The following is a 62,088-nucleotide window of genomic DNA, read 5'->3' on the forward strand; positions in this document are numbered from 1 at the left end:
TCAGAGCCTCACACTCCCGAGCAGTGCAGCCTCTACTTCCTTCTTCCCTGGGGGAAGAGGCAAAGAGATCAACTCCAGCTGAGGTCAAGGGGAGGAGGGGCTGACATCCCCACCTCCTCTCCTGGCCGGGTCCCCTTCCCCATCCTCCCAGAACCTGCCACCCACCCAGGCCCACCTTCTGTGGCCCCCTCCATCCCGCTACCCCAGTAGATATCACAGTGGCCTCTCTCCTGTGGCATAAGGGAAACAGGTGCTTGATGCAGAGAAAGAGGGACAGGAGGGAAGGAGGCAAGTAAGGAAGGAGGGAGGGAAGCCAGGAAGGAGGGAGGCCATCTCTGCCTTCCTCCAGCAGCCCAGAGCTGGGAAGAGAGAGACTCCAGAGGCCAGGCCCAGCCAGGGCGCGGGACACACAGGAAGGACGGCGCGCACTGGCTTCAAGGCACTGTCTGTGGCTGCTCCAGGAAGAGTCCCCAGTTGGACGGTGCCACCGAGTCACCCTTCCCCCTCGCCACACCCCAAGTGAGGAGCCCGGGGCAGCCTGAGCCAGGAGCTCTGCGTCCCGGAATCCATGAGCCAGAAGCAAGGCACAGACTGTGCCCGTCCACCCCTGGAGGGGGGAGAGGGGGGCCCGCCCTCCTCGGCTGGCACACTTCCCACGCTCTTGGGGTTGGGGACCCTCTTGACCCAAGCATGGCCCGTGGGGCAGGCAGAGGGGACCCTTGGCCCTCCTCATTCCAGAATGGGAGCCTGGCCCAAATGGGAAACAGAAGGAATCACTTAAGTACCCAGTGGGAGGGCGGTGTGCCTGGGAAAGGGACCAGTGGAGCCCAGGAATGTGTGGGGACTTGGGACCTGGGACCTACGCTTGGCTGTGGCAGGTACCGACACGGTGATGTAAACACTGGCGGTCAGGGGCTGCGTGGCCTAGTGCAGCCAGGCCGCTGCGGTGATGGTTTCTGAGGCTTCCCTAGTGATCTGCAAGATGGTGGGAAGGTCCTGGCCCCAGATGGGCTGACCACGCCCACCCTTCTCCTGTCTCCTTCACTCAGCTGCGGCTTGTGAGCGCTGGCAGTGGGCAGACAGCCACGTGCACTGTGACATTGGTCACCAGTCCTCTCTTCTGCACACCTCTGGGCCGAGGATGGAGAGTGACACCAGGGCCTGGGAGATGCGAGTTAGATAGTGCAATATTCAAGCATTCATTGAGCACCTACTGCGTGCCAGGTGCATTGCAGGCAAAAGGGATATAAAGGCCAATCGTCCTTATTCTCAGACTCACAGTTTTATAGGACTGGGGCAGGGGCTGTGCTGGGCTCTGAATGTGTTCCCCTAAATCTACACACTGTACCTCCTCTGTGTGATGGTGCTAGATGAGAGAGAGGAGAGAGAGCACACATTCTGGATAAGCAAGCCATCTAGGAGTGAGAAAGCCTTGGGATGTCCAGTCTCCAGAACCGTGAGAAATAAATTTCTGTTGTTTAGGGTAATTTTTCATAGGAGCCTCCATGCTCTAAGATGGGGACACAGTCAACAAAGACCTGAACCAACCAGTTGTGAACCCCACATTAAGTGATAAAGAAGAGACATGAAAGACTCCAAGAACGGGAGGAAGAAGGGTTTGTGGGAGGGGGTGGTTGATGGGCCACCCAAGCGACAGCCCTCAGAAGGTAGATGTGGAGGCCAGGATCGAGGATCAAGAGGGGACACCTGGTCTGGCTTTCCATTTTCCAGCATCTTATATGAGCAGAATCATTCCACATGCCCTCCTAGGATTTGGGCCTTATTTACTAAGGATTATGCTTTTAAGACCTGCCACGGTGTTCTGTGTGGCCATAGTTTGTTCTTTTTCGTTGCTCAGTAATATCCCATTGTGTGGATATACTATACCCTCAGCTGAGTTCTCCACTTGTTGATAGACATCGATAGCCTGTTCATTGCGGATATAAATCACATGTTCGTAGGGGATCCATGGACACACACATGAACGTGTTTCCACTTGCTTAGATGCATACCTAGGAAGAAGATTGCTGAGTTGTGTATTAAGTATATGTTTAACTTTATTTTTTTAAGTGACAAGACAGTACCATCATTCGTTCCCATGGCAATATGTGAGTGTCCCAGGGGCTCTGATTCCTCACCAGCATCCAATACCAATCTTTATTATTATCACAGGTGTTTTGTGTCCTGCTGTGAACCTGTGGTCCCAGATGTTTGAGAGACAAGAGGCAGGAGGCTCAAGGTCTGAGGCCATCCTAGGGCAAAGTGTTAAAAACCCTACAGGAAAAATAACTACAGTGGAAAAAAAGGGGGAGTCTGGGGTATGGCTCAAGTGTTAGAGAACCGGCCTAGCAAGCTGGAGGACCCCAGTTCAAATCCCAGTGCCACTAGAAACATGAAGTAAATAACTAAAGACCCACTTCACTCCAGAATGACGTCCCCCTAGAGAAACAAACCCTCGCGTGTGGGCCAAGGGGTCCCTAGGAGGTGGCCGCCGAGAATGGTTAGGAAAAACAGAAGAACCAATGGATGTAGACATCCATCTGCCAAGGTCTGGTAAATAAACAATGCTGTAATTACACGACGCCATGCTGCCCCACACAGCTGGGGGGTAGACAGGGGTGACCTGGTCACAGGATCTCTACGCACACACAGAACACTCTGGAAAACACAGCGCTGGAGCGGGCACCCTGTCCACCCTGTCCTGGATAATAGCATGCATTCAGGAGTGGGAACTAGAAATGCTAAATATTGTTTATCTGCCTATCTGTGAACATCTGGGAGGGTAGAAGGGGAAGGAACTCCATTAGGAAGGCAACAGGAGGGTGTCAGCATTACCAGCAAGATTTCACATCTTAACCTGGGCGCCTGTTATCCTAGCTACTCCCTAGGCTGAGCTGTGAGGGTGGTGGTTTGAAGCCAGCCCAGGCAGGAGAGCCTGGGAGACTCTCATCACCAATTAACCATCAAAAAGCCAACCAGTGGAGCTGTGGCTCAAGTAGTAGGGTGTTAGCCTTGAGCAAAAATCTCAGAGACAGCGCCCAGGCCCTGAGTTTGAGCTCCAGAACTGGCTCATGTGTGTGTGTGTGCGTGCGTGCATGCATGCACACACATGTGCCCACACACACCCCTCCATACATCTAGCCAGGATGAAGAGGCTCCAGCTGTGAGCTCCGTGGCTCCCGCCTCTGGCCATGGAGAACTCAGGCCATTTCTCCTCTCTCCCTCTCCTGCCAATGTGTATTTTCTGACTTTTCTCTGAGGGACGTGCTGTGCTGGTTTAATAAAAACAAACAAAATGCAGAGGGGCCTGTTGCTTCCCCGGGTCACAGGCTCTCCTCTGAGCCTCTGCAGGGTCCCAGGTTCCAAAATAGATCTGCCTTCCTCATTCTCCACGTCCCGGATGAGGGATGAGTGCCAGAGACTGGCTGGAGGCTGCGGCGCTCCCCAGGCCTGAGAGGGGGTGGGCGTGGCTGGCGGCCCGGGCTGTGCATGGCTTCTACCTGGTTGCCCTTGGCCCTAGGGCAGTGGAACCTGTACCATCCCAGGATGCAGAGAGGAGAGCTGAGGCCACGGAAAGTGATCATGTTGTAAGAGCTGAGGCAGCTGTGCTGGAGGCCCTTCTGGTCAGGACTTTGCGTGGATTATGTCCGTGTTCCTTCAACCACCCTCGTTCTCTGCAGAGAGGCCCGTCTGGCCAGTGGAAGCGGTCAGCCAGGGCACTAGTGCTGGTCCTGAGGGCCTCGTCCCATGAGGAGACACTTCCCTGAGCGTTGGTCTTCTATACCAGTGCCTTGTGATGAGCTATTGGTGTATGCATTTGGGGTTGGGTGGAGCAGGGAACCCAGCATTCAACTTACTAAGAAGTGGGGCATCTGGGCCTTACTGGGCATTTACTCTGTTCCAGGCTCTGGCTTAACCCTTCAGGGGGGTCACCCTTGAAGTTTGTGGTGGTTTTTTTTTCAGCAATAATGATTAGCAACCTTGCTGGACAGAAGCAGGAACTATAGATCAGAGAGGTTAAACGATCCAGTCAAGACCACACAGAAGGGGAGGTGGCAAAGAGGATTCCAATCACACAGGAGACCTCAGTGCACCCAGAGACACAGGGAGGCCAGGAGGCCAGGCCAGCTCCCACCCCAGGGCCCAGGGATGGAGGGGGGAGGTTCCTGTCTCCCAGGCAGGATGGGCTCCATCGCATGGAGGACCATGCAATACACAAGAGCCCGTCTCCCCATTCAACATGTTCATTTGTGAGCCCAGTGGCTCACGCCTGTAATCCTAGCTACTCAGGAGACTGAGATCTGAGGATGGCAATTCAAAGTCAGCCCAGGCAGAATAGTCCACAAGACTTCTTATCACCAATGAAGCACCAAAGAGCCACAAGTGGCTCAATAGTCAGTCCAACGCCAGTCTTGTGTGAAAGAGCTAGGGGACAGAGCGCCCAGGCACTGAGTTCAAGCCCCAGTGCCGGCACACAGACACAAAAAGTATTTGCTGAGAACTGTAAGATTAGAGCATCAAACCAAGCTATAGAAGACACGAACACCAGGAGTTGAGAGGCCATGTGGACTCCTCCTGGGAGCCAGGAAACTTGGCATCCCTGCAATACCACGTAAGAAGCCTCCACGCTGAAAATGACCTGGAGGAACCAGGTTGTACATACACCACAGCCCAGCTGAACGGCTCCCTATCTCCTGACCCATGGAAACCCCTGGAAATAATACATGGTTGGTTGGTTTGAAAGCCATTAAGTGTTAGGGTGATTTATCTGCAGCCTGGGTATAATGCACTGAAGACAGGAGAGGGCAGGAGTAGGTGGACAGCAATGCTCTAGGTAGTAGATGCAGCATGTGCCAAGGCCCTGAGGTAAAGAACTGTGCTGGAGTTAGTCCTGTTGACTCAGAGGCCCTCTGCCTCTAAGCAGGACCCAGGCCAAGGGGCCACATCAACCATCTCCTTGGGACAGAGCTCTTTCTTTGGCTCTCCTCTGTACCATAAATCTGGGACAGGTGTTTATTGAAGGAATCAAGCAGGGAACAGGAAGTCATGTGCCATTCATTCATTCATTCATTCTCTCCAACATCAAGAGCAAAAGCATCTCCCGTGCCGGGGGCTTTCCATGGGCATCTGGGTGCCCCAAGAGCTCTAACCCCATCCCCAGTGCTCAGAGGCTGGGGGGGGGGGCTAGAGGCCTCAGCCCCTGCGGGGACACACAGTGGGGTGAACTGTGGGGTCAAGGTGGCAGCTGAGACTTCCCTCTTCCCCCCAGTCAAGCCTTCCCAGGGCGTCTGACCTTAAACAAATTACCCAGCTGTCCTGGGCCACCGTGAGGAAGAGAAAGCTGGTGCCTGGCGGGTTAATCAAGCTGCTGCCCCAGTCCCAGGCCTCCGGTCCCTCCTCCGTCCAGGCTCTGCATCCTCCTCACCTGGCCAGGCCTGCAGCCAAGGCAAGGAGGCCAGGGCTGGCCTCAGAACTCCCAATGCACAGGAAGACCTGCAGCACCCCTGCTGGCCGCCGCCACCTGTTCCTTCTCCTGCCTGAGCGGAGCCGCACACCTGTCCCCAGCCCTGGCCGCCCCTCCACCAAAGCCCCTACTGGCCGTGGCCCCCAGGGCCCCCCTAACCCCCCCTCCTTGGGAACTTCAACAGGATCTTGGAAACAAAAGGAAAGGGACAATACCATAGCCATTGTCCTCGGGCTACCCCACCCAGCTCTGGGAAAACTAGCCAGGATGAGGCACCTGCCTAGCCAGCAGAGCCCGGGGCTGCCCACCCAAGCGCTCGGGCACTCAGAGCCCTGGGGACCAAGCCTTGCCTTGAGGAGATTGCATTCCAGCAGGCCCGCAGAGTGCTGTACTCGGTACTCCGTGCTTCCCCTGCCTCAGCACTGCACGATCTCACTCAGTGTTCGTTCCCTGCAAAGTGAGAGATGCTGTTTTCTTCACTCAGCAGAGTGTGGCCCAGAGAGGTTGAGTGACTTACCCAAAGTCACACATCTGGTGGGTGACAGAGGGACGATTTTTTTTTTTTGAGCCAATAAACTGAAAAAAAATTCCTCCTTCCTGATCCAAGGAATGACTCATGTGCATTCCTCAGACAAAGAGCTGGGGGTGATCCTGCTTTGCAGATTGGGGTGTGCAGGCCCAGAGAGGCCCACTGCTCCATCTAGGGTCTCTTGGCCCAGCAGGCATAGGGGAACAGGACTTGGGGCTGGTTGTCTCGGAGTGGACGGAAGGGGATTGGCCAAGACCCTGTGGTCACCCCACCACCCAGCTCTGGCACAAACCATTGTAGGACAATTTCTCATTCCTGGCACAGACACCGGCCTGGGGCTACCCAAGGCATAGTGTCCCCCCACCAGTCCCAAGGGAGAGGGACACAGCCAGCTCCAGACAAGGCACCCATTGCCCGGGTCTTGGAAGATTTTTCTGGGTCTCTAGAAAGGAACTGGATAGGCGGCCTCCTCTGGCCTCCCCCCTCTCCCCCCCCCTCTCGGGGGTCACTCACTTGTGTCCAAGCCCTCCCTTGGAACAGAGGAGGGGAGTTAGAGGGGGCTGAGGAGGGGGAGGGCCAGGGCTGAAACTTGAGAAGCCAGCCTGGGGGGGGGAGGTGGGGGGGTGGCGAAGGGGGAGGTGGAGAAGAGGACAGAGAGGAGGGCGCTCGGCTCCGTGCATTTGGAGGGCTCAGCCTGGTCCTGGGCTTGGAGTGCGTGGTGGGTGGTGGACGTGTGGCTGTGTGTGAGCATTGCTGGGGAGGGGCCATCAGAAGTCCCCGGCAGAGAGGGAGGTGGTGGAGGAGGAAGGAAGGAGGGAGAGAGAATCGAGGAGAGGGGCGCGGGGCGGGGGGGGGGGGGGAGCGGAGGCGAGGCCAGCCAGGAGGAAGCAGGCAGTATAAATAGCCCCGGGACCCAGCCCGCCCCCGATCGAGGGCCTTGCAGCCCTGGACTCTGTGGTCAGATCAGTCCTCTGCTGGCCACAGCCACACATTCTGGGTGAAGGGCAGACATAGCCACTTTGGGGGTTCTGGCTGGATCCCCTGGGCCATCACTCCAACTTCAGATGCTCTTCCAGCCAGCCATGCTGCTCGGTGGCCTCCTCCTGCTGGCCACCATGACTGCTGCCCAGTGGAGGGGCCAGGAGGCCGGCCGGCGCCGCCAGACGCACCGTGTCCAGCACGGACAGTGTAGCTACACCTTCGTGCTGCCAGAGCCTGAGCCCTGCCCGCTGGAGCCCGAGGCCTTTGGGGCCCCCAACAGCCTGCAGAGGGACCTGCCGGCAGCCGGGCTGCACTTGGGGGACTGGCAGGCCCGCCGGGTACGGCAGCTGGAGAAGATGCTGGAGAACAACACGCAGTGGCTACAGAAGGTACGGCCGGCTGTCACGGGGTGGCTCTGGGGATTGGCCTCAGCCACAGCTGGAGCATTGCCCTGGGCCAAGGGGACTGGCCAATGTGCTGGATGGAAGGAAGGAAGGAAAGAAGGAAGGAAGGAAGGAAGGAAGGAAGGAAGGATGGATGGATGGATGAATGGATGGATGGATGGATGGATGGATGGGTGGATGGATGGACAGACAGACAGATGGATGAATGGATGGATGGATGGATGGATGGATGGATGGATGGATGGATGGACGGACAGACAGATGGATGAATGGATGGGTGAATGGATGGATGGCTGGACAGATGAATGGATGGATGGATGGATGGGGATAAGAGCCCAGAGAAGATAGGACACCACATAGCAGGACTGAGTCACATCAGGACAGGAAATCAGCCTGAGGTAGACATTCACTCATTCATCCGACAGGAATTTGCTGAACCGGTCAGGCCATGTTAGGTGCTGGATGTGTAGAGGGATGTGATGTCTGGTTCTGGGCCAGTGAGGGAAAGAGATTTAAAAAAAAAAAAAAGCCACATCTGCTGTTTCAGACAGTGATGCAGATGGACAAGGGCAGGGGGGCACAAGGTAGGGGGCGTGTCATGGCCAGGGCCGGCCTGTTGAGGCTGGATCTCTGGAGAGGAAGTCCACTTCCAGGGGAAGTGGCATCTGAACCCAGGGACACAGGAGAGAGGCAGGCATGGGGACAGCACAGCAGGGCAGCCACGTGGCTGTGCAGATGGAGCCGGGAAAGGGGGTGGAGCAGTAGGGGATGAGGGTTGGGCCCACAGCAAAGGCCTCTGAGGAACACCGGGGGATTCTTGTGCTGCCTGTCACCAGACCCATGAAAAGGCTCTGAGAAAGCTGAGCGCCGGTGGCTCACGCCTGTAATCCTAGCTATTCAGGAGGCTGAGATCTGAGGATCGTGGTTCAAAGCCAGCCTGTCCAGAAAAGTTCGTGGGGAAACTCTTCTCCCCAATTAACCACCAGCAAACCAGAAGTGGTGCCGTGGCTCAAAGTGGTAGAGTGCTAGCCTTGAGCAAAAAATGCTCAGGGACAGCACTCAGGCCCTGAGTTCAAGCCTCACAACCAATAAAAAATTAAGAAAAGAAGCCAAGTGGGAGAGGAGGGCAGGATGGACAGAGGGACCCAGGCTTTGTGCTGAATGGATTGGGATAAGAGCCTAGAAAAGGCCAGCAAATGAGCCTAAAGCCACACAGCAGCAAGCCAGAGCAGAGCCACAGCAAGCTCTGCTCAAGGGCGAGGTGTCAGAGGCCTGCTCAGGGAGGGGCGCATCCGGGCACACTCTGAAGGTGGTTAATGACTCTACTACTGATGAACTGAAAGCAAGGTCGCAGACAACCAGGAGGGGAAGCCACGGGGGTGGGAGCCACCGAAGGACCTCCTGTCGTGCGGCTGTTGTTTCCGCTGACACTCGTGTCCAGGTGAGAACTGGGGGACGTGTGAGCGGGGCCAGCTGAGCTCTAGGGCATGTGGACAGGGACGACCGACATCCTGTGGGGCCAGGATGTGGCCAGCCCCAGCCCCCTGAGTAAGAGCTATGGAGAGGATGGGGGACCAGGAGATGGTGCAGGGGTAACCGCAGGAGTCAGGAAGGAGATGACTTGTGGCCTCTTCAAGTGTATTAGACAAGAGACCAGCTTGACCCAGGAAGGGAGGGAGCGTGACCCTCTCCCCGAGTGCCTCTCAGCCCCGTGGCTTCCGATCAGTGGCAAGTGTTCACTCCCTGACACGGCAATTGTGAGTGTGTGTCCATATCAGTATATCATCCGAAGGTGGTATTGTCATACAAGCACATATTAAACGGAGCTTTGTAAAGGTGGCGCGTGGCTGAGCATAGCGGTGCACACCTGTCATCTGAGCAGCTAGTGGGCAGCAAGGTAAAGGGGGGTGAGGCAGAGGACCATACAAACACCCCCACCCAGTCTCCACCCTCTTATCCCTGCATTCTGCGATGACACCATGTGGCATCTGATGGTACCCCAAGCCCCAATGGTATGATCATTCCCCCCCACAAATCTACTTCATAGGGGGAGGGTCTATCAGTGTCTCAACTCTAGGGCTGCCTGAATCCCCACCTCCCCAACCTGTTTATTTCCCAGCTGCAGGTGCTCTGCAATGGCGGGGGAGGGGGGTCCATGCTCCCACCTCCACCCAACACCAACCCATCCATCCCTTTGCCTGTTTCCTGTCATCATCTCCCCTTGCTGCCTGGCTTCTACCCCACACCTCACCCCCTCATCCCTTCCTGTGCCTGAAGCCTGGGAAACACTGGCAAGGCTGGTTTAGGGTTGACCAGATGGCCATAGAGAAGGTCAGGGGTTAGAGGTGTGGCTCAACTGGTAGAGCACTAGCCAAATGAGCAGAAGGAGTCTTGGCCCTAGAAAAGAAAAGAAATGAAGGAGCAGATCAGAAGGTTGCAGAGCCGGATGCCAGGACTCATGCTTGCAATCCTAGCTACTCAAGAGGCTGAGATCTGAGGATCATAGTTCAAAGCCAGCCTAGGCAGGAAAGTTCTTGAGACTCATCTCCAATGAACCACCAGAAAACTGGAAGTGGCACTGTGGCTCAGAGTGGTAGAACGCATGCCTTGAGCAAAAAGAGCTCAGGGATAGCGGCCAGGCCCTGAGTTCAAGCCCCACAACCAACAGCAGCAGCAGCAGCAGCAGCAACAACAACAACAAAGGTCACATTTCTGCTACGTGATGCTGGGTGAGTCTCGGTTTCCCCATTCACAGGCTGGAGCAAAGAACAGGAAGTCAGGGGACAGATGGGAACTCGGCTCGCAGCTGCTGTCTGACTGTGTGCAGGGCTGCCTGCCTGCATGCAGGGCCAGCGTGCGGACGTGTGTTCTGTGAGGCAGCCCCTGTCTGAGCCCCTGCACCTCTGAGCTCGGCCTTAGTCACCGTGATCCGAAGTCTGCAGGTCTCCCTCGGGCTAGAAATGCCATCTGTCCTGACTGGTGTCCTCAGTGGGCCCCCAGTCTCTGGCATCCCCTTGGGCAAGGGACCCCTTGAATTGATCACAACTGCCTTCTGGCCTTCAGCATTTGAGTTATGGCCTGGTCATCTATGCCTGTGGAGTCTACCATAAGATCTGACCCATTGGCCTAGGGCCACCTACTGGTCATTCTCCTTGGGCAGCCGCAGAACCTAGAAGATAAACACCCAAACTCTGGAGCCCGATTGTAACTATTCCAACCTCAGTTCTGCACCGTCCTTACCTTACTGTGTGACCTGGGATAGGTTGCATCACCTCTTCGAGCCTGGGTTTCCTCACCTAGAAAATGAAGTGAAGGTATTGCCTACCAGTGTGAGGATGTAACCTAGTACCTGGGAAACACAAATATGCACCAGGCACATTCTCAGTAAATGTGGACTATTTCTCCACAACAGAGCCCTGGGCCTGTGATGTCAGTGCCTTTCCTTGTGCCCAGCGGAGACACGTGGCCTCTGACTCTACTGAACATCACCCCTCTCTCACCCTGGCTCATCCCTGCAGTCCTAGCTACTCAGGAGGCTGAGATCTAAGGATCAAAGTCTCAAGCCAGCCCAGGCAGGAACATCTATAAGACTTATCTCCAACTAACCATTTAAAAATAAATAAATAAATAAGGGAAGCACAGCCATAGCTCAGTTGGTAGAACACAAGCCTTGAGCAACAAAACGGTGTCCAGACCTTGAGTTTAAGCCCCAGTACCAGTACAAGAAAGAAGAAAGGAAGGAAGGAAGGAAGGAAGGAAGGAAGGAAGGAAGGAAGGAGGGAGGGAGGGAAGGAGGGAGGGAGGGAGGGAGGGAGGGAAGGAGGGAGGGAGGGAGGGAGGGAGGGAAGGAAGGAAGGAAGGAAGGAAGGAAGGAAGGAAGGAAGGAAGGAAGGAAGGAAGGAAGGATGGATGTAGATGAGGAAACGGATGAGGGAATGGTGATGGTCAGTCTGGGTCCTCACTTCTCCAGACTCAGAGGCCAGTGCTGGACAGAGGGGGTGTTCCCTTCTGCCCCCAAGTTTCCACATCCTGTGCATGACTTTTAGCATGGAGTAGGGGTCCCCAGCCTCAGCCCACTCCCCTTCTCTCGCCCTGCTTTATGCCATCCCCTCTCCTTCTCTTCCCTGATAACAGCCCCCAGCCCTCCTCCCAGAAAGCCCCTGTGACTCAGGCCTGTAGCAGCCAGCGGTGGGCTGTGCACTAGCTCTGGGCCCTGAGCCATTCCCCTCCTCTGGGTGAGCAGCTGTGGCCAGGAATGCTGAGGTGGGGGGGGGGCAGGCATCCCTGTGGGCTATGTGCTCAGCATCCTCCGCCTGGGTCCACTCAAACCTCGCGTGCGAGGCAGGAGGATGAAGGCACCTGGTCCAGCCTTGGCTGTGGGGCTGAGGGAAGCCGCTGGGCGAAGCTCCTGGGGCAGCAGGTGCTCCACAGAGCCCCTCCCCCGCCCTGCCTCCTTGTGGCTCTCAGTCCCTCAGTTGCCTGGCTGTCCCAGCCAGGAAGTGTCATCTTTATCTTCTCCAGAGTTCCTCCAGAATGTTCCTTGCTGTGGGCCAGCCCAGTCACAACCCCAGGCTTGGCCCATACCCTCCACCCAACTACCCCAGGGCAGCGTGTCGCCCATGAGCCTCCGGGGTCCCAGGGACGGGACACTGTCAGCGCCTTGTACCTGTGGGACCTGTGTCCCCTCTGTCCCAACCAGGGCTGTCTATGGGTTCTGGGACAGCTCTCTGTCTCTGTCTCTGTCTCTGTCTCTGTCTCTCTCTCTGTCTCTGTCTCTCTCTCTCTCTCTCTCTCTCTCTGTCTCTCTCCCCTTCCCAGCAAGCTCCTGGCCATATTTACCCCCCAGTATCCACACTGAAGACCCAAGACACAGCCCCCTATAACCAGTGCCCACACCCCAGCCAGGCTGTTCCCTCTCTCTCTTCTCCTTCTGTCCCCACCCCACCCCCCCCCACACCAAGCCATGAGGGGAGGGGTACAGGTCTGGGTATCGACCTCCAGACCTGGCTCTGTCCCAGCCTCCTCCATGGCCCCAGGTCCTTGACGTCAAACCCCAGAATAACTCGGCCTGGTGGCCTTCCTTGGCTGGCCATGGGTCAATTGAGCCTCCAGCGGGAACCCAGCATGGGGCCCTGGCCTGGCCAGAGACCCTCCTAAATGGACCAGGACTGCGGCCGCCCCAGCCTCCCCGGGCTGCCCGTAAATTCTTGGCATTTTCAGCTTTCATTTATCCAAACAAGAGCCTTGGTTGCCGAACAAAACATCCTGGGCTTGGATTTCCCAACCTTGCCGCTGGCTCCTTTCTGAGCAGTTGCTCTGGGGGATGGGGTGGAGCAATGGCTGCTTTTCTCCAAAGACCAGGATGGTTTTTTCTTTTTTCTTTTTTTTCCAAGAGGGGCCTGGAAATGGCTGGGCCTTGGTCAGCAGATGACCAGCTGCTTGGTGCCTGGGTGCGGCTGGAGTCCAGCAGCCACCACAGCAGTGGGGGACAGGCATAAGCCTGTGCCAGGCCAGGCCGTCCTGCAAGGGCAGGTCCATGGGTCTCTGGCCCCAAAGCTGGGAGGGGAGGATGTGCGCATGCCCAGTCCTGCTCCTGCTCCTGCTCCTGCTCCTGCTCCTCCTCCTTGAGCGGGAAGTGAACTTCCAGCCAGACTAGGCCTCAGTCATGGCAGATCCTGAGTGGTCTGGGAAGTATCTGGAGAGGACTTGAGAGTCTGCCTGGGGAGTCCCTGGCTGGGGGTCCTGAGCAGCTGGAAGGCCCTGGAAGAGTCACTCATGTAGCTACGTGATGAACCTAAGATAAATAGGGACACAAGAATCAGGCACCTGTGGTGGCCTATGCCACAGCTCTACTTCTGGTTTTCTGGTGGTTAATCAGAGATAAGAGTCTCACAGACTTTCTGCCCAGGCTGGCTTTGAACTGTGATCCTCAGATCTCAGCCTCCTGAACAGCTAGGATTACAGGCGTGAGCCCCCAGGGCCCAGCAAGCCACCCCATCCTCAGGGTCAGCCTCAGCTGCCATGGAGGGGTGAGTAGAAAGAGCTCCACCATTTGATTCAAAGTTGCATTTCCTGGCTGAGAGCAGGGCTTCATCTCTGTGGCTCAGTTTACTGGCTTGTCAAGTGGGGTGCCTGGGTGAAGACATCTGGGCTCAGATGACACGTGCTGCCGGCTGGAACTGTGCAGCAGGAACCCCAGCACAGTGCACCCCTTGGGAGGGGGGCAGAGTCACGTGATCCCAGCAGTTCAGGGGACCCTCCCCCGCCTCACCACCACGCCTCCCCGCCCCCCCCACCACCCCGCCCCCCCCACCCCGCCCCCCCTCCCCCCCCACCCCCCCCACTACCACCCCGCCCCAGGCCCAGTGATTCAGGCTGATGGACTCTGGCAACAGCTGGAAGCTTCAACACACTGCTTGGGATTGTGAGTCTAGTGGAGACAGCAGAGAAGCGCAGCCCTCCCAGAGAGCACCCCTGACCCCAGACTTTCCAGCCTGGCTCCCTGCACCACACACTCTGCCTCCCCCAGCCCTGACCTATAGGAAAAGCACCAGAGTCCCACAGTGAGGGAGATGCCAAGGGGAGCATCTCGAGGGGCAAGGTGGATAATGGCAGCCTGTGTGGGCCCTGGGCACTGGAGGGCAAGGCAGAGAGAAGTCAGAGGCCCAGGTTGTCAGGCTCCCAGGACATAAGCTGGCTGTTTTGTTGAAATGAGGAAGTCAAGGCTTAAGAATGGCAGGTTGGGGAGATGTAATTTACCAGACTTGGGGAAAAGGCACCAGAAACAGGTGGGGCCCAGGGCCTGTAGATTCTGTGAAGGCAGCATCGCGGTCATCTGCTGTGTCATAGTGAGTTTCTGGGGCCTGGACTTCAGGAGTGGCTTGATCAGGCAGCTCTCCTGTGGGCTGCTGGCTGGGGTGGGCAGCACTCAGCCTCAGCTGGAGTCACTCATCTACGGCCTTGAATCCTGGGAGGGTCTGTGCTGGCTGGAGGGGAGCCTCTCCCCAGGGTGGCTTGAACATCCTAAGCAAATGGCAGACTCATCCTATAGCAGGGGCTCAGAAGAGGGCAATATATATCATGGCTAGGCAGTGCCAGACTCCAGCAGCCTTCCTGCCAGACCCAATCCTGTCCCCCGGGAGAGGAGAATACACAGGGAGTGGACACTGGGACGGGGTCTCTGGATGTGCTGACCTGAGCAGCCACCAGAGTCATGGCTGTGGTCTTTGGCACAGCTTTGAACTCTGCCTCTCCCAAGCCAGGGGACTTGGGTGAAGGGCTGATTCTCTGGGCATCTTCCTTTGCTCACCTGTAAAATGGGCCCAGGAGAGCCGAGGCTACAGGAGTTAGATGTGGTGTGCTCCTTGGGGCCACACTGGGCACAAGTAGAATTTCAGACCTCTCTTGGAAAACATAGACCTGTGCCAGCCACTGGCAGAGAGTGTTGGATGCATTTCTAGAACTTTCCTCCAGCAGACACATCCACGCTGGGCCCCACCCTCTCTGCATTCTCCCACCTCCAAAGTTCCTACAGGTATTCCTCCCTTTTTCTGTCCTGTCCCTACCCCAGCTGGCCCTCACTGGAACTGTAGCTTCCCTTCCATAAATCCTTCCATAGACACAGTCAGGGCTAGGCAGTGCTGGGTGCTGGGGTAAGCAGGCCAGGCCCCAGGGACCCCCCCCACCCCAGGGCAGGGGGTGGAGGATGCACACACCATAAACCACCGATGGGCCATTGGAAGGGTTGTGAAGAAAGCCGAGAGGACCTTATGACATGGTTGGTCATGGGGTGGAGAGCAGAGGCCAGGTGGCCAAGGAGGTGACCCTGTGACCAGAGCTACAGGTCCAAGGGAGGCAGCCGGGAGGAGCCGGGGCTGCGGGTGGGTGTTGAGACACAGTGAACCAGTCTCTGGCTCCTGTGGTCATCTTTCTGCAGAGCTCAGGGTCCCCCTCTGTAAGCCAGGGTAGAAACCAGTGTGGCCCGTGCTTGGGGACATGAGGACCGTTCACAAGCATGCACCCTCAACTCAGCAGCCCCACCTCCCACAAGAATACCCGCTCGGCACAGCAGGGGCAGAGCATGCGCAGCTGTGCCCAGCGGCTCCCCACCAGCAGCCTCAAGCTGCCCCCCTGGCCTAGAGGAGCAGAGCTGCAGGCTGGAGCAGGCGGGGAGGGAAGACTTGATTTTCATTTCATTCCTTCTGGGGTCTCAGAACAATGTGCTTATTCTATTCATTCAAAGAAGTTAAAAGTTACAAAAACTTGACATTTAAATCAAAACACACACACACACACACACAGCCAAGAGACTTTTTTTTTGTCTTCTCTTGCACCAGTCTGCATCAGACCCAGCATCTAGCGTCTAACTATAGTCCCTGCCACGTCACTTTGCTGATTCAGGCCTGTTTCCCACGTGAGACAGAGTAGCTGGAGGCTGAGTGGTCTGAGGGCATCCCACAGGTCCTCCCGGCTGTCCAAGCCCAGCCCCCACCCCCATTTACCATTAGGGTACACAGGCTCAGACCTTCATGGCCCCACAACTCCCCCACCTTAGAATGAACCTCACCCCTGTTCCCAGCATCCCCTCTCCCCCACTTGGGAGGCCTGATATGGGACATGATCATTGCCGTGATTTGATGTATTCCCAATGCAAAGCTTGTTTTCTGGGAAGGGATCTCTTAAAAAAAAAAAAAAAAAAAGTGGGCTGGGAAGGTAGCTCAGCGGTAGAGTGCATGCCTTGCAAGCATGAGGCCCTGGGTTTGATTCCTCAGTACCACATAAACAGAAAAAGTCAGAAGTGGCGCTGTGGCTCAAGTGGTAGAGCGCTAGCCTTGAGCTGAAGAGCTAGGGACAGCGCCCAGACCCAGAGTTCAGGCCCCATGACTGGCAAAAAAAAAAAAAAGTAACAACAACAACAATAATAATAATAATAAATATAAAAGCTCTGCTTGCTAAACATTGCATTACAGGGCCAGGCTTTGGTTCTGAGTGTTCATCTGACACAGGGTTATCAGGACTTCTTCAGGCATGTGTGCAGCATTGTAGGGTTTTGGAAATGAAGTGCATAGCCCCCTGTTGTGGTCCATGTCTGTAATCCCAGCATTTAGAAGCCAGAGGCAAGAGGCTCCTGAGTTAAGACCAAGATAGAGCCAGGCGCCCGTGGCTCACATCTGTAATCCTAGCTACTCAGCAGGCTGAGATCTGAGGATCACGGTTCAGAGCCAGCCCAGGGAGGAAAGTCCATGAGATTCTTACCTCCAATTAACCACCAAAAGACCGCAAATGGTGCTGTGGCTCAAGTGGTAGAGCGCTAGCCTTGAGCACAGATAGGCACAGGGACAGTGCTCAGGCCCAGAGTGCAAGCCTCAGTTATATCTATATGCCTGAGTTATACAGCTTAAACAAAAGCAAATAAAGACATAGGAGCTGGGGTGCTGCTCAGTAACAGAGGCCTTGGCTGGTATCCACAAGGCCACGGGTACGATCCCCAGCACTGCAAAAAGTAATATAGTAATTAAAGTGCCCCCCCCCCACACACACAGAGGAAACAAATCAACTTGAGATATTGATACAGGTACTCGAGTTTGAACTTAAGGCCTTGAGCTCACTCAGTTTGTTTATTAGACTAGTGCTCCATGACTTGAGCCATGCCACCAGTCCAGATTTCGACTGATTGAGTGGGAGATGGAGTCTTGAGGACTTTTCTGCCCCAGCTGACTTCATACAAACAGCAATCCTCCAGATCTCAGCCTCCTGAGAAGCTAGGAATATAGGTATGAGTCACCAGCACCTGGCTAGATGGTCAAAAAAAAAAAATTGGTTTTGAAAGAAATTTCTGGTGCAATCAAACCTCACTTCCTTCTTCCTCCATTAAACACCTCTATCTGCTAGGACCTCGTGCAGTCATCAGTTTGAGGCCGTGAGGAGTGGACACATATATTGTAACATCCACAGCCACCGTGATGAGACAGGAGAGTGTCAGTCATTTCCACTGGTGACAAAGTCCACTCACAGGCCCAGTTATGGCTGTGGTAGTTGAAGGCCTGCTTTTCATCCACATAGAATTCCAGGTACAGGTTAGTGAGAAAAATAATGACCTCCCCTTTTCTTTTCCATTCAAGCCAACAAATTCCCTGAACTTTCTTGGGGATTACAAATACCTGGTAACTCCGCACTACTTGTTAAATATATTAACCCTACCTTCTCTTTTCAACATCTAAACAATTTTGAAATAGATTGTATAAAGAAGAGGCACCATGGCCATTCCCCTCCTTTACTGATCCCCCGTGACTTGGTTATTAGTGGGGCTCCCTCAGCCTGTACCTGCACACAAGGAGAAATATAACAGCTGCACACCAGCAGTCCGCATGCTGTGTTCACTCCAGGTGTGTCAGAATGGTGTGTGTGTGTGTGTGTGTGTGTGTGTGCATGCATGCATGTGCGCGCGTGAGCCCGTGTTTACATACCAGTACTGGAGCTGTACAGGGCCTGGACTCCGTCTCTTAGCTTTTTCCGCTCAAGGCTAGCTGGTACTCTACCACTTGGACCACACCTCTACTTCCAGCTTTTTGCTAGTTCATTGGAAATAAGAGTCTCATGGACTCTGATGCCTGGGCTGGCTTCTGAGATCCTCAGATCTCAGCCTCCCAAGTAGCCAGGATTACAGGTGTGAGCCACCAGGGACCAGCGTGGCCGTGTTTTCAGACCAGCTCTGATTAAGCTCAGCCCTGTTTCTAGGACTGCTCTGTGGTCACCATCACCCAGACACATCACACTTTGTCACACTATGTCACTCTATGTCACGCTATGTCACACATGGGTTATGTAACCCTGCATCAGGCTCCTCACACAGATTCTTCCCCAGAGGCTCTGACAATCCTGGAGGGCAGGAGCGATTATTTTCACTGCTTCAACAAAGAGGCCCTGTGGTGGGGTAGACAGCTCTACCTGAGGCTACCCTGCCAGTAAGCCGAGGAGCTGTGCACATTGATGCAGAACACTGGTCTCTCTTGTATACACTTTTACCTGCATGGACAAATGCTTTTCCCTATCATGAACCAAGTGCACAAGAAAAGACTTTCCCCAGAAAAGACTTGCAGAGGCCAGGTGTGGGGGCCATACCTATCATCCTAGCTACTCAGGAGGCTGAGATTTGAAGATGATTGCAGTTCAAGGCTAGCCAGGGCAGAAAAGCCCCTGTGAGACTCTGATCTCCAATAAACCACCAGAAAACCAGAAGTGGGGATGTGGCTCAACATGGTAGAGCACTAGCCTTGAGCAAAAGAGCTCAGGGACAGGGCCCAGGCCCAGAGTTCAAGCCCCATGACCACCACCAACAACAAAAAGATGGAGGGATGGTGTAGGGAAGGTAGACCCCATTCCCTATGTGGGTGTCTAAGAACTCACAGCATGACGGGGACAGAAAAGGGGGTGTGTGAGGTCAATAGAACAGTGGATCCCAGCTTAAATGAATTCCTATACTGAACCCCTCTCTTACCCCTTCCCCCTTCAGCTGGTGCCTGAGCTCTGGGCCCCTCCCCCATCCCAGCCTCTGTGGGTCTCTACAGCCCCAGACCAGCTGGCCTGGATTATGCATCCGAAGGCCCATGCGCATGGGCCAGGTCTGCAAATTGGGTGATGGAAGCCAGCTGTGGGTGGCCTTTGCCTCGCCTCTCCACTGTGACCACAGCAAGTGGGGGACACATACTGGCGTGGACCTCAAGCTATAGAAGCCCAGCCCACCTCTGCAGACCTGGGGAAGCCCGGGGCAGGGTACTAGCACGAAGATTCTGCACTGATAGGCAGTGACCTGAGCCCAGACTTCTGGACTTCTCTACTCCTCTCTGGTATGGCCTTGCCACTCCGGAGTAGTAGGCTGTGCTTTCTTCCATGTTCTAGGAGCTCACAGGGGCAGGCAAAGTCTGAGACCAGGATCAGCGCAGCTCCCCTGGCCCTACCTAGGGGGTCAGCTCCCATCAGCCACACAGGGTCCCCCAGGGCTGAGGTACAGCAGGGCCTCTGAAGATGAAGCCTGGAGCTGAGCACCGAGCATCAGTGATTCACCCCTGTCATACTAGCTACTCAGGAGTCTGGGATCTAAGGACTGTGTAGGAAGCCAACCAAAGTAGGAGAGACTATGAGACTACCTCCAATTAACCACCAGAAAAACTGGAAGTGGAGCTTAAGGGTTAGAGCTCTAGCCTTGAGGATGAAAGTTCAGGAACAGGAGTTAAAGCTCCACAGCTGACAAAAAAGAGGTCACGTGGGGAGGTGAGGGAGTCAGTGAACAGCTTCCTAAGGGGCCTTGGGGTTCCAGTGAGCAGAAGTCACTAGTGGGCGGAGGGAGTTGGGAGAAAAAGACGTCAGGGTTAAGGTCCAGCTTGGGGCTTCAGAGCTGGGCAGGGCCATTCACTGGGATGAGGTTGGAGAGGGCAGGGAGCGGCTGGATGGTGAGGGGCAGGGGGAGCAGAGCTGGGTACTCTGTGTGTGGACATGCTTGTTAAACACCTATGCAGAGCTGGGTGCTGGTGGCTCACACCTGTAATCCCAGCTACACAGGAGGCTGAGATCTGAGGATCACAGTTCAAAGCCAGTCTGGACAGGGAAATCCATGAGACTCTTACCTCCAATTAGCCACCAAAAACAAAAACAAAAACAAAAAGGCGCAAGTGGAGCTGTGGCTCACGTGGTAGAGTTCTATTCTGGAGAGGAACAAGTTCAGGGACAGTGCCCAGGCCCTGAGTTCAAACCCCAGTATAGGCCCAAAGACAGAAAAGAAAAGATTTTTTTAAAGTCACTGTGGGGAGACAGAGGGATGTCCAGGGAACATGTGGGTAACCAGCTAGGGTGGGGCTGCGTCCCCTAGGATCTGACCTCACAGATCTCAGTAACAGAAAAGACAGGCCAAAGAGCACCTGGGCACACAGCAATTGTATGTGCGCATGTGCAATATATATATACACACATAAATGGTCCACATTGCTCCTGGGGTACCCCACTTGGAGGGGGTCTCTGTACATGCGCTCAAAAGGGACCCTGAGCTAGTTAATGTCAGCCTTGCCCCACCACCTCCCCTGGGGCTTCACCTTCGCCATGAGATGGACTCCTGCCAAAGCCCTGGGGAGGGAGCAGAGGGGGAGGAGAACAGCGGGGAAAGGGGCACAGGGCCGGGACCACTGAGATGGAAGAGCTGGCTCCTCCCCGAGCCAAGATCACCACGGTCCTCCATGCTCCCCAGGGAGCCCCAGTCTTCCCAGGGCCCTGTTGGACCTCCTGGAAGCCAAGGCCAGGCCAGGGCCAGGGCCAGGCTGGATGGTGGCTGAAGGCCAGTGTGTGTACATGAGTGCATGCACCTGTGTGTGTGCATGTGTGTGCGCTCATGAGTGTGTGTGTGTGTGTGTGTGTGTGTGGTGGAGGTCCAGCTCTGTGCCCCAGGCACTGAGCCTGAGAACACGCCGTCTACCTTTGCAACTCAATGGTGGCCACATGCCAGACCAGCCTGTCCAGCTCTGGGGAAAGTGGGCACATGAGCATGAGGGACCCAGAGCCCCGAGTTCTGGGCTCCGGCCCTCCATGCAGACACGGGACATTGGAAGAAAGAGTTCAGCTGGCAGGTAGATCCACAGATCTAGACAGGGGAAGGTGAGCCTACCTCCTGCCTGCCAGAGAAGGGACTTGAGATGGGGGGAGGCTATACTCTGACCATTGTTGCTCCCCCTTTTCCATGAGTTTGTTGAATATATTTTTTGTGCAAAGCACAGTGGACAGCAAGCCAAGTTCCTAGTCCTGTGGAGCTGATCTTCTTGAGGGACAAGATCAGAGCTGGAGAAACGGACGCCTAAGATGAAGTCAGGGAGTACTAAGTATATGCAATGATGAGGACAGGGCAGGGGTGGGAGATGGATACAGAGGAAACAGCGTGTGCCAAGGTCCTGAGGCAGGCTTGTGCTTGTGTTAGAGAGCTGTCCTAGAGGTACTGCATCAGGAGTGGAATGAGGTGGAGGGAGAGGGAGGAGGGGTTTTCCTTTGGTGAAATGGGAACCCCTGGGAGGTGTGCAGCAGAGGAGAGATGTGTGTTGGGATCCCTCTGGCGGAGGCTGAGTGGAGGACAGACCATGTAGGTGGGACAGAGACAGAGGTAGAGAGACCGGGAGACGGGTACTGGGGTAGTCCAGGTGGGCACTAATGGTGCTGAGCCTCTGGCGGCTGCCCTGGGCCTCCCGTGGAGATGCACGGCAGGGACAGGAGGCCTCGGTGAGCCCAGCCCACAATCCCCCCTGCAGCTGGAGCGGTCCATCCAGACAAGCCTGAGGTCCGAGCTGGCCCAAGCCCAGCAGCACGTAGTCCAGAACCAGACAGCCACCATGCTGGAGCTGGGCACCAACCTCCTGAACCAGACCACCGCCAAGACCCGCAAGCTGAGCGACGTCGAGGCCCAGGTAACGGCTTGGGGTGGGGGAGGAGGGCAGAGATGGTCAGCTCACAGCCCATCTGGGCTGCGCCTCTGTCCCTGGGAAGGTTAAGGCTTCTGACCCTGGGGGAGATCATGGCCTCTCTGAACTGGTAGCCAACTGCCCTCCCCCTCCCCCTCCAATCATGGGGCAGAAGGCGTTCTGAGCACTCAGGGGCTGAGTGGAGGGCTGAGAGGGTGGGGACCAGTGAGTGACAGGTAGGTATGCCTATGTATGGTGAACTACTGTGCACACACCATGAGAGAGCCAGATCCTGCCCCTGGTTGATAGCAGTGAATATAACGGGCATCTCTTGGCCTCACTCCCACCCCCAGCTTGCCAAGGAAGCAAGCAAGACCAACATCCTACCTGTGTTAGCACTGCAGAGAGGAAATGTGTGAGGGCAGCCATGGTCCAAAAGCAAGGCCAGGAAGGACCCTGAGAACGGAAGGACTGGAGCCAGATAACTCAGGAGAGCAGGCCAGACAAGGAGGATAGCACATACAAAGGCCCAGGGGTGGGAGTGGGTCCCAAACTACAGGAACAAGAGAGTGCTGGGGTGTTGGAGGGGCACAGAGAGGGTCAGGGAGGGGCTGGAGCCAGACAGAGGCTTGAGGCCTGGAGGGCTTTCTTGGGCAGAGAGGCAACAGGTGTTTTGTTTGGGGCAGATGTGGGGCTTGAACTCAGGGTCTGGGCGCTGTCCCTGAGCAATTTTTGCTCAAGGCTAGTGCTCTACCACTTTGAGCCACAGTGCCACTTCTGGTTTTCTGGTGGTTTATTGGAGATAAAAGTCTCATGGGGACTTTCCGGCCAGGGCTGGCTTCGAACTGTGATCCTCAGATCTCGGCCTCCTGAGTTGCTAGAATTACAGGTATGAGCCACCAGCACCCAGTGAGGTTGGGTTTTGAAAGGTCACCTTAGACTGCCTCCTTGGAAGGAATCCATGTAGGACACTGGGTAGAGGACCCTGGAATGCAGGACCAGAGGGAGGCCGTGGAGGGAAGGAAATGGCTAGGGAGCACTTGTGACTGCACCTGCTCATATATGGGAATCAGAGTATTTCTCCTGGGGCCCAGGCAGCAGACTTGTCACTGTCAAGGGCAGTGATAGAGAGGGAAAATTAGGAGACAGATGATAAGCTCAAGGGAGGGCCAAGGAGAGAAGGAAGGAACCAGAAACTAGTGGCTTGAGGGTGGCAATAGGTCATCAAGTTCTTGGAAGTGGCCGCTGGCCAGGGCTCCTGCAAGTCTCACGTTGTCCCCATGTCCTGGGTGCCGGGGCAGGTCTTGAACCAGACATCCCGCATGGAGATTCAGATGCTGGAGACTTCGCTGTCCACCAACAAGCTGGAGAAGCAACTGCTACTCCAGGGCCACGAGCTGAACCGGCTACAGGGCCGAAATAGGTGAGTGCTGGAGCCTGCGTCTGGCTAGGACTCTAGCATGGAGTTCCAGGTTGGTCCCAGAGCCAACAGCCAGAGCTAAAGCTGGGGCCAGGGCTGGGCCTGCACCAGCTCCAATGTCAAGTTCATTTGCATGGATGATGGGAATTGGACTTGGCCCATGTCCGGAACAGAGCTGGCGCCTGGGTTAAGACTGAGGCTAGGGATCATTTTGAGGGCTGGGCCTAGAAATGAAGCTGTGACTCAGGGTGGGGTGAGGACTAAAACTAGACTTGGAGTCCAGAGAAGTTGGGGGGTGGGGTGGGGGATCCGTGAGCATAGCAGTGGGGTGTGGCTCAGTCAGGCACCGAGCCTGGCTCTGAAGCATTGAGTGCGAACAGAGAACAGGAATTTTCCTGGGGCTAGAGACACTTTAATCCTTCCTTCCTTCCTTCCTTCCTTCCTTCCTTCCTTCCTTCCTTCCTTCCTTCCCTCCCTCCTTCCTTCCTTCCCTCCTTCCTTCCCTCCTTCCTTCCTTCCCTTCCTTCCTTCCTTTCCTTCCCTCCCTCCCTCCCTCCCTCCCTTCCTTCCTTCCTTCCTTCCTTCCTTCCTTCCTTCTTTCCTTCCTTCCTTCCTTCCCTCCTTCATTCCTTTCCTTCCTTCCTTCCCTTCCTTCCTTTCCTTCCCTCTCTCCCTCCCTCCCTTCCTTCCTTCCTTCCTTCCTTCCTTCCTTCATTCTTTCCTTCCTTCCTTCCTTCATTCTTTCCTTCCTTCCTTCCTTCCTTCCTTCCTTCCTCCCTTCCTTCCTTCTCCCTCCCTCCCTTCCTCCCTTTCTTCCTTCCTTCCTTCCTCCCTTCCTTCCTTCCTTCCTTCCTTCCTCCCTCCCTCCCTCCCTCCCTCCTTCCCTTCCTTCCTTCTTTCCTTCTTTCCTTCCTTCCTTCCTTCCTTCCCTCCTTCATTCCTTTCCTTCCTTCCTTCCCTTCCTTCCCTCTCTCCCTCCCTCCCTCCCTTCCTTCCTTCCTTCCTTCCTTCCTTCCTTCCTTCCTTCTTTCCTTCCTTCCTTCCTTCATTCTTTCCTTCCTTCCTTCCTTCCTCCCTCCCTTCCTCCCTCTCTTCCTCCCTTTCTTCCTTCCTTCCTTCCTCCCTCCCTCCCTCCCTCCCTTCCTTCCTTCCTCCCTCCCTCCCTCCCTCCCTCCCTTCCTTCCTTCCTTCCTTCTTCCTTCCTTTCCATGCCAGGAATCAAACCCAGGGTCTTTCACATGCTAGAAAAGCGCTCTACCATTAAGCTACACCCCCCCCCATCCCTTGAGCTTTTGGAGACAAAGTCTCTCCATATCTCTCAGGCTGCCTCGTCTTCACCATCCTCCTTCTGTAGCCTCAGAGCGCTGGGATTACAGGTGTGTATCATCACACCTTCCTCTCTCCCTTTCTTTATAAGTCAACTGTTTTTTCAATGTGTACCAAATTGTCCTGTACATTTTTAATCAGCTTTGGCTATGTGTACATAAATAAGCAAACCTGGCCCTGTGCACCTGCCTCTTCCCTGGAGAAGCCAGTCCCTGTACTGACTCCTCATCTGCACCCTCAGACCTGCCAATATACACCTGGCCACCTCCTTCCAATGACAGAGGGGAAGCAGTCACATGACAGAGATAAAGCAGAGATATCTGGCATGGAGAGTAGACTTTTATCTGGGTTTGGAGCAGAGTAGGGACCAGCCTGCCAAGGTCAAGTTCTAGGGGAGACAGAATCTCCTTGTTGAAGAAAGCACAGCCTGGTCCTGCTGGCAGAATGCAAAGTTCCCACGTGCTGGGCCGGCAGCGTGCCAGGCCCAAAGAGCAGCCTCCCCCCTGGGATCTGGGTACAGTTAACAACCATAATTACTCTTCCTCACCCCAAGGTCCCAGTGGTCTGGGGACAGGGACACTGTCAGTCACACTGAACGGGTGTCAGGTGTCCAGAGCACCTGGAGCTTTAACAAGCTCTCCCCCCCACCCCCTCCCAACCCTCAACAGAATTCCAGAACTTACTTGAATGTGCACCGTTCTCCCTCTCCCTGCATTTTATATAGTTAATTCCCATGGGCAGCCTGTGGGCTCATCTCCAGGTCTAAGGAATGGCCTCCAGGCCCTCCCTTCCACCCTGGACCCAGCTTCTGCTCCACCCAGCCCTGGCCCTGGAGCTGCCCCTGGAGCCAGAGGTGCCCAGCTCTGAAGCTCTCCTGTCCTTGTCATGCCACCAACAGTGATCTTGGAGCAAGTCTGGGTCAAGCACTACTTAGAGACATCAGGGACACAGAAATAAGTGAGCAAGCAGCCCGGGGAGCTGAGAGGCCCCCAGCTGGTATGAATATGCAAATGTGCACATAAAGGCCCAGGAATCCTCATGAAGCCCAAGTGGACATGCCATCTTTTGTACAGCACTTTGTTCCATTATCTTGGGAAGGTTCTGGAACAGTACAGCCTGTCATTCCTTCTCGTTTCCAATGTCCCTTTGTTTCCTAAGCCATAAATATGCCTTTTGCTTATTACAATAATAGAGACCTGCATCAGATAACACTTTGTAGGGGACCTGCTATCCCCAGACCCAGGGCAGCTTTCCAGCTTTGTACAAAGCCTTCCCCTCCTTCCTCTCCAGGCACGGAGGGTGCCCCAACAGGTGCGGGATGCCAGAACAGAACACTCTCTCCCAGTCCTGGCTGTTGGATTGCAAGGCTGTTTAGCTTGTCTCATTTACAAGGCGTGTCCATCTCTGTCCCTGGTCCCCAGGGCATTCTGCTCCAGGACCCTTAGAGGAGACCTTGACAGTCGCTGTATCTTTGGGCTTTGGTCGTGGCTACCTGGCTGATGGTGTCTCCCTGTTACCAGATCTCCTTCTTCCACTAGACCCCAGCCCACATTCCTCTGGGATCTGCCCCTCCCTGCTCTATCCCTGCCTACTGTGGGCCAGGATGGCTGGCTTGTGTGTCTCAGAACCACATGCTCCACCTCTAGGAGTCTGCACATCTGTACGGCAGAGTCCACTCCCCGCCCCCACCCCCAGGGAGTGCAGGTGTGAGTACCGCTGGGCCCTGTGTCCCCCTACCCCGCAGCGCCCTGGAGACCAGGCTGCAGGCCCTGGAGACACAGCAGCGGGTGGAGCTGGCCAGCCTCCGAGACCAGAGGGAGCGGCTTCGGCACCAGCTGGGCCTCCAGAGCGGAGCCCTCGCCGGCCTAGAGCGCAGCCTGCGCGCCCTGGGCGGCAATGCCAGCTCCCTGCAGCGGGCACAGAGACAGCTCGTGGACTTCGTCCAGCGCCTGGTGCACGTGGCCGCCCAGGGCCAGGGCCGGGGCCAGGGCCCCGGGGAGCCAGGTGCGCCAGGAAGGAGGGAGGATGAGGGAGGGCAAGGGAGAGAGACCCCGTTTCCATCCAGGTAAAGGCCCTGCCCTACTCCACCATGCATACGAAAGCCAATCCTGACTCCATCCCCTGGTTCTGTGGCCCGCCCCACCCTAGGCCTGTCTCCCCAGTGCTTCATTGGAGGTTTGAATAATAACATCATCAACAGCTGCTAGACCAACAAGAATGAGTTCCAGGGTATATCCTGCAGCCCCGATTGCTTGGCTTGCCCTCTGTCTCCCAGGGCAAGGGGAGAGATTGTAGGCAATGCATCCCAAGGGCTTCTCCCCTACCATCCTGCCCTGAGCCCCACCTGGGGTTCTTCCTCTGCTGAGGAAGAACTTGTTGGGGTCTACTCAGCACCCAGGGCAAAGGTTTTGTCTGGTCTAGACCCTTCCTTTCAGTCAGCACACCTTTGAGCCCCCACTGCATGGGGGTGGAGAAGACTGCAGCTCATGCAGAAACTCTAACTCTCCCCTACACACACACGCACACACACGCACACACACACACACGCACACACACACATGCACGTGCACATACACATACACATACATACACACACGCACGCACACACGCACGCACACACACACATGCACACATACACACACATACACACGCACGCACACACATGCACACACGCACACGCACACATACACACACGCGCGCGCACACATACACACATGCACGTGCACACACATACACATACATGCACACACGCACGCACGCACACACACGCACACATACACACACATACACACACGCACGCACACACACACGCGCGCACACACACACACATACACACATGCACGCACACACATACACACATACAGACACGCGCGTGCACACACATACACACGCACACACATACACACACATGCACACACACATGCACACACACGCACATACACATGCACACGTGTGTGTGTGTGTGCGTGTGCACGCACATGTATGCCAGTATTGGGGTTTGCACTTAGGACCTAGCACTCTCTTACTTGGCTTTTTCAATTTCAAGGCTGGTGCTCTACCACTTGAGTTGCACCTCCACTTCAGACTTTTTGCTGGTTAGTTGGATATAAAGCATCTCCGAGATTTGTCTGCCAGGCTAACTTTGAGCTGTTATCCTCAGATCTCCTGAGTCACTAAGATTACAGATGAGAGGCACTGGTGCCTGATAAGGACTCCTGAGTCTTTTTCTTTTTTCTTTTCTTCCTTGTTTTTTCTGGTCCTGGGACTTGAGCTCTGGGCCTGGGTACCATCCCTGAGTGAGCACTCTACCACTTGAGCCATAGCTCCACTTTTAGCTCTTTTCTTTTTTGTAGTTTAGTGGAGATAGGAGTCTCACAGATTTTTCCTGCCTGGGATGGCTTCAAACCACGGTCCTCAGATCTCAGCCTCCTGAGTAGCTAGGATTACAGGCATGAGCCACCACACTCCACTAGACTCCTGACTCTTACCAGCATGTCTGCTTCCTCAGAGAGTGAGGGGCCTGCTTCTCAGTTGAGTGCTGGCTCTGTGAATAGCCCTTCCAGAAATTTCCTCACCACAGAAGGCCTTCAGGACTGTGCAGACGAGAGGAGACCTTAATCTGAGTCCAGGAGGGTTGCAGGAAGAATTTGGACCCATGCTTTTTTGGAGTCCAGACTGGGGGCCTAGAGCGCAGACTGGCTTGGTGAGAGAGGCCTAGGAAGAGACCCCTCCTGCAGCCACTGCCCCGGGCAGCTGGAGCCTCATTAGGACACAAGAAATTGAGCCATAGGGACAGAGTTCCAGGCTCCAGAGCCAATGGGGATTTGGGGCAGGCCATCATGCTGTGGTTTTACCCTAAGTCCAGCCAGCCCAAGGCAGGAGGAGTGGGCGCCTTCCAAGCCATAAGTTGCAAAGTGACCAGAACCCACTGTGGGCTGTGCACAGCCCTGGCAGCGCAGCCAAGGCCTCTGAATGAGTCCCATGTGTGTGGCCCTGCCAGACACCTCTCCCAGAAGGCCTTGCTTCAGGCATCGGAGAGTCCAGTTCAGAGGTCAGAAGGACAGAGGTGGACCTGCCTCTCTGCCCAGCTTCCCTAGGCTCAGCTGTGGAGACCAGAGACAGGCATAGTAGGAAGGACCAGAGCTCAAATCTTGGTTCCTTTATTTACCTACAACCAGGGCTTTGTGACTTCTCAGGACATCCACTTTCCTCACGTATGAAACGGGAAGAGCCCTCTCCCTGAGCCCCGCACAGAGAGGGAGATAAGGCCATCCTTAGGTGCCTGCCAACCCAGAGACATTGGGTTCCACAGCCCAAAGCCCTGATTGGTTCATTCTAAATGAAACAAGAGCAAGGATTTTATATCCCTGCTGTTTGTGAATAGTCACTTCTATGTCCACTTTTTTGAGTCCTGGTGGGGTTCAGTCAAAGAAAAGAAACACAGGCCCTTGGTCAGTTCCCAGAGGGGCAGAGTGAGGGAGCCTCTGCCCAGAGCTGTGGGGTGATCCTGATGACCCGCCCAGGGAGCTCCAAGAAGGGACAGTGAGCCAGGGTCATGCACAGCCCACAGTGGGTTCTGATCACTCCTCAGTTTACAATTTGGAAGGCGTCCACTCTTCCCACCTTGGGCTGCTGGACTCTGGATAGAGCCACAGCAAGTTGGTTTGCCCCAAGTCCCTACTATAGGTTCACACCTGTAATCCTAGCTACTCAGGAGGCTGAGATCTGAGGATCGTGATTCAAAGCCAACCCAGGCAGGGAAGACCATGAGACCTTTATCTCCAATGAGCTATCAAAAAAGCCGAAAGTGGAGCTGTGGCTCAAGTGGTAGAGTGCTCACCTTGAGCAAAAGAAGCTCGGGTCCAGCACACAGGCCCTGAGTTCAAGCCCCAGGACTAACAAAAAAAAAAAAAAAGGAGGAAGAAGAGGAGGAGGAGGGAAAGCTCTGGCCAGCTGGCTGGAGCCCTTGGACCTGTTTCCTGGTATGGGCAGTGTGCCTCATTGGAGTGCTGGCTCCAAGCACCCTAGCCCCAAGAACGGAAGGGCCTGTTCCCAGGCCTCCTTTCTGTGAGCCTCCTCCCTGCAACCACTACTCTGCTCTTGCCAGAGTGCTCTTTCTCTACCCAGTGCTCAGGGCTCCTCAGCCTGGCATTCAAGGCCCACTCACCCTACTAGAACACAGGCTCTTTTCTGCTCTCCTCCTCCCTTACCCTCAAACAGCCAGAACACTTGTGGGGTGAGTCCTGTCTCTCCCTACACCTCATCCATCTGCCACACACACACCAAGACAGTTCCCACCTAGGAGACTTCGCATATACTGTTCCCACTGCCCAGAACGCCCGCCCCTCCTCCCGGACCCCGGTACACGGCTCAGGTCCCAGCTCATTGCGGCCTCTTCTCAGTGGCTTCCCTATCCCCCAAACCTCCCACCAGATCCTGCACCAGGGCAGGCAGGCTGGGTCCACCCCTTCCCTCCCCTATCCCTGCTTAACTCCAGCTCACTTCTGCTTTGTCCCCAGCAGCCTCCGGGAGGGCACCTGAGCCTGTGTTCCAGGACTGCGCAGAGATCCAGCGCTCCGGGGCCAACACCAGTGGCGTCTACACCATCCACATGGCCAATATGTCAGAGCCCAGGAAGGTCAGGGGCACCTGAAAACTGGGTTCTCCCAGGCGCTCAGCCAGAGGCTTCCCAGGCTGAGTACCCCAGCCAGGCAGGGACACCCCCAAAGTCGGGCAAGCATCTTTTGTTGACATCTTCTCCCGCTGCTTCTAATTCGGGAAGAAGTTCTGTGTGAGTGAAGGCAAGGCCAATCAGTATTGTTGTCCTGAACTAGAAGGTGCAGACATCAGGAGAGAAGGAACACAGAATTCTGTGCAGGTATCTCAGGGAGGTCTGGGGCAAGCTGACAATGGAAAATGTGTGAACAAGCTGCCGGCCATTCCACCTCCCATTCCCCTCCGCAGGTTCCTCTTCCCACCCCCTTTTTCGCTTGTGTAGGTACTGGAGGCTGAACTCAGGGACCTGAGGACTATCCCTTAGCTTTTTCATTCAAGGTTGGGGTTCTTGCTAACTTGAGCCACAGCTCCACTTTTGGCTTTTGGTGGTTCACTGGAGATATGAATCTTACAGACTTTTCTGCCCAGGCTGGCTTCAAACCACAATCCTCAGCTCTCAGCCTCCTGAGTAGCTAGGATTACAGGTGTGAGTCACCAGCGCCCAGCAACTTCTTTCCTTATGAGTGTGTTCAGAAAAGCAGCCCATTTTGTCCCTACGTTTGTCCTCTCCTTTCCTCATACCTGCTAAACTCCCTTCACAAAAAAAGATCTGGCCCAAGGCCCTGTGTGTTCCAATGCTTTCTAGTTTGAATTTTGCAAAAATCTTTTTACTATATTTATTTTTTACAATCATCTGAACAAAGGCAAGAGTTCAGGTGGCTTTCATTTATGGTACTGATAATATTTTCCCTTAAAATGCACTTGACCAAGTATATTATTTTAGGAATAAAAGGGCACTATCATAAAAGGTAAATGTGATATGCAAGTGATATGTGAGTTGATTTAGCTATGGCGGGATTCAGCAGGGGTGAACAGCTAGAATTTGGGGACGCTGATCAAGAGTTGATCTGTGAGGCTCAAACCTCAGCTTTACTTGTGTCTTGTTCTGAAGCACAGTATTCTCCTGTCTGGGACTTGGTTTCCCTTCCTGCACCTTCTGCCATCCCTACAACAAATGCCCTGCCATCTCTCCCTCAATAGGCCTTTAGCATCTCAAGCCCCTGCTTCTGTTGTACCCTGCTCCCATCCCCAGAAACATCATTTCACATTATCCACCTGGCAGACTCCTCTTCCTCCAATGCCCTGTTCTGAAGCCACCTCCTCTAGGAAGCTTTCCGGGGTTTCTGAGTGTTTCCTTCTTTGAACCCTTCTTTGTAGCTCCCCAAACATTTGCAGCCAACAGTCTGCCTGGATTATTATAGGCACTGCCAGACCAATCTAGCCCTGAGGCTGGCTTACCTCTGATTCGTCAACAAGGGCCTGAAGCCAAGTCTGTACTTGAACATGCATCAAACATTGACCATGTACTCAACTGCCTGGAAAAAAAATATTGTGTGGATGAAAATTAAGCTGAAAGATTCAGGTAGATGATTTCTTTGAAACAAAGGCTAGTTTGTTCAAGCTTGGTACAGAGTAGGTACTCAGAAAACACTCGTTCATTCAATGATAGTAACAGCATTTTCTAGGTCTAATATGGCTAAGCATCTTGTGTGTTACCATTTGAATATCAAGTTCCCCCCTCCCCGCCCCCACACAGCCTCATGCTTTGAACAATTGGTCCCCAGCTAGTGGCACTATTTTGGAAGATTCTGGAAACGTTGGGATTAGGGCCTGTCTGGAGAAAGTAGGTCCATGACTCTATACCTAGTGTCTACTTCCTCCCTTTCTGAGATGAACACAATCCCACTTCCCAGGTCTTCTGCCTGAGGGCATGGGATTGAGCAAGCCAAACCGCAGGCTGAACCCTCGGTAGCCACAGGCCTCAGGAAGCCCTCTCCCTCCCTCCCTCCTTCATCCCATTTGTCACAGTGACAGAAAGCCCAATGCAATGTCAGTCAATATTGAGTCATGCCTCATAGCAACCCTGCCATACTAACAAACAAAAGCTCCAAGCCTTGAGCCTGTTTGTCTGTCTTCTAAACAACGTGCATGGCTCCACTCATTTAATTCTCACAAAAATGCCAGTTCACAGAGGGGAAACTGAGGCACAAAGAGGTAAAAGGCATAAACATCCCCATTTAGGGTACAACTGAAGAGAGAAGAAAGCTGAGGGGAGCTGTTACTTCTCCAGCCTTCTAGAAAACGATGAGGGTTTGAGCTTTGAGCTTGCCTTTTTTTTTTCTGACTGCCTCTGAAGGATTCCAGCTCATTGCCTCCTCTCTTCCTCCCCCCTCCCCCCGCTCCCCCCCCCCAGGTGTTCTGTGAGCTGGAGGCTAATGGAGGCGGATGGACCCTCATCCAGCGCAGGGAGAAGGGCAGCGTGAGCTTCCAGCAAGGCTGGAAGGAGTACAAAGAGGTAAGGGTGCTGCCAGGGAAACGGCTCCATCCTTTGCAGCTGCTAAACAACCAGCAGGGGGTGGGTTATTGTGAGGGGACTGTTTTTCCTCCATTCCATCCCTGGGGTGGGGGATCAGCTCTAAAGCCAGCAGCCCTCACACCCCCCTGCATGGAGTACACTCGCCTCTAGAAGTGGACTCCCTGAAACCCAATCCTCTTTTGTTGTTGTTGTTGGTTGCAGGGCTTGAACTCTGGGCCTGGGCGCTGTCCCTGAACTCTTCAGCTCAAGGCTAACATTCTACCACTTGAGCCACATGTTTTTTTCCTATAAGAGTCTCACAGACTTTTCCTACCCAGGCTGGCTTTGACCCATGATCCTCAGATCTCAGCCTCCTGAGTAGCTAGGATTATAGGCATGAGCCACCAGTGCCTGGCTCCAATTCTCTTTTTTTTGCCATTTGTGACACAAACCCTAGGAATGCAGGTTGACTTTTTGTTTAAACTCTTGGGGAAAAAATAGTATAATATGCCAGGCGCTGGTAGCTCATGTCTGTAATCCTAGCTACTCAGGAGGCTGAGATCTGAGGATCGCGGTTCAAAGCCAGCCCGGGCAGGAAAGTCCATGAAACTCTTATCTCCAATAAACCACCAGAAAACGGGAAGTGGCACTGTAGCTCAAGTGGTAGCTAGCCTTGAACTGAAGAGCTGAAGGACAGTGCTCAGGCCCAGAGTTCAAGCCCCACAACCAAAAAAAAAAAAAAATAGTATAATATATGTACATGGCTAAATTTCTTATATGAATGCAAAGAAAGAGACAAGAAAATAAAAACCCTCTTCCCACCCCTGACTTCACTGCTTAAATGAGTCTTTTTGCTGCTTGATGTATCTGGGATCCTACCTGCAAGGACAAATTCCTTCCCATAGAACTGTTGGCTCCAAAACTACATGCATTTTATAAGATGTGAGAAATCGTGCCCGATTGTCTTCCAGTATTTTAAATTAAATTTTGAGTACAGGGCTTTTCCTTTTTTCTTTTCTTTTTTTCCTTTTTGGCAAGTGGACTTAAAAAGCTCTTAAGGCTTTTGAAAGTATAAGAAATAGAAAAGATGGGAAGGGAGGTGAAGGGTAAACAAAGGAGGAGGCTGCAATGCTTGGTAAGAAATGTATGCATTATCCTGCCCATGTAATTGTAGCCCCTCTGTACAGTATGTTCTCAAATAAAATAAAATAATATTTAAAAATAAAAATAAAAAAAATAAAAAGTAAAAAAAAAAAGAAATAGAAAAGAATATCCACGAGGATATTTGTAGTGTCTGCTAGCTGTTCATTTGATAAATACATAAAAATCTTAAGTTATGAGTACCCTGTGGTAATGGAGTTTGTACCAATGATTGAAATGGTAGAGAAGCCTGGTACTGGTAGATCATGCCAATAACTGTAACTACTCAGGAGATTGAGATCTGAGAATCAAGATTCAAAGCCAGCCAGGGCAAGAAAGTTTGGGAAACTCTTACTTTCAATTAACCAGCACAAAGCCAGTAGTGGAGCTATGGCTCAAGCACCAACCTTGAGCAAAATTAGTACCCAGGCCCTGATTTCAAACCCTATTACCAACACACACACACACACACACACACACACACACACACACACACACACACACACACACAAATAGGCCAGACGCTGGTGGCTCATGCCTGTAATCCTAGCTACTCAAAAGGCTGAGATCTATGGCCAGCCTGGGCAGAAAAGCCCATGAGACTCTAATCTCCAATGAACCACCAGAAAATAAGAAGTGGTGCTGCAGTTCAAAGTGGTAGAGCACTGGCCTTGAAGGGGGGAAAAAAGCTCAGGAACAACATCCAGGCCCTAAGTTCAAGCTCCACAACTGACCCACCCACTGCTCAAAAAGTTAGAAAGAAACACAGAAAGCCAAAGATACTGTTAAATTGAGGGAACAGCAGGACCTGGACGAGGAACAGGCTTAGGTGCACCCCTGGCCTTGGTGCTGAATTGTTCTGCTAACAGCACTGGTTTCTTGTCACCTAGAGACACTAGTGACAAGACACTCCCAGAACTCCAAGCTTTCTATTTCTATGCTGCTTAAGTTCTCAATGGCTGCCCTGTTGTTATTCAAAGTTCACTCTACCCATTTACCCAGCAGCAGCAGCTAAGTAAATTCTTTTCTGTTGTTGAAGTTTCACATATCTGCATCCAAGGGCACAAATCAGAAGTGTGAGGCCCGTGAATTGTTTGCCCACATGGCCGCCATGCGTGGCTACATTTACCCAAGAAGCCCCTCCCAAGCCCTCCCCAGCCAGTGTTCCTGGAAATGTAATCACTGCTAATCTCTCTCGATACAGGTTGGTGTTGCCTGCTCCTGAACTTTGCGTTGTGTTTAATGGGCCTCCATCTACAAAATGCTCATGAACTTGACTGCTGGGCACTGTGGTTTAGAGAGCTGACCACAGCCCAGCCCGGCCCCACTGCTCAGCCAGGGATGTGGCCTCTCTCTCTCTTTGTCCACCCTCCCTGTAGGGCTTTGGCGATCCAGCCGGGGAGCACTGGCTGGGCAATGAAGCGGTGCACCAGCTGACCAGCAGGGCGGCCTATTCGCTGCGGGTGGAGCTGCAGGACTGGGAAGGCCAGGAGACCTACGCCCAATATGAGCGCTTCCAGCTGGGCAGTGAAGGGCAGATGTACAGGTGGGCTCAGGGCCCGGGGCCTGTGGGCAGGCTGGGGTCCCCGGGGCTAGCGACTACAGAGCCTGCACCAAGGGTCAGTCCCTGGGCGTCTCCAGTCCCCACATCTGTCCCCCATTTGGACGCACGTCACGGGATCTGGAGGCGACCGGTTAGCACTCAGCACATCCGGGCCCCTGGGTGGGGTGAGGAGACTGTCATGGAGGCCTGCCAGCCCTCAGACAGAGAGGGGTCCTCCAAGGTCGGCCTTCCCTAAGTCAGCCATTGGCCGAGACCCAGAAAGGGGAGGTGACTTACCCAGTCAGTCCTATACACCCTGAGGTGAAGTGAGGAAGGGGCCTAGGCCCATGCTGGCATAGCCCCGGTTTTCTTGGTGGACTCGGGCGGAGCAAGGCTGAATCTCTCTGAGCTTTGTCACAGCAGGATGGATGGTACAAGGTCAAATCTTCAGTGTTGTTCTTAAAAAATGGTGTGTAGTGGCTGGGGAGGTGGCTCAGTGGTAAAGTGCTTGCCTTTCGTGCATGAGGCCCTGGGTTCGATTTCTCAGCAGCACATAGGCAGAAAAAGCCAGAAGTGGAGCAGTGGCTTAAGTGGTAGAGCTCTAAGCCCTGAGTTGAAGAGCTGAGGGACAGTGTCCAGGCCCAGAGTTCAGACCCCATGACTGGGAGTGGGGGGGGGGAGTGAGGGGGGGAGAGGCACAGAGGGCTGGCACCAGTGGCTCACGCCTATAATCCTAGCTACTCAGGAGACTGAGATCAGAGGATTATGGTTCAAAACCAGCCTGGGCAGGAAAGTCCATGAGACTCTTATCTTCAATAAACCACCAGAAAACCAGAAGTGGTGCTGTGGCTCAAGCGGTAGAAAGCTCATCTTGAGCTGAAGAGCTGAGGGACAGTGCCCAGGCCCAGAGTTCAAGCCCCAACAAAAACAAACAAACAAAAAGAATGGGGGCCAGGTGCCAGTGGCTCACGCCTGTAATAGCTACTCAGGCGGCTGAGATCTGAGGATTGTGGTTCAAAATCGGCCCTGGCAGGAAAGTCTGGGAGACTCTTTTTTTTTTTTTTTTTGATTAATCACTTCCTGTTCAATTTTTTAATTTTAAAAGAAAAGCAATTTTTAATTTTCATCTCTCTATAATTTATGCCCATATTTACTTTTAAATATTAAGAATTATCTCTTTTTTTTATTGTGAAAATACCATACAGAGGGGAGTTTGGGAGACTCTTATCTCCAATAAACCACCAGAAAACTGGAAGTGGCACTGTGGCTCAAAGTGGTAGAGCTCTAGCCTTGAACAAAAGAGCTCAAGGACAGCGCCTAGCCCCTGAGTTCTAGCTCTATGATCAGCAAAAAAACGGACTGGACATTTATTGAGTGCCAACTGTGATCCAGCTTCCCTTCAAACCCTTAGAGGTAGACAACTCTATGCCTGGTGAAGTAATAGGAAACAAGTAGTGAGTGTAATCCTCCACCCAAAGCAAGATGGAGTCTGGACTCAGGTCTCCCTGCTGCCCAACTCATTGTGTCTCCACACCATGGGTTGGTGCAGCTGAGGAAGCAGAAGTCTCCTGGACCTTTCTTGCTCATGAAGCAATCCAGTCTCTGCTCTGGGACCCAAGTCTGAGGCAGCAACTTCTGTTGCCCTGAGTTTAAGACCTGCTATCTACCTTGGGGAAGACAAATGTAGAGAAAGGCCTCTCATTGCCCTGAGGGCCCAGGTTAAGACAGTCACTCAACTGTTCTGAGCCTCAGTTTCCCCAGTGTAAAATTTAGTACTTCTATCATACACAAGATATCCTACGGTAAGATGCCTACATATGGTGTTAAGTAAACACCAGAGATAAATGATGTATTCAAAGGTAGAAGTGGAATATTTGGGCATCTCAGTATATGTGTTTATATACATATATGTGTGTGTGCATCTATATATATCAATTCCATCTACCATACAGATGTATGCATGTGTGTTAAATCTGGAACTTCCATAATCCTAACACTGGGGAGTCTGAGACAGGAGGATCATGAGTTTCAGGCCAGCCTGAGCTCCCTAGAGAGACCCCATCTCACAGAAACAACAAAACAAAAGCAAGTTGGCACCTTCTGCCCCGCTCTCTGTGTGACTTGGGCGCTCGCCCTTGGTTTTATGAGACTGAGCCACAGAGCGCCAAGCCTGACCCATAGAGTCTGGCAGAGAAATACATAAACCCTCCCTCCTGTAACTGGCTGCCAAGGTCAAAGTCACAGGGCATAGATCCATGGGTGCTTGTGTGGAGGAGGAGGAGGGGGCTTGAGGGAGCTGTGCTTGGAGCTAAGGTTACAGGAAGGTCCTCCACAAGCAAAGGGCATAGAAGTACCCCCTCCCACACCTGGCTGGAATTGGCTGTGACCTGTCCTGGTTCTGAGAGACGGTGTGGGGGTTCACTTGACTCTGGGATCCTTTTTCTTCACCAGTGTTGTGAGGTTTAAATGAGCTAGGGTAGGGCTGGGAAGGTGGCTCAGTGGTAGAGCGCTTGCCTTGCATGCTCGAGGCCCTGGGTTCGATTCCTCAGCACCACATAAGCAAAAAGAAAAAAGCCGGAAGTGGCGCTGTGGCTCATAGTGGTAGAGCGCTAGCCTTGAGCTGAAGAGCTGAGGGACAGCGCCCAGGCCCAGAGTTCAGGCCCCACGACCGGACCCAAAAAAAAAAAAAAAAAAAAAAATGAGCTAGGGTGGCACAAAGGAAGCATTTTAAACAATGCGTGGCACTTCGTAGATGCTTGAAATGACGCGAGTTATCAAGACCCCAGGCTCAGTGAGGGGAGGCCCAGCACACAGTAGGCACTTTGTGTCTGGGAGGTGGCAGGCAGGGAGGGCAAGCAGGAAGGAAAGTGGTTCAAGCAACCCATCAAGCTGGGACCCCCCCACACACACACACTTTCCCCCAAGCCCCAGCCCCAGTCTGACTCTGGTCCCTTGCACACCCCGACCCGGGTGGCCTCCAGGCTTTCTCTGAGTGGATACAGCGGCTCGGCGGGGGACCAGAGCAGCCTGCCCATGAAGGGCGCCAACTTCAGCACCCGGGATGCGGACAACGACGAGTGTTTCTGCAAGTGTGCCCAGATGATGTCCGGAGGTGGGTGCCACCTGGCCTGGCGCCACCTCGCCGTCCCCCCCCCCATGCTGTCCTCACACCGCTTCCTAAAGGTGGCTTGGCCAGCTTTCCTGGGAGCCCGTGTTCCTGGAGGGACACGGGGAAGGGGGCTGGCTCCAGGGGAGGCACAATGTCCCATCAGTCCCCACCCCAGGCCAAAGTAGGATCTGGGAGAGCAGGGGGAGGCAAAGGGCAGCTCTCCAGACCCTGTGAATCAAGCGATGCCCCATGGTGGGGGCCGAAGTCAGATTGCAGATGAGAGAGAGACAAGGATGGAAAAAAAGAGAGACAGAGACAGAGAGGAGGAGAGGAGAGACGGAGAGGAGAGAGACTCAAAGACTGAGAGGAAAGAGAAACAGAGGCAAAGAGGAGGACACGAGAGAGCAGAGACAAAGACAGAGAGAGGAGAAGAGAGAGCGAGAGAGACAGAAAGAAAAGGCGAAGAAGAGAAACACAGTCCAGAAGACTAAGGCTGGAAAATGAGAGACGGAGTCCCAAGAAACACAGGGAGCAGGGACAGAGAAAGATAAGCACTGAAAGAGAACACATTGCGACACCCACCCAAGCACAGAGATCGCCAGAGAGAGAAAGACAGACTGACTGACAGGGACCACCACAGGGAGGAGACTGAGCAGTTAAGCCTGCAAAGAGCGGAAGGTAGTTGGGGTGGGGACACAGGGATGCCACGGGGTCACAGCAAAAGTGAGGAGAGGCAGAAGGGCCCAGAAGGACGGCCAGAGCCCCCAGCTGCCCCCCAGGACCCCGGTGGTCACTGCCTGCTCCCGTCCTGTGTCCCCTCTGCCATGAGCTGGTGCCCCAAGGAGATCTCAGCCCTGATGAGTCCTTGTTGTCTTGGAGTCTGGACGGGGACCCTGTCACTCCCAAACCTCTGATCTCCCTCTTGCCCCAGGGTGGTGGTTTGTTGCCTGCGGCCTCTCCAACCTCAATGGCATCTACTACCCATCCGGCTACCACTTGCGCAAACTCAACGGCATCCGCTGGCACTACTTCCGCGGGCCCAGCTACTCACTCCGCGCCACGCGCCTGATGGTGCGGCCGGTGGGCGGCTAGCTGGGCGGCACGCAGGGGCCCCTCACCCGGATCCCTGGGACAGCCCAGCCACAGCATGGGACATGGCACCCGGGGCTAGGCCTCCACACCCTGCGTCATCACAGCCCTTGACCCCAAAGTCTGAAGAGTCACCTGCCTCCTTGCAACCCGGATCTGTGACATGCTGGGAGTTGGGGGCTGGGGGTGGGGGGCTTCTGCCTCTGCGGTACCCCTCTTCCTTCTCCCTCATGTCTCCTGCAGGCTGCTAGCCTGAGGGTTCCAGACCTCTGCAACCTGAGGGTTACAGATCCCCCAAGTAGCAGGTGACTCACAGTAGGTCTGCAGCAGGCAGGAGGCGGCCTACAGGGACTGCTGGATTCCATCCCCAGGGGAAGGAAGGCCACCTCCCCTCCACCCTCCTGTCCCAAGCCTTTCCTAGCCATGAGACGTCCCTGGACTTTGTCTAGTGCTCAGATCTGAGCTCTGAGGGGCTTTCGGGGGGGTGGGGCTGGGAATCTAAGAAGGATTCCTTTACTCCCTGCCCATCCTGGAGTGAGTCCCATAGGTCACACCAGGTTTCTTCTGTGACGTAGCTGTGGTAATTGAGAGGATCAGCAAACTAAAACAAAAGGAATAGGTCTTCTCAATGCAGGGTGTGTCAGAGCCTTTGATGGTCAGCGCTGTGGCTGCCCAGGGACAGGCTAGAGTGACTCTCTTTCTCCATTTTCATAATTGAAAATGGGCCCTGCTCGTCCCAGCTCAGGGCTGGGGGTACCATGTGGAAAGTTGGTCCTCACCTGTCTTTGGGGGAAGCCCTAACCACCCCCCACACACACACACACAAGCTGGGCTCACTCTTCTTGACCTCAAGGACTATAGTGAGAGCTTCAACTAGCCTCTGTAAACACAACTGGAAGGAACTTTGGGTTAAAAGAGGTCCAGAGAAGGGTCTAGGACTAAATCCCTGTCTTGCTCTGTCCTCCCATGCTCCTCTGGCCCCGGGAAGCCAGCGCCCTGCCTGTGGGTAGCCCTGGGATTCCCTGTGACCTCCACCTCCCCTCCACTCAAGTCCAGGGCCCATCCACCCTCCACTCCTCCCTGCCATACCCAACAACAATGCTGCTGGCTGAGACGGAGGGTCGGAGCCCCTCATGAACTGCCCACCCAAGCTGCAGTCAGAATGGGGGACAGTGGCCAGGGCCCTGGCCCATAAGGGTGGCCCCTCATCATAGGTCTCCACAGTGGGACCATCATCCCACACCCACAGGGAAGCCAGGCTTCCACCCGCCTGCCCTCTGCAGGCTCTCGGGGATCCCCTGCCCCCCCAACGTGTCTCTCCAGCCCTGAGCAGCCCTACCCCCCAACCCCGCCCCAAGGCGCCTGTACTTTCCCTCCACTCAGCCAGCTGACAGGCCTGATCCACCATGATGGGAGTGGACCTGGGATCAGGCGGCTGCTCTTGACACTTCAGGGTGGATCTTTAGCACCCACTGCTTGCATTGTGGAGCACAGGCAGAGCTTGAGGGCTAGACAGACTTCCCCAGGCCTCAGTGGCTCTCTGTCAGAGACAGAGATGCTCCCAACCAGGGATCATGGATGTAAACTTCATAGCAGAGCCCAGCATGGAGTAGGTGTCTAATAAATATTCAGTCCTGAAAAGGCAAGGAGGGCAGCCCCCTCCTTCCCCCCCCCCGTGACCACCCTCCCATGGCCACCCCCCCACTCCCACCCTGGACTTAGAGAGAAGAGATTTTATTTTCAAATCCACAGCATTGATTTCTATACAACACAACCTCAGGACTGGCTGCATGCTGCAAGAGAAACCAGGGTGAAGCTGTGAACCCCAGCAACAGACGCCCCTGCTGTCAGGAGTGAGGGGCCTAGCTCCCCATCTCTGCACTCCAGTGTTCTGAAAGGGGCAGGGAGACCATTCCTAAACTACACGCTTCTTCTCCACCTTCCTCCTGGGTGCGCCCAAGGAATGATGGGAAATTGGGAGGATTCAGGTCTGGTTAGCTCCAGGGGACCCAGTGATGTCCCTCAGGTCAACTGCATCTTCAGCCAGGGTCTGTCTGGTGAGAAGGCTCTGGTAGCCCAAGCTCTGGTCCGTCCAGGCCGGCATCACCCAGCCAAGGACACCCCTGGCCCAATGGTTCTGTCCAGCGGTGTGGGCCCTGTGTCCATCCTTGTAAGTGATTCTAAGTGGCCAGACCCAGGTCACATGGCCACGCCTGGAACCAGGGGCATCCTGCTTATCAGAAGCAGGCATATGGGAAAGTAGAGTGAGTTACCCACAGGCCTCTTCTCTCTGCCTCCTCTTCTTCCTTCCACTGATGCCCCTCCTCCAGACTTCCTGTCCCCAGGCCCTAGCCCCCCGAAAGCCAGCGCATCTCCACACAGACTCAGGCAATCAGACATGGCAGGTCCTGCCTAGCAAAATCAGCCCCTGATCCTTGATGCTCCTGGTTTTCTCTGAGCCTCAGTTTCCCATCTCTTCAATAAGGACATGGAGCCAACTTCTAATAGCCATTGTGACAGCGGTGCTAACTCGGGATATGGCCTTCGACCCGGGCTGGCCCTCGGGGGTAGGGGACAGAGCTTGAAGAACCTGGCACTAGGATCCTTGATCTATCTGCATCTGCAGATTTTGCTATGCAAAATCTTGGTCACCTCGCTCTGCCTCTGACCAGGACAGTCACTTCTCACCATTGAAGTAATAATCAGAGAGGGACAGAGTTCCATCCAAGACAGCACAGGCAGCCACCACCTCCAGCACACCAGAATCTACAAGCTGGCCCTCTTCTGGAGCTCTCTGGTGGCATCCTGCCACCTACCACAAAAATGTTAAAGTGGTGTCTCCTCTATATAATGAGGGCTGAAGGAACTTTCTGGAAATAGTTCCAAGACCAGCTTGTCTCTTCCACTGGCGCCTGGCAGATCCTGATGGAGCCAGCCAGGAAGAACACGCTGTTCCTGAGATCTCTGAGTGTCTCCAGCAGAGGTGATTTCCACACAGGGGCAAGTTCACGGTCACACGTGACCATGGACGAGGGGGAAGCAAGGGTGAGGGACAGACGGCAATCATGAAGGTGGTCTGTCGCAGAGGGATTTGGGTGGTCCTTCCCCTTTACTGTCTGCTTGGGCCTTCGCCTCTCCCACTGAAAGATGCTTTAATGAGTTAGCCCGTGTTGTCCTGGCAACCACAGCAGCAGCATGTAGACGGACTGGCTCTCGGAGGATGAGGGTCTGATCCAGCTCACATACGGGATCTGGCTCACAGGGAAGTCATGGCAGATTATTCATGCACTCACCCATGCTATGATGTGTGGAGGACCTACTGGGACCAAGGAATATCTGGGTGATGTGGATGGGTAACGAATAAGCCAGGCATACACAGTCCTCTCTGCTCACTGAGATAGACAGGTTTAAAAAAAAAACTTTAAAAATAGTTTAAAGCTGGGCACCAAGGGCTCATACCTATAATCAGGAGACTGAGATCTGAAGATCACAGTTCAAAGCCAGCCTGGAAAGAAAAGTCCGTGAGACACTTATCTCCAATTAATCACCAAAAAGCCAAAGTGGAGCTGTGGCTCAAGTGGTAGAGTGCTAGCCTTGAGTAAAAGGAGCTTAGGGGACAGTGCCCAGGCCCAGAGTTCAAGGCCCAGAACGGGGGAGGGGGGAAGTTTAAAAGACCAGATTAAGTTGCATGCTGGAGGTAGAGATAAGGAGAATCACAGATAGCTGAGCGTGGTGGCTCACACCTGTAATCTTAGCTCTTCAGGAGGCTGAGATCTGAGGACCACGGTCAAAGCCAGTCTGGGAAGGAAAGACCATGACATTCTTATCTCCTATAAACCACTCAGAAAATGGGAAGCAGCTCTGTGGCTCAAGTGGTAGAGCACTAGCGTTGAGCTGAAGAGCTGAAGGATAGAGAGCAGGCCCAGAGTTCAAGCCCCACAACCGACAAAAAAATAAAAAAATAGAAAGGAATCACAGAGGGTCTGACTTTGGGTGGTCAAGGAAGTCCCTTCCAGGAAGTGATATTTAAATCAAGGACTACACAGGTGTGAAAGAGGCAGCCAGGGGAAAGAGTCATGTGAACACGTGGCCCCCACTAGAGGGAAGAGCAGTCCAAAGCCCTGGGACACTAAGCAGAGACAGGACAGGGGGACCTGCCTGGGAGAACAGGCACACACACCTCCTCAGATGAATCCAGATGTGTGCCACAGCTGTGTGCCACAGGTGTGCAGATGGAGGAGGCTTGGAGAAGTACAGCGGCTGCCCAACCTCACAGAGGGTCAAGATACAGACCCTGCTGAACTGAGCAGGCTGAATGTACCATGCCCTGCCATGCTCAGCCACAGCTTCCCTTCCTGGGAAATGGAGTGGCCATTTCCTACCTGGCAGGAAGGGAACAGGATACCTTGGCCTTTCCCAACACCGACATCCACCCTCTCAGCCCAGCCTCGTGTTTACCTAGAAGATGACATCAGCCTCCCAATTGAGCCCCATCTTCAGGCATGTTCCCTCCCTCCTGGCCCACAATCATGTCACTTCCTCTGCCCGGAGCCCTCAGCAGCTCCCCAGGACCTCGAGAATAAATGACAGTCAGCAATCAGGGCTTTTCGTTGTCTAGCTCACTCCTCCAGCCCCATCTCCACCCTGAGGTTCCCAGGTGGAGAAGTAAGGGTCCCAGGAGACCACCAGCTGGCCAGAGAGACTCCTCCCTCCCTCTCCCCTTGACACCTAGCACAGGGCCCAGCCTGCAGCAGGTGCTGCTGACAACACGCTCATGGCATCACCCTCTGCAGACAGCTGGGGCCCAGCCCTGCCCCGGCCCTTCACAGGGAAGACACCACGGCCTCTAAGCCCCTGGAGGGCTGCTGGCCCCTGGGACAGGGCCTGCTCACTGTGGGCTCTCTCGCCCACAGGTATAGCTGTGTATGTCCTGTGCCAAGCTCTGCAAGGAATGTCTGCATCACTGTGATCCTTACTCCCCCTTTTACAGGTGGGGAAACTGAGGTCCTGGAAAGTGCCATCATACAGCCAATACCACACACGAGGGGTTAGAGGTGGCTTTGGCCCCAGATGCCCTCTGCAGGGTGTGTTTTATCTTGATCTTGTGTTTTCTTGTGACCAAGGTTAAAGGAAAGTCACAGGGTCATTACTTACCAGCTTGGGCTGCCCAGCCCTGGAAACTCAGCTATGGACGTAAACATGGCTCTGTCCCTGTGAGAGCCTGGGGGTGGGAGCAACTGGAGGCTGGAGGAGGGACAGGACCCTCCGTCACCTCCTTCAGGCATATCTGACTTCCTGCCTGTCCTGCTATGGCTTCAGGTGGTGGCCACAGGCCAGAGTTAGGTTCTAGGACAAACTCTTGCTTGTGGGCCCCTGGGCCTCCCCCAGTGAGCCATGGCGGGGAGGCAAAGTGCTGGCCCTGGTCACTGACTCCAGAGCCCAGGCGTGCAGTGAGAGTCTGGGGAGGCCTGGCTGGCCGAGGAGGTCCCTGCCCTCCGCCAGCACCTGACCTTCCAATCCGTGTCTGAGAGGTTGTCAGGACCCAGCTGTGCGGCCTTTGGTGGGGGAGGGAAGCGTGGCAGCTCATTTTTATCACCTCCCAGCATGGCAGCTTGACTCAAATAAGATAATTCTTTCTTGTATTTGTTGACATGGCTTCAAACAAGATAGACAGTGAAGTCTGGGTAGATGGGAGGAGGCAGAAACTAGACAGAAATTTATCCAACCACTAAAAGTGCAGTGAGCGTGCTGAGGGCTAGAGGGCGCACGAGAGCAAGGGCTCCCGCAGGCTGTGAAGGGAAAGAAGGTTCCGGGAGAAGAACAACCCTGAGACGGAACTTGCCTGGGAGAGCTGGGGAAGGAGAGGCTGGGGCCTGCTGTGGAGGGCACGCTGTACCTAGGGTACCAGACAGAGGACAAGGATGCAAGAGACAGAGCTGGCGAGAAACAGGACAGCATTGCAGGTGGCCAGAGCCACCATGCTACGCAGCCCCCTCTCCTGTCCTTCCCAGCCCTGGCAGGAAAGTTCCTAAGATTCCATGACCATGGAGGGATGCCAGACACAATGGCAGGAACCTGGGAACCTGCCATCTCAAATGTGACAGGAAGCCTAAAGTAGGCAGATCACAGCTCAACCAGGAAATGAGGCTCCGTGGCATAACCAAGGGGCAAAAACCAAGGCTGTGGCATGGCTCACAGGAGAGCACCAGCCTAACAAGCATGAGCTCTGAACTGGAACCCCAAGCTCATGTGTTCACCCATGCTCATGGCTCCTATGGGCCCACAGGCTTCTGCAGGAAGGTTTGTCTCTGCTTCACAGTGGGGAGGCCTCAGCCCAGGCAGCCATGGCTCTTTATCTCCAGTTTGCTTTGGGTCTCAGTGTCCACATGTGTGAGGGCTCAGAATTCTGTGCTCATAAGCCAGGCGCCAGTGGCTCACGCCTATAATCCTGACTACTCAGGTGGCTGAGATCTGAGGATCGCAGTTGAAAGCCGGCCCAGACAGGAAAGGCCATGAGACTCTTATCTCCAATAAACCACTCAGAAAATTGGAAGTGGTGCTGTGGTTCAAGTGGTTGAGCACTAGCCTTGAGCTGAAGAGCTGAGGGACAGCGCCCAAGCCCTGAGTTCAAGCCCCATGACCAACAACAACAAAAAGATTCTGTGCTCATGGGCATTGCAAATGCTGTGTGTGAATGGTAAATACATAAGGTGCCCAATCATCATTCCATCTGATGTCATTCAATGTCAAGTGCCAAGGTCACCTCAAAGAATTGCACGTGCACACATGCGCCCCCTGCAGTACCCTCTGCTCCACTGTCCCCTCAGCCTTCATTGGCAAACACAAGTTCAAGGTTAAGATCATAACCATCTAAGGCTACCGCAGAGTGTTAAAATGCGGTGGACCACCCTCTGACAGTTTCAGGCCCACTGAGCTGCTCCCCCTCGGGAAAGCTGCAATGCAAGTCACTTTCCTGCTGGTCCGCTGGTCAGAGGTGGCACAAAGCTGCGAGATTCCAGTGTGCCCATCCTGGGGCTTGAACTCAGGGCCCGGGTGCTGTCCCTGAGCTTTTCTACTCAAAGTCAGTGTTCTATCACTGTGCCACAGCTCAAGTTTTGGCTTTTTTTTTTCCAGTGATTAATTGGAGATGAGTCTCATGGACTGTCCTGTCCAGGCTGACTTTGAACTGTTGTCCTCAGAGCTCAGCCTCCTAAGTAGCTAGGATAAGAGGCATGAACCACCACCAGCACCTGGCCACAACCCACTTCTTGATGGAAAGTGTCACAGAATATGAAGCCTTCTTAAAACCCACACACGTTGAACCCTAAAACCCACACACGCTGAGTACGCAGGTGATGCTGAGCCCAGAGGAAGGTCATGTTTCCCAGGCTGGCGTGTGACTCAGCGCTGAGAAAAGTGCTTAAAGGGAGCTGAGTAAACGTGGAGATGGGTCTGTGCCCTCCCATTTCCTTTCACCTGAGATGCAGGGGTGATGCTTGAGTATCAGCAGCTTGGACCATGGTGAGCTTGACTGAAGCCACCCTGGGCTAGAGAAAGGCAGGCGGATAAGAAATGCTTGGATTTCTCCTGCTGGAGTTGCAGACATCCAGCCCTGTTTTTTGTTGTTGTTGTTGTTGTTTGTTTGGGGTTTTTTTTTTAACAAATGCCATTGGAGATTTTAAACCTCAGCTCTCTTTCTCTCTCTCTCTCATACACACACACACTACACACACACACACCACAACACACACTACACACATACACATCACTACCACCCCAGAACGCCACCATTGTGACTGTGGTTTTGTACTGTTTCCATTGTTGTTTGGCTGTGCCCTGATATCAGCAGTACTAGGGTTGAACTCAAGGCCTAGTGTTTGCTGGACGAGAAGCCTTGCCACTTGCGTCATAGCCCCAACCCTTTTTTGCTTTTGTTATGGTTTTGTATAGAGCCTTTTGTTTTCGCCCAAGGCTGGCCTCTGACTGAGATCCCCCTATGTACCTGGGATGACCAACATGGCCCCCACACTGGCCTGTCTTGTGGAGATAGGGTCTCCATGACTTTTTGCCAGTGTTGACCTCGAACGCTCCCACATGAGTAGCTGGGATGATAGGTATGAGTCACAACACCCAGCTATGGCTCTTTTATTAAAAGAAAACAAAATTTAATTTTGAAAAATACTATTCATTGAAATGAACTCTGGGAAATGGAAATGAGGTTTTATCTTTGTTTTTTCTTTTTGTTTTCTTTTTGCCTTGTTCATCTGTCTTTGGGGAAGAAGCAGGGGCATAGAAATGGAGGGACAAAGGTTGACTAAGTGCAGCAATGGTACTTACTAGATACCATGTTAAAAATGAACTATCAAACTTGTGGGTAAGGGTGGGAGGGAAAAACTGGGAGAGAATGAGGGAAGGGATAATATTGTCCAAAAAGAAATGAACTCTTCCCAGGTGTTGGTGGCTCGTGCCTGTCATCCTAGCTACTCAGGAGGCTGAGGATCAAGGTTTGAAGCCAGCCTGGGCAAAAAAGTCCCTGTGAGATTCTTATTTCCAATTAACCACTCAAAAACAGGAAGTGGAGCTGTGGCTCAAGTGGTAGAGTGCTAGCCTTGAACAAAATTGCTCAGGGACAGTGCCCAGGCATGAGTTCAATTCCCACAATAGGAGAAAGAAGGAAAGAAAGAAAGAAAGAAAGAAAGAAAGAAAGAAAGAAAGAAAGAAAGAAAGAAAGAAAGAAAGAAAGAAAGAAAGAAAGGAACTCTTTAGCTGACTCATTTAACTGTAACCCCTCTGTATATTAGTTTTATGATAACTATTAAAAAATAGAATTTTCAAAAATAAAAAAATATATAAAACTATTTGTCTTGTCATGCAGACACCTTAGGCCCTAAGTCAAGCTGTACCTGAAGCCACTTCCTTGTGACTGTACATCTCCAATGAAAGTCCATTTTGCTGTGCCTGGAAGGGTTTCAGAGTAGGAAGGGGCCCTGGTGTCTGAGCACATGGTCTTTCTTGAGATGTGCACATCGTGTGACAACAGTCAGCTCGTGTAAACAACTGTTAATGCTCTGTAGGTGAGACAGGTCAGTGCCTCAGGGCACCCCCCCTTCCTCTGCATGTGGCCACAGAGCTTGACATGGTGACTGTCTCTGCTCTCTACTGAGGGGTTCCTTTAGACTTGTGTGCCCTCTCTTCACAAAACTGTAACCATGGACCCAACATGGCACAGGGGTACAGCTGGCAAATAATGTCCATATATAACTCACCTGCAAGAAATGTTGTGGTTTATTGCTTCATTTTTGCTGGTCCTGAGACTTGAACTCAGGGCCTAGCCACTATCCCTGAGCTTTTCTTTTCTTCTTCTTCTTTTTTTTTTTGGGAGGGGGGGGGCTGTGGGGCTTGAACTCTGGGCCTGGGCACTGTCCCTGAGCTCTTCAGCTCAAGGTGAGCACTCTACCACTTGAGCCACAGTGCTACTTCCAATTTTCTTGGTGGTTAACTAGAGAAAGGAGTCTCACAGATGTTCCTGCCCCAGCTGGCTTCAAATCACAATCTTCAGATCTCAGCCTCCTGAGTAGCTAGTATACAGGCATGAGCCACCATTGCTCCTGGCTAAATTAGTTCTTTTTTGATATCCCTTAATTTTGGAGGGAGAGGGGAGACAATCAGTCATACCTGCTTGGTAATATAATCAGAGAGCCAGTCCACAGTCACCTCTAAGCTGTAAAAACGGCTGATGGATTTCCAAATACACATGCATTCTCTGGCTGTGAGATCTTAAGCAAACTGGCTCACGTTCCCCACTACAAGCAAGCGATCCACTACACCTTCTACAGCGTCTGTTCCTCAAAGTCAACCACAGGCCAAGCGCTTTGATGTTAGTCCAGACATGTTCAAAGTAGAGAACCTGCCCACCACTTTTGTGACAGCATATTGTTATAAATGCTTCTGTTTTCTATCAGTTTGGGGTTTTTTTTGGGGGGGGGAATTGTTTTTGTCAATTGTGGGGCCTGAACTCTGGGCCTGGGCGCTGTCCCTCAGCTCTTCAGCTCAAGGCTAGCACTCTACCACTTGAGCCACAGCACCACTTCCGGCTTTTTCTGCTTATGAGGTGCTGAGGAATCAAACCCAGGGCCTCATGCATGCAAGGCAAGTGCTCTACCACTGAGCCACCTTCTCAGCCCCTTCTATCAGTTATTGTTGTTAATCTCTTACCACACTTAATTTATATACTAAGCTTTATGGTACATTTGTGGAATAGGGAGAAAAAACTGGTTCCATCATCCAAGATCTCAAGCATCCACTGGGGGTTCTGAAATGTGACCCCCACTTTGGGTAAAGGGGGTTCGTGGATCATGAACTTCATAGGATTCATGTGGCCCAAGCTCCACCGAAGCCAGGTTCCCTCCATAGGGCTCTGTGTCCAAATACAGTGGAGTCTAAGAACCAGGTAACAGTAAAACCACAGCCACCAAAATATTTTTAAACAACACCCTTGTGAAAGCCTAAAATAATGGCTGTGCTTCCCTTAATGTATTAAACAACAGGACCTCCTGTGTGTGTGTGTGTGTGTGTGTGTGTGTGTGTGTGTGTGTGTGTGTGTGTGTGTGTGTGATGTCTGAGAAGTGTCTTCAGATGTCTGTGCCCCGCCTTCTGGTTGTGCAGCCACAGCTTCTAGCATGGCAAAGTTCTAGGTACCTATGTACTGGCATCAAAGCTGAAGGAAGATCAGGATTTAACTAAAGGTGAGTAAGGATAAATTCCACCCACAGAACCCAGGAAGACCCCAGGTGAAGAATGTTCGGATTAGAGCCAGCGCATCAATGGCTCACATTTGTAATTTTAGCTACTCAGGAGGCTGAGTAGCTAAAACCAATTTGGGCAGAAGAGTCTGTGAGACCATTTCCAGGTAACCAGCAAAATGCCTGAGTAGAGGAATAGTTCAAGTGGTAGAGTGCCAGTCATAGGCAAGACAAATGACAAAATCCAGAGTTCAAGCTCTAGTATTGGTTTTAAAAAAATCTTTGAACTAATTTATTTATGTAATATTTTATGGCTGAGATCTGAGGTTTGTGGTTCAAAGCCATCCTGGGTGGAAGAGTTCATGAGACTCTTATCTCCAATAACCACCAGAAAACTGGAAATGATGCTGAGGCTCAAAGTGGTACACCTCTAGCCTTAGCAAAAGAGCTCAGAGACACAGACCAGGCCCTGAGTTCAAGCCCCACAACTGACAAAAAAGCTTTGTAGCTGGGGTTGTTCTTTGTGGGAGAGTGCTTACCTAGCATGTGCAGGGCCCTGAATTCCATGGCCAGTACTGAAAAATAAAAAAAATAAAATAAACAGAACCAGGAATACAACAAAAAAAGGTTTTTTTTCAGTAATACAGGGAATCAGGAAGGACCTACCACTTAGGGACATGCTGAGGTACTGAATCAACCCTGCAATGTCTCTAGACAGGAAACTGTCTTTTCACCTAATCCAGCTGGTGAACTTTAGGTGAACTTTGGGCTAACTTGCAGCCCAAAGCACTCTGAATGGCTGTTGCTGACCATCCTTGCCCTGAGAGAGAAGACCCATTTTGCAGCCCAGAAAACAGCACCTCAGAGAGACATCAATCAATTTGCTCCAGGTGACACAGGCAGAAGGGGGGGACGGGGGAAGAGGGGGTATGGAGGGGAACAGAAGAAGAGGGCCAGGAACCTGGACTGGACGGCAACCTCCACCCTCAAAACCACCAACCTAGGAAAGCATTGGTGAGGTCAGCTTGCTCAGAGTTTGTCTCTTAACCTTTCCTGCCCTGCCTGGGGTACATGTGTGTGCTGAGGGCCAATCTCAGAACAGTAGGCATGCAACAGGCACTTGTGCAGGGCCGTGCGAGGCCTAGCCTAACATGGAATCTACAGGCAACACGCTTCCCAACCCTGCCCTTGCTTTTCTGTTTCTTCCACTCTGCGAATGAGTTCAAGATACTTAATATAATCTGGATGCCGGTGGCTCACCCCTGTAACCCTAGCTATTCAGGAGGCTGAGACCTGAGGAGCCCAGTTTAGAGTCAGCCCCAGCAGGAATGTCTGTGAGCCTCTTATCTCCCATGAACCACTAAAAGACCCCCAAGTGGAGCTGTGACTCAAGTGGTAGAGCTCTAAGCCTTGAGCAAAAGAGCTCAGGGACAGCGCCCGGGCCCTGAGTACAAGCGCCAGGACCAACAATGATAGCAAGAGCAGCAATAACAACAATGATATTTAATATGGAATCTCCCGTTTACTTCCTCCTCCCATCTTTCTCCACTGTATATCACACACACACACACACACACACACACACACACACACACACACAGAGGATTAAAGCCTATTTTCTGGTAACATGCAGCAGACCCTCTGCTAGCCAGGGCGGCTCATGACTTGGTGCCCCTGGGAAGCCAGGACAGAGCCCGTCCCTCGTGTGCTTCTGTGTGTCCAGAGGCGCTGGGGGCGAGGCTGGATACACTCAGACGCCTCTCACCATGGCCCTCAAGGAAGCCTAATCATCCCTGCGCCCAGGGCTTGCCGGGCCATCTAGGCATGGGCTGCCTGTCCCAGCAGGACCCAGTTCTCCACCTTCCTTCCCCTTCTGGGACCCTCTCAAGACCACACATAGGGGAAAGAAATGCTTCAGAACAGGAAGTCGGAGTGTCCAGCTGGAGCCGACCTGGGCTTGTCTGCTCCCACTGGAGCCATTGTGGAGATCTCTAAGAGGAGAAGGGCCTGGCAGAGCACCAGTGCTAACCTCAGCCGGGGCCCTGCAGGCAGCCCATGGAGGACCTTGGCTGGCCTCTGGTGGCCATGAGCTGGCTCAATGCCACACCAGCAGCTCCATCCTGCGGGACATGAAGCCATCACAGGTCACTCCAAACAGACAGTATTCCAGGACTGATGAATCCATCCAACAACCAGGGGCCAGGCTCAGTGACTCACACCTATAATCCTAGCTACTTGGAAGGTAAAGATCAGGAGGATCAAGGTGTAAGCTTAGTGCTGGCAAAATGTTAGCAAGACCCCAGCTCAACAAATAAACTATGCATGCTGCTGCATCCCTACGCCCCCAGCTATTGAAGAGGCATAGATAGGAGGTCACAGTCTAAAGCCGGCCCTGGGCAAAATATTAAGACCCTAAATATGCTTACAAGTGTAGTGTTAGCCTAGTAACTAACTTACTAAACAGCATGATTTTACTTATCCAAGTTGGCTTGTTCTTATTTCGTAAGGGGTGTGTGTGTGTGTGTGTGTGTGTGTGTGTGTGTGTGTGTGTGTGTGTGTGTGTGTGTGTGTGTGTGTGTGTGTGTGTGTGTGTGTGTGTGTGTGTGTGTGTGTGTGTGTGTGTGTGTGTGTGTGTGTGCATGCTTGCATGTCCAAGCACGTGTTGGGCCTGGGGCTTAAACTCAGGGCCTAGCACTGTCTCTGAGATTTCTTTTTTTTTTACTCAAGGCCAGCACTCTACCACTTGAGCCATACTTTGCTCTACTTCCAGCTTTGGGTGGCTAATGGGTGATAAAAGTCTCATAGACTGTTCCACTCAAGTTGGCTTCAAACAGAAATCCTCAGATCTCAGCCTCCTGAGTAGCTAGGATTACAGGTGTGAGCCACCAGCCAACCCCCAGCTTGTTTTGTAAATTTTAAAGACTTTCTTTCCTGTTCTTTCTTATTGTCCTATCTCTCTCTCCTACTCTGAGTGTGAGAGGAACTCAAGAATGTCTCCGCTGCAGGTCAAGCTCTGCTCCTTATCTCTCTCACGTGGGAGGGACATGGGAGGAACAGGGCATTCCAGACAGCAAGGAATACAACTCTGCAGACCAACACCAGCATATCAGGAAATAAGAGACCCAGGCGCCCCCTCCACCTCTCCCCCATCCCACGCCAGAGTTACACTTTGGCCTGCACATCTGACAGACCACGCTACGAGGGTTTGGGCCTGAACTCAGGCCTGGCATTCTCACTGTCTTCTTCGCTCAAGGCTAGGGTCTACCATTTTGAGCCACAGCTCTACTTCCAGTTTCCTGGAAGTTAGTTGGAGATAAGAGTCTCATGGACTTTCCTGCCTGGGCTGGCTTTAAATCACAATCCTCAGATCTCAGCCTCTAGAGTAACTAGGATTCTAGGTGTGAGCCACTGCCCCAGCTAACATTTTTTCTTTTTCTTTTGAACTGGCATTGAATTGAGGGGACCAAACTTCTAGTAATGACTACCTAAAGCAGAAATGGCTGGAAGCATGACTTCAGTGGTAGAGTACCTGCCTGGCAAGCAGGAGGCCAAGGTCAAATCCTAGTAATGTCAAAAAGAAAATAGAAACACACAAAAGCCGGGAGCTGGTGGCTCACGCCTGTAATCCTAACTACTCAGGAAGCAGAGATCTGAGGATCGCAGTTCAAAGCCAACCTGGGCAGGAAAGTCCTTGAGACTCTTATCTCCAATAAACCACCAGAAAACCGGAAGTGGCGCTGTGTGGCTCAAGTGGTAGAGCACTAGCCTTGAGCTGAAGAGCTCAAGGGACAGCGCCCAGGCCCAGCTAAACACCATCTGTCATTGTGTCTGAACAAAGAACAAATGTGACCACATCCCCTACACAGAGGCTAGCCTGGGTTAGACAGTGAGACTCTGGCTCAAATAAGGGTAATAAAACAAGTAACTCAAGAATGTTCTTGAGCTGGGCTTCAGTGGCTCATACCTGTAATCCTACCTACTCAGGAGGCTGAGATCTGAGGATCATGATTCAAAGTCATCCCAGGAAGGAAAATCCGTGAGACTCTTCTCTCTAATAAACCACCAGAATACCAGAAGTGGTGCTGTGGCTCAAGCGGTATAGCACTAGCCTTGAGTTGAAGAGCTAAGGGACAGCATCCAGGCCTAGAGTTCAAGCCCCACAACCATCAACAACAACAACAAAAAAAAAAGTACATGAGACTCTTACCTCCAAGTAACCACCAAAAACCCAGAAATGGAGCTTTGGCTCAAGTGGTAGAGAACCAGCCTTTAGAAAAAAATATGCAACCTCAAGGCCCTGAGTTCAAGTGCCAGTATCAATATGAACACACACAAAAGAAGTCTGGGAGCCCAGCACTGGTGGCTCATGCCTGTAATCCTAACTACTCAAGAATGTGAGAGCTGAGAACCATGTTTCGAAGCCCCAGCCAGGCCGGAAAGTCCATTAGACTCTCATCTCCAATTAAACCAGAAGTGGCGCTGTGGTTCAAAGTGGTTGAGCACTAGCCCTGCGCAAAAAAGCTCAAGAACAGATCCCAGGCCCTGAGTTCAAGCCCCATGACTGACCAAAAAAGTGCAGTAAGAGTCAGTGCAGGGCTGGCCCAGCCCCTCTGTGTCACCAATGTCCTCGTCTCCTTCCAGCTTTTTATTGCTTCATCATTAGCACATGGCTTCATCCTCACGATCACTTCTTAGTCCAAAATAGCTGCTAGGGTTCCAGCCATGAGTACCTGGGTCCCCTGAAAGAAGCATGAGAGAGAAGGGAAAATGGGCTTTCTTCCCAGTATAACCACCTCTTCTAAGATTGTTCCTCCAAATCTCATCTAACAACTTCTGCTCATTGGCAACCTGTAGCTTTAAGAGAGCATGCCAATCTAGTCTTTTTATTTTTTTAGAGGCGAGGGGATTGCCACCAGGAGTAAAATCATCGTGTGATCAACAAAGAGAGAGGCGGGAAAGGAATTCACAGACAAGCAGCCACACCTTCAGGGCTGGTAGACTTCCATTTTAGAGCTGGACAAAGCAGGCGCCCAGAGGTGAGTCGCTTGTCCACAGTCTGGAGCCCTGTGGAGACCGTGGCTCTGACCATGGGGCTGTGCTGCTTTGGCCTCCACCGGGTGATACAGTGGGTTGTGTGGCGGTGCTGAACCGGAACTGCCATCTTCCGTGCAGAGGTGGGATACAGCCCGTCACCTCCCTCCACCCAGCTCAGTAATGAGGCCAGCGCCCACCTGCGCAGATCGGCCGCCTCCCACCTGCCTCAGAGTCCTGGCCCTGGAGGTGGCCTGGCATCCACCCGGCCATCTGGAAAGTTCCTTTACCTCTCAGCTTCCTGATGAGTAAAGGAGGGTGCTCACAGCGTCATCTTCCCGGGGACACCACAGAGCCTGACAGGGAGGGCGCGCTGCACCCACTTCCCTCGCACGTGGCTCTTGGGGGCCAGCCCGACCCCCGGTCTAGACACAGCCAGGTGGGACTTGCCAGTGCCCACACAGACGGCATGTTTTGTGGTATCCAGGAGTGTCTGTGTGAGGAGTCTGCCTCAAATGAAAGCAAACAATTTAGAGGTGCTTGTGCAAAATTCATCACACATGTGCGTGCATGTGCGCACACACACACACCAATTTATCCCAATTTTAGGTTCAGAGCAAAACACCACCAGCATATCTACTCTGGCTCTGATGCCAATGTAGCCATGAACTTGAGCCGTGACCTTGGCCAAGTCTCTGTCCCTCTCTGCCTCCCTCCCCCACCCCCCCCCCATCATGAGGACACTGGTGTGCTTGCCAGGACCCACATGACAAGGGCTGGGAAAGGAATTTGTGAGCCATGAATGATAGGGACCCAGGGCTTGTGGGAGGTGAAGGGCACAGAGCATGCTGAGGTGCAGGGACAAGCGCCCCCCACCCCCACCCCCCTCCCCCACCTCCACTCCCTCACCCCCCCTGCACCCCCCCCCCAGGACCTGCCTCTTCTCGCAGCTGATAGCGCTCAGGGGTCTAGCCTAACCTGCTGTAGGGCCTTCCAGAAAGCCCTTCCTGGGGCTGGAAATATGGCTTAGTGGTAGAGTGCTTGCCTAGCATGCATGAAGCCCTGAGTTCCATTCCTCAGTAACCACATACACAGAAAAAGCCAGAAGTGGCGCTTTGGCTCAAGTGGTAGAGTGCTAGACTTGAGCAAAAGAAGCTCAGGGACAGAGCCCAGGCCCTGAGTTTAAACCCCAGGACTGGCAAACAACAACAAAAAGCCCTTTCTTTCTCTGGCCCTCTATTCCTCCATCTGCTCCCAGAGGTCCCTACTGCCTCCATCCCACACAGAGAGGCTCAGTGACTTTTCCAAGACCACACAGCAGTAAATCATGAAGAGCCTGACTCCGAGGCCAGGTCCTGTGTGGCTGCCTATGGGGACGGAGGTCCACTGCTGCTCGCCAGTGGCTGCCCTCACCCCCATCTCCAGGGAAGCTGGGTAGGCCACAAAGTGGCTAGCCCAGGAGTATTGGCAGGAGGAGGGGAGGGGGAGGGGGAGGGAGGGAGTGTCAGAGAAGCCTTCCCCAGGATTGGGAAGATCAAGCTCCAGGATCAACCCCTGGGGAGGAGCAGGGGAGACCCCTTTGGGAGGCCAGGGGCAGAGCTGTGGTTTTCTTCTCCTGGACATGGCCCAGGTGACTCCTCAATGAGCAAATCTGCCATTCAAGTCTCAGGATCCCAGGAGACCCAGGACTGCCAGCCCGCAGTCTATGTTTTAAAACTGGAACAGAAGCCGGTGCCCGTGCCTCACGCCTGTAATCCTAGCTACTGGGAGGGTGGGGGAAGGGGAGGGCACTGAGATCTGAGGATCACGGTTCAAAGCCAGCCCAGGCAGGAAAGTCCCCATGAGACTCTTATTGCCAATAAACCACCAGAAAACCAGAAGTGACACTGTGGCTCAAGTGGTAGAGCGCTAGCCTTGAGCAAGAGTTCAGGGCCAGCACCCAGGCCCTGAAATCAAGCCCCATGACAGACTGACAAAAAAAGAAAAAACAACTGGAGCAGGGTTCGCTGGGTTCACAGGCAGCCCTGGGGACATGGTGATGTGTACCCATGTGTCTGTGACACACGGCACCTACTCAGGTCATCCCAGGGCTCCAGTGGGAAGCAGAGGGGCGCCCCAGAACTGGGCAGGGAAATAGCTTTCCCCAAGCCTGCCTGAGGGATGGGGGTGGGGGTCTGCTCATAAGCCATGTGACTCATGACGACTTCAGGAGATTCCAGCACAAAGGGGGGAGGGAAAGGAGGCAGGCCTGTCTTCCCAGAAACGCACATGGGCCTGGCCCAGCCCACATCCGTCTCCAAGGACACCAAACCTGCCCCGCCCTGCCCTGGGAGGTGATGGCCTGTTGGCCCTTCCAGCAAGCCTGGTGACAAGGTGGAAAAGATGGCCATGATAAAATAGCTGACATTTTTAGACAGGCTACTGGGCATCTTACCTGCATCGCTCACTAATGGCAGGTGTTCTGAATAGCCTCATTTTGGGGCAAGGTGTGGTGCCTCACACCTGTAATTCCAGCCATGTAGAGGCAGAGGTGGAAGGATCTTCCAGCTAAGACCAGCCCAGACAAAAAGCATGAGGCTCTGTGTGAAAAGAAAGAACCAATTAAAAGGGGCTAAAGAGGTGGCTCAAGTGGTAGAGCACCTGCCTAGCAAGCACAGACCCTGAGTTCAAACCCTACAGCAAAAGAAGAAAAAGGAGGAAGAGGAGGAGCCTCATGGTACAGGGAGAAAAAAGGGGATCAGAGCTTAAGTCCCTTCTCCAAGCTCACCAGCCAATAAAGATCCACTCCAGTAAGTGAGCCAGAAACGGTCAGGTGCTGGAATTACAAGGCACCAAATACTGCTAAGACACAAAATCCTCCAGCCGGGCGCCGATGGCTCATGCCTGTCATCCTAGCTACTCAGGAGGCTGAAATCTGAGGATCGCAGTTCAAAGCCAGCCTGGGCAAGAAGATCCACAGACTCTTATCTCCAATTAACCACCAAAAAAACTGGAAATGGCACTGTGGCTCAAGTGATGGAGCACTCACTTTGAGCTGAAGAGCTCAGGGACAGCACCTAGGCCCAGAGTTCAAGCCCCACGACTGCCAAAAACAAAACAAAAACAAGATCCTCCAGCAGGAGGGGACCTGAGGCCCATGAAGAGGAAGCCGTTGGGGACAAGAGTCTCATGCACAGGAGGTCATAGGTCAAGGGCAGAGAAGCAGGACTGAGCAAGCGCTGGCCTGACTCATGTGAGGCCCTGACAGGAAACAAACCACACACAGAAAACACCTCACTGTCCCGCTGGCTGTACAGCTGTGTCCACTGCAGTCCAGCACAGGGGAGCCCCAGGACCAGGGCCCCACCACCAGTGCAGAGCTGACTTGCAGCCAGGGGCCTCTGGCATGAGCCCGTACTCTCTCCCATCTCCCCTGAGGCCCTGCACCCTTGGGCTCTGGCCCAAGCAGGCGCCTGCTTTCCTGGGAATCAGGGTGCTCAGTGGGTGGGCAGGAAGCAGAGTATGCAGTGGGTGGGCAAAAGCTGGCTCTCAGAGAGGCCAGTACAGAGGGGGTGGTTGGCAGAGGCTCTAGTACTGCAGCCCGCGAGCATGGGGTTGGGGCTAGTGGGCTGCAGGGTTCCCAGCCTGGGCAGCTGCCCCATGGTGCTTGCTTTCCTGAAGCAAGCAAGTGGCAGTCTCATCTGCCCTCCTGGCATCAGTTTCCCAGCAGGCTCAGGACCCTGCAGGTTGGTACTATAGAGTTTCAGGTACCTAGATTGGCTGCCTCCTGCCATACGTTTATATGCAAACTTAAGCCATAAACTGTGCCTTAAAATAACACCTGCGCCGGATGCCGGTGGCTCACGCCTGTAATCCTAGCTACTCAGGAGGCTGAGATCTGAGGATCGGGGTTCAAAGCCAGCCTGAGCAGGAAAGTCTGTGAGACTCTTATCTCCAATTAACCACCAGAAAACCAGAAGTGGTGCTGTGGCTCAAGTGGTAGAGTGCTTACCTTGAACTGAAGAGCCAGGGGCAGTGCCCCTGAGTTCAAGCCCCACAATTGACAAAAACAAAAACAAAAAACAAAAACACCTGCCAGGCACTAGTGGCTCACGCCTGTAATCCTAGTTACTCAGGAGGCTGAGATCTGAGGATCACAGTTTGAAGCCAGGCAGGGAAAGAAAAGCCCATAAGACTATTATTTCCAGTTAACTACCAAAAAGCTGGAAGTAGAGCTGTGGCTTAAGTGGCAGAATGTTAGCCTTGAATGAAAAAGCTAAGGGATAGCTCCAGGCCCTGAGTCCAAGCCCTAGTACTAGAGCAAATGCGTGCGCGCGCGCGCGCGCACACACACACACACACACACACACACACACACACACACACACACACACACACACACACACACACACACACACACACACACACACACACACGGAGCTCATTTCTTTTTTTTTTTGGGTCCGGTCGTGGGGCCTGAACTCTGGGCCTGGGCACTGTCCCTCAGCTCTCCAGCTCAAGGCTAGCGCTCTACCACTTGAGCCACAGCACCACTTCCGGCTTTTTTCTTTTTGCTTATGTGGTGCTGAGGAATTGAACCCAGGGCCTCAGGCATGCAAGGCAAGCACTCTACCACTGAGCCACCTTCCCAGCCCCAACACACAGAGCTCATGTCTAACAAAGTGAGAGGTGCAGACAGAAGCGCAGACAGCCCCTCACTTGATCATGAGGGCCTGTGTTCAGACAGTGCAGCTGCCAGCCTCATCACACTAGATGCTGAAAAGAGGTTCGTTTCATTGCATATCAATTCTAGCTCCAAGAGAAAGGGAAAGGCCAACCCCCTCCTATCCCTCCCCCCTTCTCTACCTCCACACTCCTTTCTGTACACACACACACACACACACACACACACACACACACACACACACACACACACACACACACACACACACACACACACACACACACACACACACACACACCATGGTCTTTCTGATCTCTGGCTGATCCCCTGCACAGGGCCAGGAGTTTGTTTTGTTCTCTGGAATAAACGAATGAAAGAATGAATTCAGCCCCTGTGCCGCCTGAGTGGACAGCCAGTGTTTGGCAGCCATTTACTCCGTGGACGTTGGGAGAGACCACGGCTGAGACAATAGCTCCTGCGAGTCTGCAGGCCGGTCTGCAGGCGGGCCGTGCCCCGCTGCGTCACGGCTCAGGCATTTATTTGGACGATGCCATTCTTGGGCTCTGTCATCATCACTGTAGTCCTGCAGGGACCCAGCCCAGAACCTGACGCCATTGGCCGGGACTTCCCATGTGGGCACTGTGTGTGTGTGACAACCAAAATATTACCTTAAAGGTGGAGCCACACACCAAGCGGGGCAGAGCCCAGGGCCCGGAGGCCACCACCTGATGATGTCTGCCTGTCTGTCTGCCTGCCTGATGTCTGCCTGTCTGTCACAGGCTTCTTTTCTTGGCTGCTTTCTTTTACTTCATTTTATTTTCTTTCCACATGGATAAAATGCGCGTGCACATGATCCAAAGTTCAAAAGGTTCAAAACTTTAAGAGTTTCCTTCTCTCTTGATTCTAGCCAGTTTGCTCTGTGGGGACAGCTGGGGCCATTCTCTGGGGAGATGGGTTCTAGCTATTGTGGCTGAGGATCCTGTTTCATGTTGGAAATGCGTGTGCTTGGAGCTGGGGCTCTGCTGCACCTATGCTGGGAGCGGGGGGGGGGGGGGGGGGGAGGGTGGCTTGGTGACAGGGTGGGGACAGTGAGCAGGTCCTCCGGATCACAGGTGACCAAGGGAACACAGAGACCAGAGAGGGGCAGCTTGGATAGTAGCGAGGCTGGTGTTGGGCCTCACCTCCCTATTTAGGAGCCTAAAACATGGGTTCCCCTTCCCGAGATGTTGTGGGAGGACGTGGGAGCTGTGCCCACTGCCTGCTGGGCTCAGCGCCCAGCACGCCATAGGTGCCTGGGCTTGAGAGAGGTCTATCCCTTTACCTCTTAGTGTGCTAGTCTTCTCACAGTTTAAGCATTTCAGTGTGGATAACAAATGAAAAACATTTTCTTTTTTTCTTTTCTTTTTTTTTTTGCCAGTCCTGGGGCTTGAACTCAGGGCCTGGGCACTGTCCCTGAGCTTCTTTGGCTCAAGGCTAGCACTCTACCCCTTGAGCCACAGCGCCACTTCTGGCTTTTTCTGTGTATGTGGTACTAAGGAATGGAACCCAGGGCTTCATGCATGCTAGGCGAGCACTCTACCACTGAGCCACCTTCCCAGGCCAACAGTTTCTCTTTTACCAACAGGACTCACTATATACCCAAGACAGGTCTTGCACTCACAATCTGCCTGTCTCAGCCTCCTGAACGCTGGCATTACAGGCATCTACCACCATGCCCAGCTCATACGACTCTGAAACAATGCATATGATATTCATCTTAGTGTCCATGATTAAGGAATTCTCCCTTTGGGCAGATGCCAAGGTAGGCACCGAGCTTGGAAGTAGCCAAGAGAGGATTTGAACACAGGCCCCCTCATTCCAGAGGCTCCAAACCAGAGCACCTCATCAGAGACCCAGCCACCCTGAGAAGACCACGAGACATGTCTACACACACACTTGTCTCTCAGTATGCACTCGCACTGGCAGGGCCAGGCCAGGCCCAAGACCGAGTGGTCACTGCACACTACCCAGCAGTGTGACCTGAAGGGAGGGACGGGGAAGCTGTCCCCTCTGTGCCCCAGAGCCCGTACACATGTAGGGGTAAAATTTGACAAGCCTGGGGCAGAGCTCTCTGGGCTGCAGAGGCCGCAGGCAGGAAGGATTAA

The 62,088-nt window shown here is 53.5% G+C and overlaps 1 protein-coding gene across 1 annotated transcript; it reads left to right on the forward strand.

Moving 5' to 3' along the window:
- Positions 1–6,955: 6,955 nt before the first annotated feature.
- Angpt4 (angiopoietin 4) lies at positions 6,956–44,181 on the forward strand. Its single transcript, XM_070006947.1, has 9 exons — positions 6,956–7,363; positions 21,661–21,816; positions 23,112–23,233; positions 26,301–26,560; positions 30,079–30,194; positions 32,526–32,627; positions 35,147–35,313; positions 38,292–38,422; positions 39,351–44,181. Exons 1-9 carry the CDS (start codon positions 7,058–7,060, stop codon positions 39,509–39,511), a joined length of 1,521 nt encoding a protein of 506 aa, XP_069863048.1. The 5' UTR covers positions 6,956–7,057; the 3' UTR covers positions 39,512–44,181.
- The last annotated feature ends 17,907 nt before the right edge of the window (positions 44,182–62,088 follow it).

Source organism: Dipodomys merriami, unplaced genomic scaffold, assembly GCF_024711535.1.
Source record: "Dipodomys merriami isolate MVZ:Mamm:240054 unplaced genomic scaffold, mDipMer1.0.p SCAF_7, whole genome shotgun sequence".
Classification (NCBI taxonomy): Eukaryota; Metazoa; Chordata; class Mammalia; order Rodentia; family Heteromyidae; genus Dipodomys; species Dipodomys merriami.

What these genes read in the sequence shown, in the direction of transcription:
- Angpt4 (XM_070006947.1), top strand. Translation starts at nt 7,058, where the DNA reads ATGCTCTTCCAGCCAGCCATGCTGCTCGGTGGCCTCCTCCTGCTGGCC. An exon ending in ACACGCAGTGGCTACAGAAG is followed by an intron (nt 7,364 to 21,660) that starts GTACGGCCGGCT and finishes TCCCCCCTGCAG; the next exon opens with CTGGAGCGGTCCATCCAGAC. An exon ending in GCTGGAAGGAGTACAAAGAG is followed by an intron (nt 32,628 to 35,146) that starts GTAAGGGTGCTG and finishes CCCTCCCTGTAG; the next exon opens with GGCTTTGGCGATCCAGCCGG.